This window comes from Lactuca sativa, chromosome 2 (genome assembly GCF_002870075.4).
Source record: "Lactuca sativa cultivar Salinas chromosome 2, Lsat_Salinas_v11, whole genome shotgun sequence".
Taxonomy (NCBI): domain Eukaryota; kingdom Viridiplantae; phylum Streptophyta; class Magnoliopsida; order Asterales; family Asteraceae; genus Lactuca; species Lactuca sativa.
Genome location: NC_056624.2, coordinates 209,817,035 through 209,889,123, shown reverse-complemented (window position 1 = coordinate 209,889,123; position 72,089 = coordinate 209,817,035). Strand labels below are relative to the sequence as shown.

The 72,089-nt window shown below is 35.5% G+C and overlaps 3 protein-coding genes across 43 annotated transcripts; all 3 read left to right on the top strand.

Annotated features, from left to right (window-relative positions):
- Positions 1-323: 323 nt before the first annotated feature.
- On the top strand, positions 324-1,133 carry LOC111906242 (uncharacterized). The gene has a single exon (XM_023901965.3). It carries the CDS (start codon positions 507-509, stop codon positions 828-830), a length of 324 nt encoding a protein of 107 aa, XP_023757733.1. The 5' UTR covers positions 324-506; the 3' UTR covers positions 831-1,133.
- A 33,682-nt stretch (positions 1,134-34,815) lies between these two features.
- On the top strand, positions 34,816-41,859 carry LOC111906243 (G-type lectin S-receptor-like serine/threonine-protein kinase At4g27290). Of its 27 annotated transcripts, none has more exons than XM_042899506.2 (16): positions 34,816-36,199; positions 36,339-36,461; positions 36,549-36,673; positions 36,764-36,974; positions 37,079-37,316; positions 37,406-37,556; positions 37,647-38,588; positions 38,881-38,937; positions 39,031-39,169; positions 39,266-39,334; positions 39,849-39,924; positions 40,092-40,252; positions 40,369-40,479; positions 40,562-40,797; positions 40,881-41,058; positions 41,156-41,859. In XM_042899506.2, exons 1-7 carry the CDS (start codon positions 34,837-34,839, stop codon positions 37,953-37,955), a joined length of 2,520 nt encoding a protein of 839 aa, XP_042755440.1. In that variant the 5' UTR covers positions 34,816-34,836; the 3' UTR covers positions 37,956-38,588; positions 38,881-38,937; positions 39,031-39,169; positions 39,266-39,334; positions 39,849-39,924; positions 40,092-40,252; positions 40,369-40,479; positions 40,562-40,797; positions 40,881-41,058; positions 41,156-41,859. The 27 variants fall into 27 exon arrangements, with proteins under 27 accessions (XP_042755440.1, XP_042755438.1, XP_042755434.1 ...); XM_042899504.2 differs by having other exon boundaries at positions 38,881-38,946; XM_042899500.2 differs by having other exon boundaries at positions 38,881-38,959.
- Positions 41,860-47,503: 5,644 nt separating this feature from the next.
- Positions 47,504-55,015, top strand: LOC111906246 (G-type lectin S-receptor-like serine/threonine-protein kinase At4g27290). 15 transcript variants are annotated; one of them, XM_042899518.2, is made up of 16 exons: positions 47,504-48,863; positions 49,075-49,194; positions 49,304-49,428; positions 49,523-49,733; positions 49,831-50,068; positions 50,157-50,307; positions 50,383-52,082; positions 52,180-52,299; positions 52,504-52,540; positions 52,650-52,746; positions 52,914-52,961; positions 53,062-53,177; positions 53,372-53,410; positions 53,848-53,895; positions 54,001-54,129; positions 54,771-55,015. In XM_042899518.2, the coding sequence occupies exons 1-7, from the start codon at positions 47,552-47,554 to the stop codon at positions 50,689-50,691; spliced, it is 2,466 nt and encodes an 821-aa protein (XP_042755452.1). In that variant the 5' UTR covers positions 47,504-47,551; the 3' UTR covers positions 50,692-52,082; positions 52,180-52,299; positions 52,504-52,540; positions 52,650-52,746; positions 52,914-52,961; positions 53,062-53,177; positions 53,372-53,410; positions 53,848-53,895; positions 54,001-54,129; positions 54,771-55,015. The 15 variants fall into 15 exon arrangements, with proteins under 15 accessions (XP_042755452.1, XP_042755456.1, XP_042755454.1 ...); XM_042899522.2 differs by having other exon boundaries at positions 52,504-52,588; positions 52,695-52,746; XM_042899520.2 differs by having other exon boundaries at positions 52,180-52,400.
- The last annotated feature ends 17,074 nt before the right edge of the window (positions 55,016-72,089 follow it).

Here is a 72,089-nt window from a genome sequence, read left to right as displayed (position 1 = left end):
CGAATATTAGGTTTGGTGTGAATTGATTTCCTTTAATCATACATCAATAGTTTCTCTTCCCAATTTGAACAGAAGATCCTGTAACTTTACTTTCCAATTGATCCACTGTAATTGCTCACTGTAGCCCTAGTCATTTAAAAATCTTCGGTGCGTTTAAAAAAAAATCAAATTTGTCTAGTTGCTGGGTCCGTCCTGGGTGCTTATGACAGCAGTATGACGTCATCTAAATTCGTAGGATCGTCGTCACTTGCTGTTCATGGAGACCAGAAAAGCGGAAAGTCTATTTATTTAGAATATTTTAAGGTCCACACCAAAGCCTTTTATAACAAAGATAGTTGTTAGACATAGAGATGTGTGATTTGTATGTGTGAGAGTCGTAATTGCAAAGAAACTATGGGGATCGGAGAATATATAAACCAATAATACACCCATGTGATATGTGTGAGGAGCTCGTTTATATTAAGAGGGAGGTTTTGGTGAGAATATAATAGAATTATTGTTAGGGCATGGAGAGAGATCAGAAGAAGCGGAGCAGGGCGGTGGATGGCGGTAGCGGAGGAGGTGGACATCGGAAGAAAGAAAAGGAAGCCAAGGGGAAGATTGTAGAGATCGATTCGGTGGTGGTGCCTCCTCCGACGGAAGATGAGGTGGATGAATTTTTTGCTATTCTGCGACGGATGCGAGAGGCGGTGAAGTACTTCGAGAAAGGTAACGGTGGGAATAAATTATCGGATCCATCACGAGAACCTGATGATGGTTTAGCTTCTGTGAACAAAGGAACCAACGTGGCACTCTTGGATCTGAATACTGTTCCTGACGAGAGAGAATAGCATCTTCTACGGTGGCGCGTGGGGTTTGTCTTTGTTAACTGCGCTCGTGGCGCGTCTTAGTTTAAGCCTTGCTGCCTGGCATCGTTGGCTATCTTGCGCTCATGTAACTCACCTGGTCGGGTCATCCGGCTGGGTTTTGACCCAGAATGTTAAAAAATATGAAATATTTTGTTTTCTTTGTTAATTTTTCTACACATGGCTGATGTATGTGTAATTTGATTAAAAAAAAGGTACCCATCAACGGGCCCGGAAGGTAAATTATTTTGCTTTGGAAGATGATAATTGAACGATGATTATAGCTGAGTCTTTATGTATGTATTTTTATATTTTAAATGGTAGAACGAGAAAGCAAGGAAAAGATGATCGAAAATAAGGAAACAGATCGCATATTGCTTTATGGCGAACAAGATATCTTTTAATGGTTGAAAATAATGAATGATTACGATTTTTAATTATTGTACTTGATTTTGTTTTTTAAAAAATATAATTTTACAATTAAAATAAAAATATCTTACTTTTAGCGGAACTTAAACATTCTTCAAAGCTGTGTTAATTATTTTCATAAATTTACAACTAATAATTAACAATTTCTTTACCTTCTAATTACATTTAATCGATCGTTCAACTTTTTGTTTAGGTTCTCGATATAATATTGGGGTAGATTTCAACTACTAAACTGATATTAAATTATACATAGTCTATTGAGACATTCAAAACTACATAGTTTGTTGTTCATTCAGGTCTATTTGTATTTAGGGAATAGGACTAATTAATGTAATTAATTTTTCAATTTGTTAATGTGTAGGTAATTATTATTTTTTTGTACACAAACATTTTGGAACTGTTAACATATGACCATTACGACCTGCTGTAGCATGTTATATCCGGCTATAGTAGGTCATAATGGTTACATGTGAACACTTTCAACAAGTTCGTTACCTAGATGTGTACAAAAAAAAATAGCCCCTCCTATTTTGGTCCCTAATCGAATGGTCCCTGTGGTTTGGGGGAATTTGTACTTTTGGTCCCTAACTTATTTTTTTTAATTCGGATGGTCCCTACTATTTATTTTTGTTGCGTTTGGTCTCTGTCTTACCTAAAAAGACTATTGTGCCCTTATAAATTTAATTTTTTTTAATTAATTTTCTTATTTATGTATTTTTTATATGCTTAAAAAACTAATAGACCCCACATATCTGTTTCTCCTCACCATCCCATCTTTCATCATCATCAACTTTTATTTGTTTTCCATCTTTAATGACATCGACGTCTTCACCATTTATTCTTTTTCGGTCCTTCAACTCCAACGAACTAACACCACAACCCACTAAAGTGAAAAGACAGTGTGTTATGGTGTTTGTTCGCCAAAGTTGAAGGACCAAAAAAAAGAATGGTGAAGACTTCCATATCACTAAAGATGGAAATAAAAAAGAAGTTGCAGATGCTGAGATATGGGATGGTGACCGGTGCGACCAAGATTAAATTTCTCAAATGTGGTTTCAGGTTTACGGTGAGGAGATACAGATATGTGGGGCCTATTAATTTTTTAAACATATAAAAACAAATACATAAATAAGAAAATTAACTAAAAAAATAAATTAATAAGGCCACAATAATCTTTTTAGGTAAGACAAAGACTAAGCGCGTAACAAAAATAAACAATAGGGACCATCCAAGTTAAAAAAATAAGTTAGGGACCAAACACACAAATTCTCCCAAACCATAGGGACCATTCGTGTAATTTACTCTTACTTTTGGTTTTGTTCATATTTGGGTAACTATTTTTTTGTACATATCTAGGTAACGAACTTGTTGAAAGTGTTCACATATAACCATTATGACATGCTGTAGTTGGATGTAACCTGCTACAGCAGGTCATAATGGTCATATGTGAACAGTTTCAAAAAGTTTGTTACTTAAATGTGTATAAAAAAATATAGTTACCTATATGTGAACAACCCGAAAAGTTAATTACCTTCATAAGTCATATTCCCTTATATTTATCTATGGCATTGCCTTTATTATCCCATCTTATACGACAAGTCTAAAATGCATTTTAATAGTGTATTAGAACACATAATAAAAAATTACCCACCTATAGAATACAATTAATAGTGTAATGAGAACACATAATAAAAAAATACTCACCTATATAATACAATTAATAGTGTAATGAAAACACATAATAAAAAATGTTATCTATATATTACAATTAAAATAAAAATAACTTAAAATATTGACAAAATTGCAAAAATAATTCATATGGTTTTCAAAATTATATTATTTTGGTCGAAAAATAGTTTGAATATGTATTGCTAGTCCAATTTTAGACACTTTTTGTGATTTTGGTCCCCACGTTTGTATTTTATTGTTGATTCGGTCCACATCCAACCTACAAGGATTATTTTGCCCTTTAAATCTTATTTTTGTTTTTATTTTATTTTATTTTAGTGTTTTATCTCTATTTAAAAAAAAATAAAAAAGAAATCAAGTGCCACTATACTCTATGTACCACATTCTGGTTCCTTTATCTTTTCTCTACCACATTCTAGTTCCTTTATCTTTTATCAATTTCAAAAGAGAACACAAACCTTTTCCATGTTTCTTTCTCATTTGATCTTCAAACTAGATTTCAGTTTTTCTATCGACATTGATTAGGTTTTTACGTTCTGGGTTCTTCGATTGCACGGTGTGTGTGTGTGTGTTTATCATTGACAAGGCTATGTATATTAGCAATGAGTTCCATCAAACATTAATTGGGATTAAACTTTAAAATCAAACAATGGCTTTCACATGAAACGAAAGTGACCATAATGTTTTCGACATATGTGAAAATCAATTTCAAATGTGTCCTAACCAGATGCACAATTACTTGTTGAATTCTTGTAGAGAGATGGAAACTAAACTTCAATCTTTCTTTGGTGATTTTGATTTTGGAAGATGATTCAGGGGCTCTGAACTAGACTTTGATCAATTTTAGGAAAATTGATTATAAGACCATTGAGGTGGATCTGAAGCCATTTGATATTGGTCATTCGATCTAAACTATTTGCTTCAATCAATCACATGTGGTCTTAAATGACGGTCGAGTCCGATGGATGAGACGAACCCCCCTATGGAGGAAGAGAAGAATGATCAGATGCATGCCCTAATGTTCAAAAACGAGTTTAGACGAACTTGGAAGGAGCTTTGATGGTGGATGATGTTGGTAATGGCTTTAAGGAAGGGGATTTTAGAAAAGTAGGAGAGAGAGTGGGTAAGATTTTTGTTATTACCTCCTTGGAAGGAGCTCCGATAATGGATGATGTTGAGGAAGATAAGGTTGATGAGAGGGATCTTCCTGTGGAGGAAGAGAAGCATGATCAAACGTAAGCCCTAATTTTCAAAAACGAGTTCAGGCGGACTTGGAAGGAGCTCTGATGACGGATCCCCCTGTGGCTTTAAGGACAGGTGATTTTGGAGAAGAGAGAGAGAGAGAGAGAGAGAGAGAGAGAGAGAGAGAGAAGAAAGAAAGAGAGAAAGAAAGAGAAAGAGAAAGAGAAAAGGGGTAAGATTGATGTTACGCCTCCTTGGAAGGAGCTCCGATGGTGGATGATGTTGGATTAGGTGTCTAAGTCCATAACTATAATTGGTATGTAATTGACCCGATAGTAGCATGGTCCTTTTGGGTTGCCTTCACCATAGCAACTTGACTGGATGAATAATGGAGAAAGAGGTTAATTGTGATTTATTAATATATTATAAGAATAATATATCAATTGAGAAATCATATTATTTAATTAGTATTGATCAGAAATTAATTTGGAATTAATTTGGTGATCAAAAGAGACTGATTAAATTGCGGGGACTGATATTGTAATTATAAGATAATTGAAAAGTACGGCTTGTGGATCCCTAAGGAAGTGATGGACAAATTCTATGAGGAAGTCCACATTGATTTCGTCTATTAGGGGCTTCTGGAAGGATCTATTGGATTGCTTAATCCCTAAGCAGAGAATTAGGGTTTCAGTCAAATACCGAATTGCTCAACTATATAAGGAACCCCTAGGACTCCCAAAATCGACCACTGGCTTTCCAAGAGAATACCCTAGTCAATTTTAGGTGCCTCCAACCTCTCTCATATTCTTCCAACTTTCTAATTAGTGTTTGTGATCCATTTGAGGTGCAACATTTGAGGCACTAAGCTCTTGAAGGTCGAGATTTATAAGCTACAAGTAAAAGGTATTCTTTGAACTTTGTTTTGTGTTACTAATTCCGAAAATTGTATGCTAGTTAGGGTTCATGCTTTGGATAACTTGATTTGCATGTATAACTTGAGAAAAACATAGATCCGAAGCATTAGGGTTGCATGTACACCATAGGAATGTTGTAGTGCTCAAAACTCATCATTGGTATCAGAGCTTTGGCTGTTTTTCTATTGTATTTGATGCCATGTTTGATTAGTCAAAGCTGAAAGAAATCGATTTGAGGCACTCCCCTCTGTGTTGGGCTGAAGTTGGTGACACACAATTAGCTAAAAGGCAAGTCCCTGACAGCACTCTCACCGGTCCGGAAATCATTCGAGAGATGACAGAAAAGATAGTACAAATTTGCGAGCGATTGAAAGCCTCGCGAGACCGACAGAAAAGCTACGCTGACAAGAGACGGAAACCTTTGGAATTTCATGTTGGTGACCTTGTTCTATTGAAGGTCTCACTCTGGAAGGGCTTGATACGCTTCGGAAAGCATGGTAAGCTAAATCCAAGGTACATTGGGCCTTTTGAGATTCTCGCTAGAATCGGCCCAGTACCTTACAACTTCGTCTACCTCAAGAACTCAGAAAAGTAAACCCTACCTTCCATGTATCGAACCTAAAGAAGTGTCTGTCCGATTAGACACTTGTTATACCTATCGACGAGATCGAACTAAACGAGAACTTTCACTTCATGGAAGAGCCCGTAGAAGTTATGGATAGGGAAGTCAAGCAAACGAAACATAGCCGTATTCCTATAGTGAAGGTTCGCTGGAATGCAAAGTGGGGACCTGAATTCACTTGCGAGTGAGAGGATCAAATGAATCTTAAGTATCCTCATATTTTCCCTTAGTCTATGTGTATTTCATAAGTCTTAATTTCGGGACGAAATTCCCTTTAACAGGGGGATGATGTGACAACCTGAAATTTCCTATCTTGAAAACTCAATCAAATCAATCAAACGTCAGGCTTGTTTATGTTACCTTTTACTGTGTTTAGGGTTTTTCTATGAGTTTCTAATCCTTGTACACTAAATGTTTGGGTGTTATGAAGTAATAGCTTGAGATCAGTGGACTGCACCCGAGCCAGGAACCCCCTTCAAGAGTGTTCACGGCCGCAAACAAGGTTCACGGCCGTGAACCCATCCTTGGCCGTGAACTCCATTCTATATATAAGGGTTTGGCTCATTTTCTCATCACTTCTTCATCTTCCAGCCATGAACATCAAGTTTCTCTCAACGATCATCAACCAAAAGCTCTCCTTTCTCTTCTAAAATCGTAAGTAACTCCTCCCTTCCTTGTTGTTTATGAGAAGTTCCTTGCCTTCCATCTTGATTCATCATCTTTTCATCAAAGATCTTCAAGAAGTTCTGGTCGTGAACCCTTCATAGGGTCATGAACCTTCATCAGGGCCATGAACCCTTCAAGTTTGGGCCGTGAACACTCAAGTGTTCAAGGGCCGTGATCAACTCAAGGACCGTGAACCCTTCACTCTTTGCCGTGATCATCTTTCAGCCTCCCATTTTCGCTTCTAACACTTCATTGTAAATGTTCCCTACTTCCTAAGGTTGTTTCCTTTACACATTAGTTGTTATAAACACTAAGTGTATGCCTATATATGTTAATATATGCTAATTAGGATCCATTTGTGCTTGGGACTTCACTAGTAGAAGCAAACATCCTATACCGACCTTTCATTTGAGTCACTCACTGCAAGTGAGTTCATACCCCTACAATTACACTTTTAAATGCTTTTAAATTATTTTAGGGGGGAGAATACAAGTAGAACACAATACAATTGTGTTAACCATTTACATGTGAAAACAACAAACAAGAGGATTTCTTATACTCAAAAACTTGTTAAAACTCTTTTAAACTATTTTAAACTTCTTTTATATCAAATTATATTCATCTATCTATTTACATATAAGTATGCTTTAATCGACTTAGGACTATTGCTAGATACCTTGACTCCTGTTCCTTCTTTGGTTGTGGGCTTAGGGTAGGATCACTAGTCTGATTGTCGGCTAAATCATAGTTATACTTATTAAATACATATATAAATATTAAAACCATTTTTAAGGAACATACTTAACTTAGTTGCTTACGGTGAGTAATTGAGTCTTTTCTACAAATCAGTAACAATTCAAACAAACATACTAGTAAACTATAATAGGTATAGTTTAGAGGATCACTACTTACTATTTCTAGAACAGTGAAACATACATGAGTCAGTTCATACATACTATTGTTATACATTACATATCTACTATAACAAGAACTAAAAGGAACATACATACTATAAAAAGAACAAGATAACTAAAATGTGAGATACTACTTCATGGCAGAGCAATATTCTTGCTATGTCACGTTTTATGACCAGAGTCTCCTGGAGGGATGTAACGACCAAAAAATTTCAACCAAATTTAAAACATTTTCTTTCATTCAAAAACCATTAAGTTCATACATTTCGTTTTCAAAACAGTTTAAACATCAGAGCATCCCCAGAACCATATCACATAAATCATAAAACATGAGGAGCGGTACGATCACGCCTTTGCCTTGCCATGATCTCCTGAAGTACCTGAAACATAACACTACAACTATAAGCCCAAAAGCTTAGTGAGTTACCCCCAAAATACCAACCACACATAACATACTCATATCATATCACAAAAGAACAACCGTTTACATCGGGTTTGTTGTGTGACTGCTCCGCCCGCACCGAGCCTTTAGTCCACCTGGTCCACCCTCCGAGTCTAGCCATGTACATCGAGTCTATAGTGTGATTGGTCCGCCCGCACTGGGCCTTCAATACACCTGGTCCACTCTCTGAGTCTACAGTATGACTGGTCCGCCCGCACCGGGCCTTCAGTCGGCCTGGTCCATTCTCCGAGCCTCGGCACGTCTGGTCCGCCCTCTTGGGGCCTTCAGCCTATCCGGACCGCTGGTTGGGCCTTCGGAACATCCGGTCCGCCTTGGGTGTGTTGGTCTACAGCACTAAGCAGGACCCGCCTCAACCCAACCCCCATCAAACAACCATGAGCACATAAAACAATCAATCACAAAACAAATTTCTAACCAGACAAGCAATATAACAAATCACATAGCATATCAACATCCTAACCAGGATTCCGACCTAACCGGTCACTAGCATAACATTACCCTATATCCCGGGTATCGACCTTAATCAGGTCACTAACATAACACCATCCTAAATACCAGGATGTAGATCTAGCAAAACAATAACATAACCAACAATACCCGAATTTCCATCCGATAAAGGGCTGGACTTGGTGTCGTAGACCCTGTCAATATAGTGAGGATAACTCACCTTGCAACTGCCGAAATCCTACAAATCTCCGACCGCTGACTCACCGGGACTCCCAACTATCACATAATAATCACTAAGTTAGAGTCCAATCATGACTTTCTAGACCAAGGGCCCACAACACTCATTAAGTCCATCATCCTCTTATTAGACCAACTCTCAAAATCAAATCCTCATGCAAAGCCCAATATTGGCCCAATTTACTAAATTGGGCCCACCTAACCAAATGGGCCTAGATCCAAGGTCCATAATAATTATTGAGTCCAAAATACTCCATCCATAATGTTCAGCCACGACCCAAGCCCCACTAGCCCACTAACAGCCTAATCACATAAGGCCCAAAATTAAAAACCCAACAGAGGGCGTATGTTGGGCGTACCCCGTCTCAGGTTGACTGGAAAACGGGATGTTGACCCTGTACGCTGGGCGTACAGCTTCCTACACGGGGCGTACGCGATTTCGACAAAAATCCTCATAAGTGCTTAATGGCTTAAGCTCTTAAGCCCAAACCTCAGATCCATCGACCAAATATGCCTAGGACTCATAAAGTCTCGAACTTTATCACTTTGGACGACCAGAAAGTTATTAATCCAAGGTCTTAATCCATTAAGACCTTTCTACTACTTGCATGGGACCTCATAAGCCATTGGGACCTCATTTTTATCACTCAACACCCCATCAAGAGTCTAAAAGGACAGATCATTATGCCCAAAACACAACATACATCATCTTGGGACTTTTGGGACAAGAAATGGTTCCAAAATGCTAGAATGTCTAGATCTATGATATACAAGCATAAAGTTCCAAGCTTTTTACCTTCTGGAGCTTCAAAGACACAAACCAACTTCAGATCTACAAGCCAATCTTCTTCTCCAACTTCTTGGTGCAATGCCTTCACTTCCAAGAGCTCAAAATACCCACCGACTCACACTCTCACACAAGATCTAGGGTTTGGGACGTTTCTGAAGGATGGAGGCTGAGAGTGATGATAGAAAAAGAACCTTAAGGATGCTTATATAGCTCTCAAATCGGGACATTAGGGTTTTCATCTTTTACGAGTACGCCCAGCGTACACAAGATTACGCCCAGCGTACTAGGGCGCGCCCTGGTACGCCCATGGTACCCTTATGTACGCACGGCGTACTCCTCCTGGTCACAATTTTACAAATTAGCCCTTAGGCTCTTCAAGACTTTACCTCATCCATTCCCATGGACAACAAATGACAAACTTGGGATGTTATAGAAACCTTCTCGAATGAAACCCATTGCCCACAAAAGACTAAAACACCCTTACTCTTGATCTCGGAAATTCATAAATAAGTACTTTTAGAACAGGGCGTTACAAGGGAGAGCGTGAGTTTGTGTATAGATCTATACGGGATTGACCATCCTACACCTTGCTGCTAGCTACTGTGGGACCTGCAGGTCTACATGTGACAAATGTCATACCATTTTACACATCTTCGTGTTTTATACTAGTCAATCAAGCATGCTTATAACCTAATCACATTTCTACCTTAAATAACAATTTGGTTTTAAGGTAGTTAGTGCTTCAATAGTTATTTTATACAACACTACTGTACATCTTCATTTCCATTACATTCATACAGTGAAATTCTAACAATGAGAAATGCAAACTATTTTCTAGTAAAGATAGTCATAAACTTGGAAAAACATACCTTTTCAAGAGAGAAAAAACATACAAAACAGTCGGGTCTTGGTAGAAGACTACTTGTCATTTTAGTAGAAAATATAGGATTTTCTAGGAAGTATACAAACATTTACATCAAAAAACTTACAAACATTTTCATAAAACAGATGCAAACTTTTGACACTAAAATATTTATGAACCATAAAACAGATGCAAACTTTTGACACTAAAATACTTATGAACTCACCAGCTTAAATGTTGATATACTCTTTCAAAATAACTTGTATCCTCAGGTCACCAGTAGACAGGTACATATGCACAAGTTTTGAGAAGACGGAGCAGGATCAAGACTCGTCTTTCATTTTGATATATATATTTTTGGTGTCTTACAAATATACACAGAACACACATGTATAAACTATATTATTAATGCAATGGATGTTGTTGCTTGTTTTACTATTGTGCATTGTTATGATACTGTACATGACGCCCTCCACCCCTGAATGTTTCCACCGTTCTGGTTTGGGGTGTGACAGTAAAGAACATTCTTAAGTATATACGAAGTACGAAGGAATGGGTCCTTGTACTTGGTGGAAGTAAAGACTTGAGAGTGACAGTGTATAGTGATGCTAGTTTTCAGACCGACAGAGATAACTTCCGCTCTCAGTTGGGCTGGGTATTTACCCTGAATGGAGGAGCAGTGACGTGGAAAAGTTCTAAGAAGGAGACCGTAGTTGATTCAACGTGCGAATAAGAGTACATAGCAACGAGCAAAACATTGAAGGATGCGATATGGTTGAAGAACTTAATCAGAGACCTTGGAGTTGTACTAGCCATAAAGGAGCCTATGGATATTTTTTGCGATAACGAAGAAGCGGTTTCCTTGACCAAGGAATCGAGGGATCATGGGAGATCCAGGCCATCGACAGAAAATACCACTTCATCAGACATTGGGTAGAAGAGGGACTTCTCGTAATGAAGAAGGCATCGTCAGAAGAAAATCCTGCGGATCCCCTCAAAAAGGGTCTAAGTAGGATCAAGCACGTTCAACATGCGAGGAGCATTGGTATGCAAGACTATATTAGTTTTAGTGATTACGTAGTTATTTAGAAACTTGTAATAGATAAAATGTAATTGACATTTGATGATTGAATAAAGGAGTTTTATTTATGAGTAAAGTTACTATCTTGTGTCAATTGTTTACTATTGTTTCACTTTTGCATGTTTTGACTTCCAGAATAATAGGATTATTCGAATCATCCATAATCGATCATACTTTGGAAGTAGGATATGAGGTTAGACTGTCATGAATTGGTTTGTAAATTGTCTAAGCGTTTAGACATAGAAAAAGTATGTTGCAACGTTCATGAGTGCTCTTGAAATAAGATTTGAGTATTGGATTAAACTCACGCTCATATGAATCACTTCATGGAGTTTATCACGAGTGATTGTGAGACGATAATATTGTATAGTCTTTAAACCAAGATATATGAAATGTTGTTTACAAGTTGGTTGTGCATTGATAGTGCGTAAACACATCAGTAACTTGATGTTATAAAACGTATTGTTGTATGATTTAATACGTAAATAGCACAAGCATATAAGCCAAAGTTTATCTGTTCATTTTATCCTAAGAGGATTAAAAGCGATATCTTGGGCCCCTCGATGATTTTGTGTTGACTTATGTGTCAGACCCAGTCAGGACTAAATTGATGTGTTCAATTAAGTTTTATGTCAAACAAATCAGAAATCGGGAAACAAACTGCTGGACAATGAGTATGACTTTATTCCATGTCTTTGTCCACACGATATCTTGAGAACGGAGAATTACATGATCCGTTATTTAAAGGACGCGTTATTAACCAGGTCAGAGTTTGACAACGGCTTTTGAGAGCTACGATTGCTAATCAAATTTTGGAGTCATATTTGCATTTATAGTTATTAGATTTATCCAAGTGGGAGACTGTTGGATTAGGTGTCTAAGTCGATAACTATAATTGATATGTACTTGACCCGATAGTAACATGGTCCTTTTGGGTTGCCGTCACCATAGCAACTTGATTGGATGAATAATAGAGAAAGAGGTTAATTGTGATTTATTAATATATTATAAGAATAGTATATTAATTGAGAAATCATATTCTTTAATTAGTATTGATCAGAAATTAATTTGGAATTAATTTGGTGACCAAAAGAGACTGATTAAATTGCGGGGATTGATATTGTAATTATAAGATAATTACAAAGTTGGGCTTGTGGATCCCTAAGGAAGGGATGGACGAATTCTATGAGGAAGTCCACATAGATTTCGTCCATGAGGGGCTTCTGGAAGGATCTATTGGATTGCTTAAGCCCAAAGCAGAGAATTAGGTTTTTAGTCAAATACCTAATTGCTCAGCTATATAAGGAACCCCTAGGACTCCCAAAATCGGCCACTGGCTTTCCAAGAGAATACCCTAGCCGATTTTAGGAGCCTCCAACCTCTCTCATATTCTTCCAACTTGCTAATTGGTGTTTGTGATCAATTTGAGGTGTAACATTTGAGGCACTAAGCTCTTGAAGGTCAAGATCTACAAGCTACAAGCAAAAGGTATTCTTCTAACTTTGTTTTGTGTTACCAATTCCGAAAATTGTATGCTAGTTAGGGTTCATGCTTTGGATAACTTGATTTGCATGTATAACTTGAGAAAAACATAGATCCGAAGCATCAGGGTTGAATGTACACCATAGGAATGTTGTAGTGCTCAAAATCCATCAGATGAGACATACCCCCCTATGGAGGAAGAGAAGCATGATCAGACGCAAGCCTTAATTTCAAAAGCGATATCAGACGGACTTGGAAGGAGCTCTGATGGTGTATGTTAGATGCATTTTATGTACCTATTTTGCACCTTTACTCCACACCATTGCATTGCATTTAGGCTTGACTCCATGCATTTTACATGTTTCTCGAGATATTCGATGATATTATTTCACTCACACACTTTTGTGATATTTCAGGGACTCTTGGAGGTGGAATCTCATTTAGAGAGGTGATTAGAAGATGTGGACAAGATTCATGACTTTTGGAGCATTGAGGAGGAAGATATGGAAGATTTGAGGATTGCATCCACCCACGGACTTCCACGGCCGTGTAAATTATAGCCATGAGTTTACACTGGTCGTGTAACCAAGCACATTTCAGCAACGCACTTTGAAGGCCCAACCAATTTGAGCAGTATACTTATTGCATTTACATGGGTCTTGTAAACGTGGACGTGGGTTTAAAGGCAGTTTCTCATCTTTCCTAAAAGGAGGCTACCGATTTCATTTTTTGGTTTGTCGATTTTGGGAGCATTTTGGGCGATTTTATGGAAACTTTTGGAGTTGATTAACACTTGGAAACATTTGATTATATTTTGTAAGCACTTTAATTTCATTTTCTAGATTTGTGATCATGTTCTAGTCATGTGTGGCTAGAACCCTAGTTTCTCTAACTTTATGTTTTGACTATTTGGTTGTGATTTCAATCATATGACTTGATGTTTGCTTTCAATTTCTATCTAGTGAATTTGATGTTGTTTCAATCGAATGTTTGATTCTAAATTTATTTCTTATTATCCATTTAAATTTGAGTTAGGTCATTAAAGTTATCTAATTGAAAAATCTGTAATTGTTTTGTGAATTAGATTAAGTAACAAGCACTAAACAAATTTTCATTGAACGAGTTTAGTGTAAATCTTATTCACACACTCTTATGCCCCTGGGCCTGTGAGAGGTATTGGGTGTTGTTGGGAACATTCACATCAAACTTAATGCAACATTTCAATCTAATACTAAGAGCTTATTTAGGTTAGGTTAGTGAGGTTAGGGTTAATCAAACAAAACTTTTAAGTTTTCGTTTGCACCATGTAACTAATAGCTAATAATGCAATTGGTAATGCACAATGTATAAGTATGTGAATGCATAAAGTACAACTTTAATTCCCAAACTTTGTATAATTTGTCACTTACAATCCCTTTATTTTGTAAAATAATATTTTTAATCCCTTTACTTTGTAAAATATCACTTTCACCCCCTCCACCTTCAACTTTGTAAAATGTAAACTCTTAATGCATAATGTAATGCGTAAAGTGCAACTTTAATCCATCAACTTGTTATAATCTATCTCTTTTAACCTCTCTATTTCGTAAAATGATATTCCTCATCCCTATACTTTTTAAAATATCATTTTCACCCTCTTCATTTTTAACTTTGTAAGATGTCACTTTTACCCCTTCTGTTTTTAGACTTCCGCGCTTATAGTTTTACTCCTTTACTTTGAAAAGTGATTTTTCCACCCCTATTTTTTTTAAATGTTACTTTGAACCCAGAAGTTTGTACTTTGTAAAATTTCACTATTTTAATCAATTTTCACTCTAAATACTTAACAAAAACACGTAAAAACTAGTGGTAAAACACATGCTTATTTACTAGTTTCTATTAAAAACCCATATTTTTCATTGTATTACCAAATCGAGTTAGCACCACAATTAAAAGGAAAAAAAAATTCCATTTCAATAATAGCTATAATGTTGTCATAAAGTGGATCTATGTCAACTAAAGAAGAAAACAAAAGGACAACACTAAAGTTATAGTTATGATGACGCTTTATCACAATTTTCTACTTTGGTATTCATTTTTGCTATGACATTTAAGGTTACCTTTATGAACTTTCCATCTACGAGAAGATATTGTTGAATTCAGAATATATTCATTTGTATCTACATCATTCATTGAATGAATTTTTTTAGCATATAACACTATATTTTGACATTTTGACAGCGTAGATACTCGTTATTCGAAAAGCATCAAATTTTATGAAACCATTCTTTTATACTATAATTTTTTTATCATAACTTTATTCTCCAATATAGTCACACTTCATCATTGTTTAAATTCCAAATTAGGTTATACATTAATCAAAATTCTCGATAATCAATTCTTGATCAAGTCATACAATATCAATAAGATCACTTGAGATTCCCATAAAAAATCCCACCAATAATCAAATATTCATAATTTTTGATCGAGTTCGCCACTTGTAGCCCGATAAGGCTTTATAACACAGCCTAGGTAAGATGCAAGGAGAAAGAGGTTGAAAAAAAAAATTGAGTTACTAGGTGATGCGATGCAAGAAGGAGAAAAAGGTTGAAAAAAAGAAATTCCAGTTACCAGGTGATGCGCTGAGAAGAATCATATATGTAGGAATGAAAAATCTGAGGCAAACCAGTTGTTGATGATTATTGGTGGCAGATGCAAGTGGTGACGGTGAACTCTTTTCTTCGTTTTGAGTCAGTGTTTGGAGGGTGCCTGATTTTTAGTGTTTCTCTGGTTGATTCGTCGAAGAAGGTAAAACCGAGAAAGGAAGTATGATTTGGGGAGTGTGCTTGCATGTTTTCATATTCATGGATGAAGGATTTAATATGGGTTCCCCCTAACTGATATTGTGATGATTGGTGGCGGTATGAAATTAGGTTTGCTATAAAAAGGCTCGATGATAAGAAGGGTAACTATAATCTACCATAAATATAGGGATATAGTTAATATAATAATTAGTTTGATTAACTAAAATTACTATAATACACATATGAACTCATTGATCCATAATGAGTTATACATTTACATAATAGTTGTTAATTACAAATGATACATATATGAATGTTGTTAATTACAAATGATACATATATGAATTGATTGGTCTATAATGAATTATACATTTACACAATAGTTGTTAATTATATAAAATACACATAAATTGATTGGTCCATAATGAGTTGGTCCATAAAATTACTAAAATTGCTATAATACACGTGTAAATTGATTGGTCCATAATGAGTTATAAATTCACACAATAGTTGTTAATTACAAATGAGCATATCTCTCTCTCTCTCTCTCTCTCTCTCTCGGAACGTGTTTGATACAAAGCTATTGAGATTGTTTAAGAGCTTCTAGTGTTTGACAAAACACTATGTTTTAAACAAAAATTTTCGTTTGATACAACAAGCTTTTAGTATTTAGTTTAAACAAAACGCTCAAAATCTGAAAACTATCTCACAGTGTTTACCAAAACGCTTTAAGTTTGGTGACTTCTTTTAAAATATAGAAAAGAGACAAATTTTGCTAATCATCATTTTCTAACAAGAATTAAGAAAAAACACTTATTCTTTTGTAGGTTTTATTTCCGAAACTGTCTAATGGACTGATAAAATTCTAAATGATTTGAGGAAATTCTAAATGGGCCGACACAATGGTCCCCGTATTTAAGGAGAATTTTTATTTCTCATTTTTCATCCAACGTTTTTCGCAATATATACTAAAAAATGCTATGATGAATACGCATGAAGACAACAATAATAAAGGAATATGATAAGTTTTTGATTTTGTTAAGTTTATGTTCTAATCTTCATTTTTTTTAGTTTGTGGCATCTCCACTTGCAAAAATGGGATTTTTGGATGATATGGTTTAAGGTAGATGTTACCTACTAAAATCCTATTTTATTTTTATAGATGACACCTGTAAAAATCTTATTTTTGCAAATCACAACTTGTATCTTTGTAGGTGACAGCAGCATAAATACCAAATACATCTGCAATTATTTTTTTTATTATTTTTTTTTTGCAGATAAATTTTAGTAATTTTGCAAATGATCCCTCCGAAAATACCATATCAATCATTAACAATGAAAAATGTTTTTTCACAGCTGGATCGGATATTTTCACAGGCGCAACATGCAAAAATCCCCAAAAATCCATTTTTTTCATAGGTGGATAACATTCTAGCTACTTAAACCTTTTTTGGTTAATGTAACATGTGAGCATAGATTTTAGTGGCCATATTAGTGTTAAAGCAAAGTAAAGCCCCGTTTGATAGTTATTAACTGAGAAAGTGCTGACTGGGAAAGGTATGTTTGGATAAGAAATCCTGACTGAGTAAGAAACTTTGTTGTTTGATTGTACATCTAACTGAATGTGTTTACTGATGAAAAATAACAATTTTACCCTTCTGCTCTATACATTGTTTTTCAGCCATTCAAACAATTCATTCATTGACTAGATTCACATTCATTAATCAATTTAAGCAAGTGATGGATGAAATTGAAGAATCACGAACATGGGAAACGTGAATAGATGAAATCAGGTGCTCCACATTTGAATACAAGGTCAAAAGTCAAAACTAAACTTTTTATGGTAGGAGCATGCATTTTATAAAGAAGGTATGAAGATGAGGAAAAACTAACAATCTGCAATAAGAAATTACAATTAACATGAAAGTTTTTTCATCACATTAAACAATAAAAATGCCAAAACATTATATAGTGTATGTGCTGTTTAAGTGAGGAAATAAGTAGTACATACAGTTGTGCATGTAGCCTTATCATAAAATTTTTGAAGAGTCCAATGACATATGAATGTAGACCTGCCTGCCACCAGATGCATAAATTAACAATTGTTGTTAAATCTAATTTCATAATATGATTTCATAATCAATTTCGTAACTTATTTATGAAGGGTCCAGTTAGTGGTTTGGACTAGGCATTATATTGTAATAGTTCTTTTGGGTATGTAATTGATTTTAATAGGGTATTTGTGAGTTTACGGCTGTAAGCCTGTTTACGGCGTAAACCCAGTATCCGGCCCAATCCACTATATATAGGGGTTTTGTAGGTCTTTTATGGTTGTTGATGCCATAGAGTTCTTGGTTGCCATACACAAGTTGTGCCAGACGTTTTTCATTAATAGAAGCATGTGCAAGCTTGTTCTGATTTCTTTTTCTACTTTATTCTTATTGTTTTGCTTGTTTGATCACTGGTAAGATCCGTTTCGGGACCTTACAATTGGTATCAGAGCAAAACCAGTGTCAAAGAAGCTTAAAATCGAGTTTTTGGCCATTTTCCTCATTGTTTGCGACTGGAGTTGGTGTTTGTTGCGAAGGGAAATTAAGTTTAATCCAAAAATAGTGATTTCTTGAAGTTCTGAAAGTTTACTACCTAGAGTTTACGGCCGCAAGCTCAAGAAATTTCTTAGGCCGTAAACTTCGTTCTTAGACCGTGAATCAAGCATCTTCATAAACCGTATACAGGAACCGCAAACTCTTCACGATCGTAAACATCGACCGTAAACAGAGTTTACGGCCGTAAAGACATCTTAGACTGTAAACAGAGTTTACGGCCGTAAAGACTTCTTTGACCGTGAACACTTGTTTTGACCAGAAACTAAATTTAAAAAAAATAATTTAATTTTTATTTAAATCAATATTCAATGGATTCTCAAAATCAAACACATCATGAGCTGGACTCTGTTATGGGCACAACTACTCGCATTCCAAGACTCTTGTCTGCAGATGGCTTTCCCGAGTGGAAATACCGAATTGAGAAGTACATTAAAATGAAGAACTTCAAAATTTAGAGAAGTATCATCAAGAATCCCGTCAGAATAACCACAACTGTTGTAGGGCAAGTAGTTGATAAAGTGGTTGAGAATTACACTGATGAATATTTTGAGAAGGTTGAGGAGCAAGAACGGGCTTTGGCCACTCTGACCATGGCTCTGTCTTCGGATATAGCTCAAGGTTTTAGGGAGTATACTTCAGCAAAGGCTTTGTGGGAAGCCCTAGTTGAGATATATGAAGGGAATGAAGATATGAATGAGAGTCGCCAGGACATGCTGCGCCAAAGGTTCAATATGTTCAATTACATTCTTGGTGAGACCCTAGAGGCACAACTTCAACGATTCACAACTCTCACCACTGAGATGAACATATATGGAATCTTCTTGACAAAGTATGAAATAAACAAGAAGCTACTAAATACCCTTCCAAAGTCATGGGACATGAATGTAGCCGTTATCAAGAAGACCAAAGACCTAAATCGTCTTACTATTGCTGAAATGATGGCAATCATCAAGGCGTGTGATATTGATGATAAACAGCGGGAGATAAACCATGTGAACTCGTACTCTGCTGCAAATCTTGGAATTTCATCTAACAATGCTCTTTCATCTCTCACTTTTCCCTCTACAGGTCAACCTTATGCCGTTCAGAAAGTTCAGAATCAATCCTTTTCCACTTCATCAGCTACTTCACTTCCTGCTGCATCATCCATGCCTCTGCCTCAAAACCAATCATTTGCTGCCTTTCAAGTTGCTTCTTCTTCTTCTTCTAATGGGGCTTCCTCCTTATGTGCTAAGGAGTGTGATGAGAATCTTGCTCTTGCCACATGACTTGTTAACTGCTATAATGCTTTCGTAGCTGGAGATCTTCCACCACAATTGTCGTTTGCTGATCTGGATAAGATTCATCCAGAAGACGTGGAAGAAATGGATATAACATGGCAAATTGCCATGGTAGTTTTCAGGGCAAAGCAGATTGCTAAGAAGACCGGGAAGAACAACTGGGGTATGAGTGCCGATAAGAAGGTAGGGTTACGTTGTTTCAATTGTCACGAGCTAGGTCATTTTGCTCGTGATTGCCTGATGCCAGATCGAAGATTGAACAATGACAAGACAATTGTGGCCATGGGAAACAATCGGGGAGGTGCTCAGGTCAATAGCGAGAAGGCTATGGTCGCTCAGTCGTTTTACTGGGAGGACCAGATGCAGGCCTTGAATATTTCAAAATCTGAAAATGCTCACCTAGCCCAAGTTAAGGATGAAGCTTCTGTGGAGAGTGTTGCTGCTGAAGAAAAGATGATGGAGCTTCAGTTTGCGTTTATGGTATCTTCTACTTCTGAACCAAAGAAAAGTGAGGTAAGTTTTCCTTCATGCTCTCAAGCTTGTATTGATTATGTTAAAATTCTTCATGAAGAAATAGAAACATTACGTAGAGAAGTAGAGGCTCTTAGATATGAGGGCTATCAACTTAGAAAAGGACAAAAACCCCTTAAGGCCCAGTTAGAAACTAAAATAAAGGACTTTAGAAGACTTCAGGAAGACTACAATAATAAATGTGAAAATTATGACTACATAAAGAGACATAACGTTGAATTAGTTACTGAACTTGACACATTAAAGAGCAAATTTGAGACTGCTGATTTTGATTTTAGAAAATTTGATGTGTCAAGTGAAGTAGTTGCCAACATGATAGACCACTCCATGCAATTTAAACATAATCAGTCAAAGGGTCTAGGGTATGACAAAGTGCCTCCTCCTTTCAACCATTCATATCAGTTTCAACCGTTGTCCAAGGAGGAGATTGCCACTGAACCATTCATGGTTTATGGCAAGCCGTCTGGTTTTGTTTCGGGAGGATTTATTAATGTTGAAAGTACTAACATTTCTACTTCTCCTACAGATCAATCCTTAAATCAGTCAAATCACGAAGTTGAAGGATCTGTTTCTGAAAATAAAACTGAGTCTAAACCTGAAGTTTTAGTTTTAAATAAAGACTTTAATTTTTCTGATGTTGCAAGTGCCAATGTTTTTTGTGATTTTTTTGCACCTTCTGATACTGATTTGAATGTTTTTAAAGTGTTTGATGATGTGGTTGACAATTCTAATGTTTATGATGATACTAATGAAAAACCACCAGTTTCACAAGTTTCTCCATCTGATACACCCTCACTTATCTCACAACCTAATTCTTGTTTATGTTCATGTGAGAAAAGCAAGGGTGTTGGTATGGAAAACAAATTTGAAAAGAGCAGTACAGGCTTTAACAATAACAAACAGATTTGTTTCAATTGTGGTATTGGTGGTCATATAGCTAGGAATTGTCCTAATAGAATGTTTGTGCATTATATGTCACCAAGAGGAGATAATGAATTTAGAGGAAGGTGTTTAACTAGAAAATCCTCTAAAACTCGTTCTCGGAATGATGATTGGAAGGATGATCGTAGTAGAAAACGGGGAGTTTTTAAAATTAATTAGAAGGTTTTTCATAACAAAGTCCCGAACAGTTTGCCAAAACCAAACATGGCTCAACCAAGATTGGTTTCGACTAGGAGCAGCTCTGGGTCTTCAACCAATTCTAGTAGAAAACCCAGAAGCTCAAGGCAAACCAATAAAAATCATGTTTCAAAACCATCGGTGACTATTAGAAAACCTAATTATCAAGGATTACCCAAAATAAGTTCCAATCCATCATCTGTATCCTCTGAAAAAATTAGTAAATAATGATAAATTTGAAAAGGCAACGGGTCAACCCAGGAAAGTGATGACCTGGGTTCCCAAATCTAAATGAACCCGCTCGTTTTGCAGGGACAATTACGGGGGAATGTCGTCAGACCTTGGTTCGTCGACAGTGGCTGCTCCCGACATATGACAAGAGATATCTCCCAACTGAACAATATTCAATCTTTTAATGGGGGTTATATTTCTTTTGCGGGTGGAGAAGGCGGCAAGATCACTCAGAGAGGAATTGTTACAAATGGAGTGTTAAGTTTCGAGAATGTAAACTTTGCTCCCGAATTAAAGCATAGTTTGTTGAGTGTGTCTCAGATATGCGACAAAGGCTATTCTACACATTTCACTGACAAGGAATGTATGATTCTCAAGCAAGACTTTGTTATCCCAGAAGAGTGGATTATTGTCAAATCTAAAAGGGATGGGAATGCTTACATTATTGATATGAATAGCAATCTCCCAGAACAAGTGGCGTGCCTCTTTTCAAAGATCTCAGAACAAAATGCAATGTTGTGGCACCGAAGACTCGGTCATGCTAACGCCAAAAACCTAAATCGTCTTGCAAAGAATGAGATGGTTCATGGTCTAACGGTCAGAGATTTCATAACATTTGAAAAGTGTGTGTCATGTGCCCAGGGTAAACATCACAGAAAACCACACTTGCTAAAACAGGTTAACTCAATCAGTCAGGTACTTCAATTATTACATATGGACTTGTTCGACCCAGTTAACGTCTTAAGCATCAACATAAGTTCATACTATCTGGTTGTGATTGATGATTTCTCTTGTTTTACGTGGGTTTTCTTCTTATCCAACAAAGCGGGGGTTGCTGAACTGATAAAGAAGTTCATAGTGTTGATTGAGAATCAAACCAATAATCGGGTGAAGGCGCTTTGTGCTGACAATGGAACAGAGTTCAAGAATTCTATTCTTGATCATTTTTGTGCAGAAAAGGGGATTATGCGTCAATACAGCTCTGCTCACACACCTCAACAAAATGGTGTTGCTGAAAGGAGAAACAGAACATTAAAAGACGCTACAAGGACGATGTTGTGTGATTTAAAGCTGCCTGTTTTCTTTTGGGCTGAGGCGATCAACACTGCGTGCTACGTTCATAACCATGTGCTGATCAACAAAGCTCAGATGAAGACACCGTACGAGATTCTATATGGTCACAAGCCTTCAGTCAGTTACTTCTGCGTATTTGGCTACCCTTGCACCCTTCTTCACCTGGAATCCAACCCAAAGTTTAACGCAAAAGCCGATGATTGTTATTTTGAAGGGTATGCTGCTCGCACCACATATAGGGTCTACAAGAAGAAGACAAAACGGATCGTGGAGTCCTATGATGTGTGTGGAGTCCTATAATGTGTGCTGGTTGGAGGAGAATGAAACGGATGCTCGGGTGGGTACGGATTGGTTATTTGATTACACATCACTTTTCAAATCTATCAATGTGTCTTTAGATAGCTCATCTGGGTCTTTCTCTGGTTCGAAGAATGTTTCTGAAGACGAAGACAAAGAAGTTGTCTACAGACCTCCAACGGCATTCCCTTCACCATCTGAGGGGGAGTCCTTTGTTTCGCCTGAGGGGGAGTTTTCTGTATCATATGATAGTCCAAAATCTCCAGTTCAGAATGATACTCCTGATGCTGAGGCTACACCACTCACTCCTGTTGAAAGAGAGTTCATGTCTAGAGATGCTTCCGCTGTCACTTCAACTTTTATGGAACTACTCTTTCCTGAAAACATTTCTAATGAGTTTGTAGCAGAATCTTCTGGTGTGGAACAATCAGCAAATGAAGGAGGTGTCAATATTCACAATCTTCCCATCTCACTTAATGATATCAGCCAGGAGATACCCTAAAGAATTCAACATGATCATCCGATCGAGAATATCATTGGCCAGCTGGGCGATGGCGTTAAAACTAGAAGTCAAAGTGGAGATGTAAATACATGTCTTTACTCTTGCTTTATCTCTCAAATAGAGCCCAAGAATATTGAAATGGCTCTGAATGAGCCCAGCTGGGTAGATGCTATGCGTGAAGAATTGAATCAGTTTGAAAAACTCGGGGTTTGGAAATTGGTTGAGTTACCAAAGGGCAAAAAGTCTCTTGATACACGCTAGGTCTATAGAAACAAGCAGGATGATTCAGGGGTTATAGTGCGAAATAAAGCTAGATTGGTGGTTTGCGGGTTTCGACAAGTCGAGGGTCTTGATTATACTGAGGTTTATGCTCCGGTGGCTCGCTTGGAGGCTATTCGTATCTTCCTTGCATATGCTTCTTATATGAAATTCACGGTGTACCAAATGGATGTCAAGACTGCTTTTTTTGTATGGAAAGGTGAAGGAAGAGATCTATGTTGATCAACTCCCTGGGTTTGTTAACTCGAAGTTTCCTAATCATGTCTACAAATTAGACAAGGCGTTGTATGGATTACACCAAGCTCCTCAAGCGTGGTATGCGACTCTAACAAAGCACTTGGTCGAGCATGGATACTCTCATGGCCCTATCGATCAAACTTTTTTTATCAAGCATATTGGTAATGATCAGATTCTAGTTCAAATCTATGTTGACGACATTATCGTCGGGTTTACCAGTCCGCAGCTATGCAAGGAGTTTGAAGGTGTTATGAAAAAACGGTTCGAGATGAGTTCGTTGGGAGAAATGACCATGTTTCTGGGGCTTCAGGTAAAACAAAATTCAACCGGAATCCTGCTACATCAAGCCAAGTATGTGGAGGATATTCTTGAGAAGTTTGGGTTTTAAGACGCTAAGCCTGCATCGACGCCGATGGCTGAAAGACCTCTTCTAACTCCAGATACTGATGGCAAATCTGTAGATCATACACACTACAGATCGATGATCGGATCGTTGATGTATCTTACTGCAAGTCGACCTGACATAATGTTCTGAGTTTGTCAATGCGCACATTATTAGGCTAATCCTAAACTTTCACATCTTATTGCTGTCAAAAGAATTTTTCGGTATATTAAAGGCAACCCAAAATTGGGTCTTTGGTATCCGAAAAATTCTGAATTTGATTTATATGCTTTTGCTGACAGTAATTATGGAGGCTGTGAGCTTGACAGTAAATCTACTTCAGGAGGGTGTCAATATCTTGGAGATCGGCAGGTGTCATGGCAGTGCAAGAAGTAACACACTGTCTCAACTTCAACAGCTGAAGCGGAATATGTTGCTGCATCTACCTGTTGCTCTCAAGTCATATGGATCCAACATCAATTGTTGGATTACGGTTTGAATTATCTAGAAATCCCAATTTACTGTGACAATGAGGCCGCGATTCAAATTTCTAAAAATCATGTCCAACATTCCAAAACCAAGAACATTGACATCAAAATTCATTTTATCAGAGACTGTTATGGACGTTCACTCATCCGGCTGGAACAGGTTCCCACTGCTAATAATGTGGCGGAGCTGTTCACCAAGCCTTTTAACAAAAATCTATATGCGATGTGCTTGTGGGATTTTTTAAAATGTTTCGTTTTGAGGATTAACTTTATTTTTATTTTTTTACTTATTTTAAGTTTTTAATTTTTTTTATTTTCTTAATTCTTATTTTCTAGCTTATTTTTGGTTAGGTTAGTTTAAATTTTCGCATTTTAGTCATTTCATTCTCACCCATGCACAAATTTAGGGGGAGAAATAAACAAAAACCAAACAAAATATGAAAATTTTCAAAAATCCAAAAACATTAAAAAAAAAACAGAAAACAAAAAAATCTGTTGCTAACAGTTTTGTTTGTAGGTGATGTATTGGGAAGTGATAACAGGAAATCTGAATATGTGTAACGTACCAAAGCTGAAGTGTCTATGCTTTGGGTTTGATGCACCGATAGGCACGAAAGATTTTAAATGGACCTGACTAGGCATATTTGAACTTAAGGAATTCAAAGACTTGACAAATCTTGACCTAGTTAGATCCGTTTAGCCTGACAATACGACGCTCGAATAGGTTGAGCCGAGAGATATGCATAGGAATCTACTGGTCACATTAAAAGAACCCGTATCTAGAACTGTGGATTAACTCTTCCTCGATGTGCGGATTCTGTCCTTAATTCCGATATTGATGGGGTGACTGGGGAATTCCGATAAATTAGGTCTGTAGAAAATTATTTTCTTGCTTTCTATCTATTAGTCATATGTTGCCTCCTCTGCGCGATCGAAAGATCTGACCTGGACTATAACATATGCAATTCTATCTCTATGCATCTTCTATCTATGCAATTCTTTCTATCTGTTAGCCATATACTGTCTCCTTTACGTGACTTACAATCCGACCTGGTACACAGTATATGCACCAATCTTCTTCTTAATCCATCTAAAACTTCAGTTAGTCATATGTTTCACCCTCTCCGTGATTGGAAGAGATCCGACCTGGGTGTTTAGCATATGCATTCTAAAATCTATCTTATTTTTTAATAATTGTCTGCTCACACGGTGTAAGGAGTACTTTGGAAGTCCTTGATTATTGGGGCATATCAGGAAGCGGGAAACACGTTCTAGTACACCTAAAAACTGAACGCTTACAAGTTGTCTGCAGATCTCGCTGCTCAATTTAGGTGGACAACAATATCCCTGGTCGTCGTCAGATAATTGGTCCCAAGGAAATTTATTTAAGAATATAGGAAATTAGGATCAAAATGTCTTGTCATTTTTAGTCTATCCAAATTCGTCACAGATTTTTCGTGTTTAAGTGGACCACAATACCGACGATCGATCAGACATGGACATGAAGGTAGAGGTACTGACAAGTGGATTAAGGCTGTCTAACAACTTTGATCCCAAAGTCATAAAATTAATATTCAGTGTTTGTGAAGATAAAGTTTAGTCTATTTTGTCTTAAATCTATTTCTGTTTTTAATTTTTTATTGTCAAAATTTAAAATTCCAAGTTTTGGAAATTGTTTTGTTTAATTTTTTTTGTGTGTGTCAAAATTTTTGAAATATTTTAATTTTAAATTGCTATTTTATTTTTAATTTCATTTTGATTTTGATTTTGATTTTTAATTTAATTTTATTTTTAGTCTTATTTTATTTTAAATCCTCAAAAATTTCATTTTTGAAAATTACTTGGGAATTGGAGTATGCCTTATACTGTATGGAAGCCAGGTAAAAGTTTATGGGGGTATAAAATGCAAGTTTATAGCCGGAAACTCATTTTCCTTTTACTTTTCTGATTCCAGCCGCAAACACCCTTCATTCTCTCTCTAGCTCGGAAATTTTTTGTCTGATTTTGTGAAATTGCTCCGTTCATCTCGTAGGTAATCAAATTCCGACCAAGGATATGCATCTGTTTCATGAAATCGATGAGTTTTGAGGCTAAAATCGATGAAAAACCATTTGTCGGAGTTTATAGCCCGAGCTTACGGCCCAAGCTTACGGTCAGTAGTTTATGGCCGTAAACTCTGTTTACTTCCGTTAACTTACGGCCATGGGTTTACGGCCGCAAACTCAAGTTTGACCGTAAACCCTATGTTGACTATAAAAAATTGATTTTAATCAACATAATTTATTATTGTGGGCTAATTTGAAATTGATTTAATAAATGTAGATTAAAAAAATTTCATTGCTCAAGCATTTTTCATCCCTTATTTGGCATGTTTTTCTGCAGATCAAATGGTAGCTCTAAAGTTCGCAGATATGCACAATCTGGCAATAGTACTGGCAGATCCTCCAGTGGCACATGGAGAATTTAAGTCGATGATTCATGGACTAAGGGAATGCTGTCTGGCCTCTGCTATCACTATGAACACTGTAGTTTATCAGAACATAATAAGGGAATTTTGGCAAACTGCTAAGCTGACAACATATGATGATGGAGCAGTGACAGTACATGCAGTCGTGAAAGGATGCAAAATTGTGATCGATGAGCCGTTTGTGAGAGAGACATTGCTGATAAACGTGATGGGTTTTGAGCATTCTAACACTTTCTAAGTGTACATGCAACCCTAATAACCTTGAATCTATGTTTTCTCTATATACATGTAAATTTCTTTTTCAAGGTTATGTCCTAACTAGCATGGCATGGGGATTACATAAAACATAAAAACTAGAAGAAATACATACCTTGTTGTTGCTTGGATTCCTTCAAGACTTTGTAAGCCTAGCACCCCAAATGTTGTGCCTCAAATGCTTCACACAACACCACAAAACTTGGAATAACTTGAGAGAATACTTCTTACACTTGAAAATCGGTTATGCCCTCTCTAGAACCACTCTAGTTCTGATTTTGCTAGCCAAAGGGCTCCTTTTATAGTGTTGTCACAATTAGGGTTTTCACATGAATACTCTTAATTGTCATGACTCTTCATTTCTCATGACCCATGGGTTTGTAACTCCCATGGACTATCCATTGAGCTCCATATGGTTATAACCAAACCCATAAACCATGGATCATTAATCCACCATAAAAGAATTGATGATTGTCATAATCAACCCTATATATTTAATTAGTCTCACTTTGATCACCAAATTAATACTAGATTAATACTTGATCAATACTAATTAAATAATACCATTATTAATATATTAGAACTTATAATATATTAATAATCATAAGTGCCTTATTCTCTCATCTTGTCTATCCAAGTATTGCAATGCCATGCAACCCAAATTGACCATGTCGGGTCAGGTCAAGTACATACCAAATAAAGTTATGGACTTAGACACTATATCCAACAAAACGACCTACCGAGCTTTCCCACTGAAATTGGTATTGCAGATGCTTAGAAGATCTTAAAGAAGATGGGGTATGAAGGTGATTCTCATCCTACATTGAAGAAGCTTTTGCCGCCCTATTGGAGATTCCTAGCCCACGTGTTCGTGAGTTGTATCTCCGGCAGAAGGTCTGGTGCGGATGAAATGTCCCTGAGAAACACTGGAGCTATTGTTTCTCTAGCTGCGGGGATTGGCTTCAACTTTTCTAGGTTTATCCTGGACGAGTTTGTGGTCAACATCAATGCCACTCGGGATACCTTTCTAATGTACCCTCGATTCGTTCAGATCTTCATCAATAAACAATTTCCTGACATGGTAAAGGAGGGAGAAATGCTTGACATGAAGTCCTTGGGCCCTCACACTATTGGGTTCATTAAACAAAATCGAAAACGGAAGGTTATTTTTCAAGGACTGTATCCATTGGTTAAATTTGGACGATTTGTTGAGCTAAATGAGACGTCAGAGTCCCATGGATCCTCTGACAAAATATCTTCTGAGCCCACTTCATCAGAAAGGGTGATCTCGGAAGGCGATGTAATCACCGTGTCATAATAGGAAGGAGATGAAACTGTTGTTCCCAATGTTATTATAGTAGAGGAGCATAACCTGCAATTTGTCCAAGTTGAAGGTGACTACAATGAAGGGCTTTCCAAGAATGCTACTGAATCTAATCAGTATAAAGACCTTGATCTTATAGATTTTGATAAAGATGAGATTCCAACCAACTTTGGAACAAACGATGATTTTTTGTCTAATGTCAATCTCAACAATACTTGATGATATCAATGATGTTGCTCGCTTAACAACTGAGATAAGGGATTCTGATGACGTTCTCGAGTCAACACATGTTACTGCAGATCAAGTGGTTGATACAACAACTCCAATGGTGATAGTATCTGGGATTCCTCCCTTTGATGCTGTTTCACCTACTACCGAATCACTTCAGAGTGATAATGCAACAATCCATACCTCACAACCTCTGACAAAGAGAAGAAGACGTGATCCCAGACCTGGGCTTCTGGATTCTGACCTGTCTCAAGGCCTACCAATTACTCCAACAAATACCCCTACTATCGTCTCAACAAAACCTTTACGTGAAGGCCCCGACACCACCTTTGAGGTTGGTGGTTCTTCTGCTCCCATAGGGTTTTCTCCTCCCAGGCCTGATCATGATGCAACATAGGTAAGGCTAGCCATGCATCTGGCAGAAGAACAATTTTCAACGCCTCATTCCCGTGGTAAAGGCATATCTATCGGAGAAGGTAATTCTGGAAAAGAGAATCCTACTATTATTGGACTACAGAAGGAGATCTCAGTGATGAATCAGAAGAATATAGAGCTTGATATTCTGGTTATAGATCTTCAAACGCAAAACACCAAGCTCAACAGTCAAGTTGCTGATCTTCTTGAAGATAATGCTCTGAAGACAAAGCAGATTACAGATCTCCATACTCACTTTGGTTTATTGACTGCCAGTTACTATGATTTGAAGAAGAAGTTGGAAGAAGAATTTTGTGATAAGTTTAAGACATCTGTTGATGAGCCAAGGATCTATATTCCCAATCAAACGGCTCACATAGTTCCAACACCTGTGAGAAGAACCCGCGTTGTGGATCGTTTTGACAAAGAGCCGGCACAAGCTCCGAATGTTGTAGCCTTGAAACGCGCCAAATTGGCTAAATCTGCTGAAAGGGGACAACTATTGTTTAAGAAAAGCTCATATCAGAACACTCCCTAGGATCAACCCAAAATCACCGTCACAGATCTTGAAAAGAAAAGGTTCGGAACCGAATATGGTGATAGGCCAGGAATTGTCTCTTGGGGCTTTCATGATACATAAGATATGTGGTATGTGAGACATAAGAGTGGCAATATGGAGATATACAAAGATCACAATGATTTTAATTCCTGGACCAGGGTTGATCTCACAGAACTGTCAAATGCTCCTTTTACGAACGTATGTGGAAATCCCAAGGCTACACACTTCAAGATGTTTTTGGAAGACCAAGTGAAGAAGGGTTTTACTGTGATGAATACTGCAGAGTCAATTGTCTTAGAACACCCTGACATACTTGATCCGAAGACGAACCTTCCTATCCAGACAATGATGTGGCCACCAACCAATCAAGTGAAACATATTTCTGTGTTGAAGAGGCTGGTGATGAAGTTTTAGAGAATATGCATTATTGGGTATTTGATGATGCTACAGCTTCTGTTGTCATCAAACTCCCAAATGATTGCATTCGTTTATATCACAAGTATGATCTTCTACGGTTTGGAAAATGGGATATTCATCAGCTTTCTCATCATCAGATTAAGGTCACCGAAGACATTTTTCAGACTGCTGCTAAGGAGTACACATCCATGGTCGCGGAAATTATCAGGAAAAAGATGTGGTATGGAGCTATGGGGAAGTCGGACGTACTGGTAGTTGATAAAGATTGAGTCCATGCTAGCACTAAACCAAGGGGGAGATTGAAGGGTCCAGTTAGTGGTTTGGGCTAGGCATTACATTGTAATAGTTCTTTTGGGTCTGTAATTGATTTTGGTAGGGTATTTCAGTTAGTGGTTTGGGCTAGGCATTACATTGTAATAGTTCTTTTGGGTTTGTAATTGATTTTGGTAGGGTATTTGTGAGTTTACGGCCGTAAACCCAGTATCCGGCCCAGTCCACTATATATAGGGGTTTTGTAGGTCTTTTATGGTTGTTGATGCCATAGAGTTCTCGGCTGCCATATACAAGTTGTACCAGACGTTTTTCATTAATAGAAGCGTGTGCAAGCTTGTTCTGATTTATGTTTCTACTCTATTCTTATTGTTTTGCTTGTTTGATCACCGGTAAGATCCGTTTCAGGACCTTACAATTTCCATTGTATTAACATACATAAATTGGTTTCAAGATCAAATCCCAACAGATTGAACAAATGCCTTGAAACGTAGTATCCATTTTTTTGCAATCAATTAATGAAAACCATGGCTGAAGATCATTCAATAATAATTGGTGGATAAGTAAGCAAATAAAAACCTTAACAATTAAAGTACCATAAAATCAGAATACACATACATAAATGTAGCAATTCCTCGATAATCAGAATACATAGAAGAAAGGCGATTATACACAATTTTTTTTGATTTCATAATGCATTACACACATTTGATAATCTGATTTGCTAATCTAATTTGATAATCTGATTTCATAATGATTTCATAACTGATTTCAATTGTATTAACATACCCCATTAAAAGAAGAAGGGATTTACCTGAAAATTTTATGTGCGATCGATTGGAGAGATGGGGTGGGGTGAGATGGTGGCGACCGGCGACGATGTGCCTCTGGCGAGATATGGCAGCGACCGGGCTATTGATGAGAAAATGTGCGGCTGCGTTTTTTTGGTATGCGCTCTTTGTGTTTTTAGGTCACGATGGAACGGGAAGAAAGTAGAATGAAGAGGGGGGGGGGGGGGGGGGTAGAAGTGTCATATTTCCCAGTCAGCTATGTGTATTATGCTTACCCGGTAAGCAATTTAAGATAACTATCTTACTGAGAAAGCCACAAATCAAACAAACAATGTCTGACCGAGTCAGCCCAATTTGCTGACTCGACCCAGTCAGACGGGTTTCAAACACACCATAAGATAAAAGTCTAGCATTGTAGAACGTCCATAAGGTGGACGACGAACACTATTTAAAACCATAACTTCCAATAATGTACCATCTGGGGACCATTACTTATTCATTGGTTGATGCTTTATGGGGTACTCCCTGATGAACAATTAAAAACATTACAACGTTTACCATTTTCTATTTTGGTGTTTGAATTGTTGTTTGGTCGACTCATATATTAGGATTTCGATTTTCCATTATCCAGACCTAAAAGGGACATTGAACTTGCTAAACTCAACGTTATGAGAACATGGGTTCCCTAACATGTCTGACTCCTCGTTGATACTAAATTATGTAAATTGTCTAATATGTAACAAGGGTTTTAATCACATTTCGAAATTAGAGTTTGTTTGTTATTTCTTTACTGATTAATTAATTCTATTAAATGTTTAATGATATTCAGTTTATGACATATAAACAAGGTTCTAAAAAACTCTTCATGGCTCTGTCATAGTGCGTCATGGCTCCGAGGCTTGTATATGTTACCAAACTTTACTAAAACACTGCCTTAACTCATATATGTATATAAAAATGAATAATAATTGAACATATATATAAAAATATTAATAATATACAAAATTACCATCTTATGTCATGCCTTACAAATGACGTGGCTCGCCAAGGCTTAGAAAAGTTTGAGGCTTGACATTATCGTCAAATCACGCCTTACGTTATTTAAAACCTTGCATATAAACCATATAACCGTTATATAACTTGTGTTCAAAATATTGTATATATAAATACGATGTATGTTTAAAAATGATTAATTAAATAATGGGATTTTATAAAATATTTTAAATTGATGATGATAGATTACTTAAATGTATATAGAAAAAATGGGAGATATCCAGAAAAGTCTCAATATTTTGGGAAATTTTTTAGTAAAGTCCTAAATTTTATTTTATGAATAGAAAAGTCCCGACTTTATTTTTTATATTTTTGAATAGAAAAGTCTAAGAAACCAACTAATTAATTCACTTTAACATTTTTTGATACATTTAGCAGGTCAGCAGACCATAGAACCAAATCGTTAATTTCTCCAAAATAATAAGATATTTTTTTGTAGATTTCGTCAAAACTTGTATATAATATATAAACATATTATTTACGTATTTATATCTATTTTCATGTATTTTTGAATTTTTTTTAAAAGTTTTTTATATGTATATGTTTACGTATTTTTATATATTTTAAATGTATAAACGTATTTTTTATGTATGTATATGTATTTTAAAGCATTTTATGTATTATGTATTTTTTATCTACTTTTACATATCTATGTATTTTTTTTAAAAGTTTTATATGTATATGTTTGCATTTTTGTTACAAATTTTAATTTTATAAAAGTATTTTTTTAACATATTTATATGTATTTTTAAGTATTTTACGTATTGTTATTTATTTATTTTTATGTGTTATTTTTTTATGTATTATTTATTTATATATTTTTTAAGTTATATATATATATATATATATATATATATATATATATATATATATATATATATATATATATATATATGCTTATGTGTTTTTATGTATTTTAAATGTATAAACAATGAAGCCATTGTTGGTTCTTCTATTCTTCCCAAAAGAATCGTAGATTCGTATTTCGAATAATTCAAGGTAAGAGAAATGTGTTTGGGAGCATAATCATGGGGAATCGCTAATTTCGCTACTCAATTTTGCCATTTATGCGTGTATTACATTCAAGAAAAAGCTTAATGTAGATGAGCAAACAATTGGTTGTTCAGTTGAGACCATAATCATGAAGTGTAATTTGCTTCTACTGTTCTTCTTGTTGTTCTTTTGAAGTACATTTTAACATCAACACCGGTCTATCCCATTTAAGAGAACCCTATTTTGGAGTTGAAACCCTAAATTTTCAGTTGATGCTCTTGCCAATTTCACCAAATTGATTTCGTTTAATGCCTCAGGATTCTCACTTCCAAGTTCAATACTAAATTGGTTAGGGCTTCATCTTCAAACCCTTAAGTTTCTTGATCTTAGTTCTTGTGAAATCTCTGGTGCTATTCCTTCCGGGCATGATGAGTGTTGCAATATCGAATGAACCACAACAATTGACCCTCTTAAATGATTGAAATCCAGAGTAATCGCAACATGGACCAGAGACAAATCGCATACATTCCTTGAACCTCTCTTTGGTTCACATCCAACGGCATTACGGAATGTAGAAGCTCTACGAAAGGAGGATACGTTGCCTGGATTATGACCATCGGGAAGACGAATGGGCCCATCAATGAGTATGAGAAAATCATATGGCTTCAGCAGGATGAAAAGATTGGAGAGAAGGAGCTAGAACAATCATGACCATTGTAGTAGATGCAAATCCAAGAAATCTGATTATCCATTGCATCTTATAATTGTTAACCACCCTTGTGCTTTTTAATCGCAAATCAACACGGTCTGGGTCTGTCGACAAATATGAAAGTGAAGGAAAAAGGAACGATATGGTTGTTCCGTCAGAATTGAAAGGTAAATGAATTGGGAATCAAGACTAATTTTTTATAAATCTGTACTTGAACTTTTACTATTAATCATATGAAGATGCTGCCATAGTAACGGATCCAAGTTCTTCTTTACATAGAAAAGGGCAATGGAAGAAAAAGGAGAATCCCCCCTTAGTCTCAGCCGGAGCAGCGAACCTGAGAGAGAGAGAGAGAGAGAGAGAGAGAGAGAGAGAGAGAGAGAGAGAGAGAGAGAGAGAGAGAGAGAGAGAGAGAGAGAGACCTTTTTCATATTATTTCATTCTTTTTCTTTTTTTTAATAAGTGAAAACATCATAAATGGTCCATGTGGTAGTGAAATGACGAAAATGCCCTTCAGTTAACGGACAAAATTTAACGGAGTTAACAATAAAAACCAAACATCAAAAGTCTTGAAAACACAGGGACCATCTATGAGGTTTTTAAACCACGGGGACGAAACTTTAGATTTTGGGTAACCACAGGGACCATTTATAATATTTTTTCTTTTATTAATTTGAGAACAAATTCACATAAATACTACAAACTCATTGATTTACTTTTTTTTTTTCAATTACTTTATAAAATGTTTAGTGTTTACATATTGATATTAAACTTTTTATTTTTAATAAACCCATCTAGTACACGGCCACACCTAATTTTTAATACAATAAGAAAAAAGAAAAGAAAAAACTCCGTTTGATAGAAAACTAAATAAACAGAGGAAAGACTTTTCTAAGTCCACAATGGCAACTAGAAAAACTCATGCACTCAAGTCTTCTAGAAAATATAAAACAGGCTTACAGAGTAAATGTTAATTGTAGAGTGAAGATCAGATTGGATTGTATGGATCGTCTTACCATGATTTGGTTCTACTTGTATGCTCTAGTCATCATCCTGAAAGCTAGTAGTGCAATAGACACCATGTTTCAAAATCAGAGCCTCAAAGATGGCGAGACCCTTGTTTCAGAAGCTGAAGTTTTTGAATTAGGGTTTTTCGGACTTGGGAATTCACGTTATCGGCACTTGGGGATATGGTATAAGCAAATATCAGAACTTACTATCGTATGGGTTGCTAATAGAGAGGTGCCATTTGTTGACCCCACGGGTGTGCTCAAAATCAGTGACAAGGGTACGCTAGAGCTTCTCAGTGTTAGCAATACCTCAGTTTGGTCATCCCAATCCTCCAAACCAGGGACAAATATGAATCCAGTGGCACAGCTTTTGGATTCTGGAAATTTTGTCATCAGAGATGATGTCAGTGGCGACATCATTTGGCAAAGCTTTGATCATCCTGGAGACACTTGGCTACCGGGAATGAAAATCGGTGTGGACCTTGTAACGGGCAGAAAAAGGAACTTGACATCATGGAAGAGTTCTGATGATCCTTCATCAGGTTCGTATACAGTTTGGATGGACATCAGTGGATATCCACAATTATATACTATGAAAGATGAATCAAGTTTCCAACAGAGGGTTGGATTTTGGAATGGACAAGGGTTTACTGGAATGCTGGGTGTAGGACCAAACAGCTTATATGCGTTTGACTTTGTTTTTACTCGCGAGGAGATTTACTCCAAATACACAGGATTTAACAGTTCAATTCTTACTAGGATGATACTCCATCAACAGGGCAGTTTCACGCAGTTGGTGTGGATGCCTAGAATGCAAGCATGGAATGTATATATGATTGTAGCTCGTGATATCTGTGACCGCTACGATTTATGTGGTCCTTATGGAAGCTGTAACATCAACCGTTCGCCAGCGTGTGCGTGTTTACAAGGATTTGAACCCAAGTTGCCAGAAGAATGGTCTGCTGCAAAATGGTCAAATGGGTGTAAGCATAACATCACTACTACCGATAAAAATGGGTTCATTAAGTTTACAAACCTGAAATTGCCCGACTCACGGGATTCATGGTTCAATAGCACCATGTCCCTTGAGGAATGTGGGATCCTTTGCAGTCGCAACGTCTCTTGTACAGCTTATGCAAATATTGATGTTAGAGAAGGCGGAAGTGGATGTTTACAGTGGTCAACTGAGCTGCTTGATATCAGAGAGGCTTCGGAAACAGATTCCTCAGGGCAAAACATCTACATAAAAAAGCCCACCACCAACAACTTAATTCGTAAGTGCATTTGTCATTCACTCATTACATTGCTTATGTTTCGCTTGGATGCTTGATTTTATTTCTAATCATGTTAATGTAAGCTCATTCCTGTTACTGACTACAACTACCACCACTAACGTTTTGAATGGGTAAAAAGCAGACAAGAAGAAGTCGAACACGAGTCTTAAAGTGGCCATGTCAATAGTACTCACAGTCGTTATGCTTGGCTTTGCACTGATACTATATGCTTGGAGAAGGAAGAAGAAATCACGTCGTAAAGGTGAGGGCATCTTACAAGTTCTGAGCTTTCACTTTGTATAGATTTAGGGAAGTTGAACCATTCATTCATGTTTCATATAATCTTTAGCAAACAAGAACAAGAAGCAAGATTCTGATCTGCCTTTGTTCAGCTTGAGTAAGATAATCAAGGCCACCAGTAACTTTTCAATCCTCAATAAGCTAGGACAAGGAGGTTTCGGTGCAGTTTACAAGGTAAAAACTCCAATATCAAAACAACAATCAGCAATGATATATGAACAGTAAGTAAGTGCATCTGACCTATGAATTAAAAATGATATTCAGGGTGTGCTTGATGAAGGAGGAGAAATAGCTGTGAAGCGGCTTTCAAAGACATCAAAGCAAGGACTTGATGAATTCCAGAACGAAGTTAAATGTATTGCTAAGCTTCAGCATAGGAATCTTGTGAAGCTTTTGGGATACTGCATTCAAGGAGAGGAAATGATGTTGATTTATGAATACATGCCCAACAAAAGCTTGGACTCTTTTTTATTTGGTAGGCCCTTCTCAAGATTATATAATAGCACACACTTGATTAAATCATTAAAATACGTAATACAAACTTAAAAAGAAATTCCTTTTTTTTTTTTTTTGTGGCAGATGAAAACAACTCCTTGTTACTCGACTGGCGTCAACGCTACCACATTATCAATGGGATTGCTCGAGGTCTTCTTTATCTCCATCAAGATTCCAGGCTTAGAATAATCCATAGAGATCTAAAAGCAAGCAACGTTTTGCTTGATTCCAACTTGAACCCAAAAATATCAGACTTTGGCTTGGCTAGAATGTTCAAAGAATATGAGACCGAAGCTAACACAAACAAAGTTGTTGGTACATTGTAAGAAGCCACTAATCATAATGCATGTGTTGTAGCTTAACATATCTTCTATATCTATCATTCTACACTTACATACAAATATTCTGCAGGGGTTACATCTCTCCAGAGTATGCAGTGAATGGGCTTTTCTCAGTGAAATCAGATGTATTTAGCTTTGGTGTTTTGGTGTTGGAGATTGTGAGTGGGAAGAAAAACAGAGGATTCTCTCATCAAGATCACCATGATAACCTTCTCGGGCATGTAAGTTTGGTGAAAATAATCTAATTCCCATAATCAACAAATAGATCTTATCAGTAATCTAATCTCTTATTGAGCTTCAAAATGGTTTAGGCATGGAGACTTTACAAGGAAGACAAACCTCTGGAGCTGGTTGACACAGCCTTAGGGGACTCGTGGGTTGTTTCTGAAGTATTGCAATCAATACATGTTGGTTTATCATGTGTGCAACAACATGCAGATGATAGGCCAATTATGTCTTCTGTGATTCATATGTTGAGTGGTGAGGGTGCATTATCTCCGCCACAACCACCTGGCTTTTTCACACAAGTGGCAAAGCCTGAAGATAAGTCTAACTTAATCATACCAGAAGTGTTGGTCTCAGTCAATGAAGTCACGATTACACAATTTGATGCTCGATAATTACATAAAGGTGTAGACCCATGACCAAGTACCTGATCCACATCCAGTGATTTGCACACAAAGTGCATTTCTATTTCGTTTCCTCTTGGTATTGTTATAAATTCAATGTGATTAAAGTATAGGGCGTATAGAAACCCAATCCTGATTTGGAACTTAATCTGATCTAGTAATGCAGTAAGCTACTTTACAAACTAAGATTCATTTCTGTAAGTCTCTACCCATGGAAATGATAGAAATGATCATCACTAGACCTATGCTACAAACCATGGAAATTCACATAAACCAACAGCGCTGTCACACCAGCTGTTGATAAAAGTTAACATCTTGATTAACCACAATTGAAAGGCGGAAAGAGGCTATAACAATAAAATATTCGAATTTATGGTCTTGCAAACTACATGTTTTCTTTAAGAATTTTCAACAAACACGTAATTGGCAATGTAGGTTACAGTCAGCAATCGGAATCTAATCAAGATTGGGAAAATTGCAGCACAGATAAAATGTGATGATTCAGAGATTACCTTATTATCTCAAGCAATTCCTTATTCATTCCATCTTACAGCTCCCTCACAGCTAACAATCAATATCAAGATCAGGTCAAGGAGAACGGGTACAGGATATAGGGTGGCAAACGTAAGTGTCATTGGTTGAAACAGGTTGAGTGCTTGAACCTGATATAGTGTGGTGTCGACTTGTTTTATTTTTGTGTTGCAACGAGTTTAGAGTTTAGAACTCGTAATTACGTAATGATGAAGAGTTGAAGTATTAAATAAATTGAAAGAGTAGGGAAAGAAAATCAATCAAAATAAGTTTAAAGGAATTAAATCATATTGAAAGAGAAATTAGCGATTAAGAAAAGTAAACAAGTGGCTAATTAGTGTTTTCTACATTGTAATTGAGAAATGGGTAGCCGTCAATTTTTCAGCCAAGTGTGATGCATGTTATCTTGCGCCGGAGCTCATAAATTGTGGAAGAAATAGAGGTGTCGTAGGTCAAAGTCAAAGGTTTACTTTTCTTTTCTTTCCTTTAACTTTGCATTTGAGTTGATTTTGATTTTTTTATTTTTGCTTCTCAGATTTTTGATCGCCCATCTTCACTAATGGAAGAAGACCCACATAATCCAAAATTTGGACCTGTAGTAAGTGCAAAAGTCCTTGGTGCCCCTCAATTTCTCCTTTGCATATTGCCAGAAAGAAAAAATTCTGGCTTATATGGTATAAAATATAAATTCTATTTTAGCAAATATAAAACAATTTTATGAGATGTGGGATTTTTAGCCCTAATTTTCACTCACTAAATTGTGCACGTAGCTCCTTCGGTTAAGCCAACATGCTTCTCTTCTCATCTTTGGCTATGTAGAAACCATCGACAAATTGTAGGTATGGGTTTGTCGATCATATTCCTCTTATTTTGCTTCTTTTATGCCCTTCGATTTATGAGTCCAGAGGCTATAATTTTTTATGTTCCACTTTTGATTGTTATTGATGTGTTTGGTTTTACTTTTCTATTTTACCAACATTACGAGATACTTATTTTGCAGTATCATATCGCCGACATTTGACCGTCATATTTTGATTTGAAAGGAATATTTAATGATCGTTTTTTAGCAACTTTCTTTGGTTTGAAGTTTTTTTCCCCATTTGGGATTAATTGTCGTTTCCAACTTCTCTAAAATTACACAGAAAGTTAATACATGGCTTGATTTTGAATGGTTTTGCCACTTTCGACCAGCTCAACATCCGTCCAATTAGCTTTCTTAGTCAACGCCGACCATTGAAGTGGAAAGTACCAACGAATTTGTTTAGCGTCTTGTAGATGAACTTACATCGGTTTCAATTGTTTGTTTTATTTTGTATTTGAAGAAGCTCACCTTTGAACTCCTAATTTGTACAGAGGAACAATGGTTTCAACCTGATTGTACTCTATAAGTATAGTTTTTTGGCGTTCGACAACTCGCTTGGACTTACAGGTTAGTCATCTCTTTGTGCAAGTTATTCTACCAGAGTAGTCAATTTGTAAAAATTGATGCAACACTAACGTCAATTGTGTTCCTAATTAGAAATAATCCAAAACAATTTCTTACCATACCTTTAATTCATAAATTGATCATTCTGTTATCTGATACTACTTGATCAGGCAACTCCAATATTCACATCCACATCAACAGAGAGCAGCTTCACATATATTTTAGTCAACTAGCCATCAAGTTCATCTGATTCAAGTATTGGTGTTACAATCGTTTATAAATCCAGTTAACAATGAACACCCTTACAGTTAACATCAAAAAACAATAAACTGTATTAATCTTCTTTCTTGTGCTTGAAATAGAATCAAAAACTTCCATTAATGGTGCTACATCCTGTAGCCTTGGCATAAATTTAGACAATGTGATAGTTATTGGTTATTTCTACAGGAAGAGATAGAAAACAAAATACAACTTGCAATGATTTGGCTATAAAAATTCTTCAAAGATATAATTACTCTATCTCAGTATTGAAAACAACATCAAATCACCTATCTGGAGGTATCCATTCTTTGCTACTTCACATTATTTGAAATTTGTTTTATAAAATCTAAGGGTAAAATAGGCATTTACCCTCTTTCAGACAGATTATCAACCTGGAAATGAAAGAAAAAAAATATGTATACAATATTTTCCACCTGGAAATGAAAGAAAAAAAATATGTATACAAAATTTATAGAGATCCAATTCGATAAGCAAGGAAGGATATTAGGGGCTGCAGTCAGAACTTATGTTCTAGAAAGATCACATGTTTTCCAAGTATCTGACCCCGAGAGAAACTATCATTCCTTTTACATGCTTTGTGCAGCACCCCCAGAGGTAACTTCAATTATTCTAGATTTTTCTATCTACCTTTTTTTTATATTTACAATGTATCTAAGAGTATCAATAAATGTTTCCAGGATGCAAAGAAATTTAAATTAGGATATCTGAGATTGTTTCATTCTTTGGATCCAACTATTTGCTATGAAGTAGCAAATATTCATGATGGAAGAGAAGAGTTGGAAACACGATTGTTGATTTTTGATTTGTACGTTTCAATGGGGATTCAATGTTGATTTTTCTGAAGCGGTTACTGAGGTAAGAGACGACATAGTAGCAGTGGTAGCCTCCTAATGTAAAGTATATTATTATTTTTTGCATTTTTCATTATGTGTTGACAATTTTTGTTTTGCAGAGAGTTCACCAACTACAAAGGGTAGGGGTCGTGATGTTCATATATCATCTAGAGAATAGAACCGTATAGCATTTCCAAGATAAATGGTCAACAAGAACAGAGCAGCAACCTTTAACAAAGTAGCAACCTTTCGGTCAACAAGAGGAATCATTAGATTTTGTGATTCGTGTCCCGTTGTAACGAAAAAGCTGAACGTCAAATACATGAAATGGAATCATCCATTGTTTACATTTATAGTGTCTGGTATGCTGGAATGGAATCATCCATTCCATCGGAATGACATGAAAAAATGTTTGTTTCTCTTAACAGAATGGAATAGGCTATTCATTATGGTGTCCATTCCATTCAATTCAACTAAACACATTTTTTAATCATGAAACAAGTGGAGGTTGATGATCTTCAAGAACTGATATTACCTCAAGAGCACAGAATACCAACAAATATTACATAGTATTTCCGATGAGATTCCTTCTGCCATCTTTTGTCTTTAACATATTTTACGACTTTTTGACATATTTCATTTTGTTGCTTTTACAGATTATGGATTATATCATCAGTATTCAAAAATTTTGTATTAGAGAGCATTCAACAAAAGTAGCATATCATGTACTCTGTAACAAAATTAGCGACCAACTGTATACTTATAAAACAACATAAGAGTTGTACAATTTTTTTTTTGAGGAACGTGATTCGTTTGCAATCAACCGATGGCTTCCAACCCCCGCAACGCGGGGAAGCTTCACTAGTTTCTATCAATATCTAATAACCTTAAGCTACAAGTCTTATCGTCTAATAATACTAGGTTATAACCCATGAAAACCACGGGTAAATTTTTTTTAAAACATTTATTTTATTAATAAGAGTTAAGTTTGTTTAAAACTTTTTGTATTGATTATTTAAAATTAATATATATATATATATATATATATATATATATATATATATATATATATATATATTGTAAATAATTTATAAAACATAATATAAATTCCAGTAGAGTTTAAAGAGATACACTATGAATAATATAAATGACATTGATATATAAAAGATAAAATATAACAAAAATGTAATAATAATAAATAAAAAAACACAATAGTTTGGCTGTAAAAACTACGAATTATTTATAAATTTTTAAAAAATTCCTTATATACAACATTGAAAATTTTATTTGTAAGTCTACCATCCTTATAAAAAATTAACAATTTCAATCATTCTCTACTTTGAACTCTAGATAAGACAACATACAACTGTCAATATAAAAAAACAGGATCTTTGAGATATAGACCAACCTTCGATAAGACAACATTCAAGTGCACACATAGAGTGATACATAATTAAAAGAAATTACATGCAATACAACTATCAATTAGAAAAAAAAGGTATGAATTTTCTGCCTTCCCGATTACAACTTAGCATTTTATATTACATACATTGGTATTTAGAATTAACACATATCGATTAATGATGATGCAGAGATAGAGTGATACATAATTATATAAAAAAATTATACGCAATACAGCTATCACTTAGAAAAAAAAAGGTATGAATTTTCTGCCTTTCCGATTACAGATTACAGGCTACAGATATAGAATTTTCTGCCTTTCCGATTATTTAGAATTAACACAGATCGATTAATGATGATGCGGAGAAAACATTACAGATTACAGATACATGGTATATTTCAAATTCAACATAGATTATATGAATGATATGGACATTTCCATTGTATAAGATGATGAATATAAAATACTAACCTGATATTCGACAGGAATTTACTTTGAAGCAAAGTAATATTGTTTCTTAGTGATGAAGAAGTCACCAAAGTTTTGAAAACCAGTTTTTTAGTTGAACCGGTATGGTGAGCGGTTCCCGGTTCGACCGCCGAGTCAACCGGTTTCTATATTTTTCATGTCTTTTCTTATTTTCCTACACATACATACATATATAATTCATAAATTTTATGTTTACAAGTTCAAACATTAAAAATACACATACAAAAAAGTTGTAGATGAATCCAAATACATTAAAATAGCACATAATCATAAGTTTTAGTATTTTATATCAATCCATATACGTCAAAAAGAAAATAAAATATAATACCAAAACAAGATATAGTTTTAAATGAATACAAACACATCAAAAAAACTTTATAACATTTACCATATATTTTTATTTATAGAAAACTAAATAGATTTGAAAAAAAATCACACAAAGTTTATTGTGTAAATGGTTCTTTTTCATGTGTTTTTTTTCGGTTTAACCGGTTCAACCGGTTTATTTTGACCGCTTCAACTGGATTTTCTAAAAACCGGCCGGTTCAATCCGGTTCAGAAATCGACATAAAATCGGTGATAGTTGAACCGCTCTCACCACCGGTTCCCGATCCAACCGGTTCGACCGGCGGTTCAAACCGGTTTTTAAAACATTGGAAGTCACCGGAATTATAGACTTGGTTTATATACACACGAAATTATGATATGTATTTTAGAAATGATTTAGGATGATATCAGTTTCCATAAATATGGAATGTTGAATTATTGAATATGAGGCTAATTTCAGATTTGAAAAAATAATCGGCAAAACTAATAAATCCTATAAACCAATTTTATTCACAATTAATTCCGAGTTAATTCCTTAAATCTTGGAGTTAGTTAGTTAATTTTGGATTGAAATAATGAATCCCAATAAAGAGGGATTCTTACCAATTCATACCAAATTTATGTATATCTAGTTTTGTATCATTTAAAAGGGCAGGAATTTAAAAGCGTGAGAAATTTTGTATTGCAAAGGAAGGACATCATGGTAAAATCACAATGACCGGATTCTGCAATAGGAGTGGCACGTGGATGAAGGTTTCTTTTATTAAGAAGGAAGATATAATGGAATCCCAACCCTAATAAAAGAAACCATTTTGTCTACGTGTCATCTTCTTAGTTCAAAAATTTACAAAGTAAACTTTCAATTTTGCCCTTTGCCTTTTAAATTCGTGTTTATAATCAATTTTTTTTTCTTTTTTTTTTCCTGAAATTCAAGAACAAATTTTCTGTCAATCCCTCCAAACTTCTTGCGTAAAACCCTACCGCCTCCCATCATCTCTAGAGCATTATCGCCACTAGAGCCATCCTCGCTATGGCCATCGTCGGCTTCCGTGATTCACCACCGCACTATCCTTAGTCACCACCATTGCACTCCTCCATTAAGAAACCCTAAATCTGATGTTATTCGTCACTCCACCTTTTGTTGAAGATTTGTCCGATACTGGAAAAATTGTTTTAATTACATCTTCCGCTGATTACACTCATTTAGAATAGGAATTTTTGCCAATTTCTTGCTTGAAATCGGTCTTCCGTTTCATCGACACTGCTATGATGTCATCTCTATTTCTCCGATGCCTCATCTAATTGACACTTTTCGTTCACTAATGTGTTGAAATGGTTACATGAACCCTAATAGGCTATGTGAATGGGGAGAACTTTTGAACCAGATTTTATCCAATGTGGGAATGTGGGATTGAAAAGGGTTTCCAGCTACCATATTCCCTGTTCCTACACCTAATACTCTCTCATCTCAGACAGCCACCGACTGTAACCACCTGTGGGCCTGTGTATCGCCTACAACTACCCCGTCTGTTCATCTTCATATTTCCATCCTTGCAATTGTCGCTGGACTTCTAGGACCATAAGAGGGGCATGGAGGATGGTGGTTGAAATGGATCTCCCAAGAGAACAAAGGTATTATTTTATTTCACTTTTCACATTTTTTTCATATAGTAGTGGGTAGATATTATAATCATCTTTCTTTAATTTCTTGGTTTGTTTTGCTAAATGCTTTATATACATATGCAAATAAATCTTCCACACTAGATCCTAAATATGAGGTGAACTTTTTTAGTGTTGATGAATGTTGAACTAATTCTCATGTACGTAGGCACATATAAATTCCATGATAGTTGCTCTTTCAAAACAATAAATTCCATTATAGTTGTGAAAAGTTAATTCTTTACATAAAATGTAAAAAAAAGTAAGACATGCGATCGATTATCTCGTCTTTATCCTTTTGCTTCAATCTATTTAACATGAAATTAGAGATTTAATATGTGTAAAAAATATGTGTACATTTTCACAAATATTGCTGTAAATATTTGTGGGTTCACTTATGTCGGTTACCAAGATCAAGAAATTGGAACAATCAATGACCAAAATAAAATTAAAATTACTCAGTCCTGTTTGTGTTTTTCTCCCTTTCAGATATTGATTTATGAAAATTTTAGCAAGTTATTATATTTCCCTCGGTTCCATTTTGTTAAGACTTTAGTGGTCCATGGATTTTGTGATTTACAATTGGATATTTTTCAGCAAACATAAGATACTTTAATGGTTCATGAATGGTTTGATTTTTGAAAAAAAAAAAGTTGTTCTTAGGCTCTGTCAACTTTATTGAGCTATAAGGCTGAAAATTTATATTGTTATGCATTAAACATAAAAAAATTGGTTTTTGATGTCAAACATGAAAGTACATAGCTGTTTTTGTAGTATAGTGTTTTATTACATTTCTTTCCATTATAGCAAGAAATAGTAATGTACATTTCTTTGGGCCTCACCTTTAAAGCTTGCAGCACTTAAGGTGTCTATTATTATTATTATTATTATTATTTTATTTTATTTTTTTGTTATAGATTAGTGCTTTGACACAGTTGAATGTCAATGAAAACTTATCATACATGTACCTCATAGATTAACACAGAGAATACGACTCGGTCAATTTTTTTTTTTGCTCTTATTTTAAGGTTTTATATCAAATATGGTCTCTTCAGACTTTATGATTAGTTCACTACTTTCTTTTGCATTATTATGTAAGTATTTAATACATCTTTATTTAAAACTAATGATGAGTTGATGGGATTTTGGTTAAGTTTATTACTTACTGTTATACCTTGAATCTCATGATAACCAAGTGTTTAAAAGAATTGACTTTATTGAGAAATTAATCGATAAAGTGCAACGGTATGCAAATAATGAGTTTGAATTAAATAACAAATGTTTTTTTTTGTTTGGTTAAATACAATAAATAATAGTGTACGTTTGTTGCTTTTGTTCTAAGGGCTGCTACTTTTATTTCATACAGTTTGACAGCTGGGTCATAGCAAATTAGGGCTATTGCAAAGAGGACTAACAACTTCAGTTATGCTATCTCATATACTTTTGGAAGCAAAAAACTTGAAGAGCACTTTGTTAATAGTTGATCATGCAATGTTTAAAGCTTGAAGTTGATTATGACATGCTCAACTGTAATTTAACATGTTTTATTATTTGGTGTTTATCGATTTTTACATTTTGCAGTTTTATATTTTCTAAATTTAATGTTTTTAATCAAGAAACCTTACATGCATTTGTTTGTAAAGTGGTATTATAAAAGAATATATTAAGATAAACTTATATAAACAAATTATGATTGGCTAAGAGCATGCTAAACATAAAAATAGAATGATCTCTTATGAATTAAAAGGAGTAAAAAATTCTACTATAAAAATATAATAGAATTTGTTGTGAAAATGTTTTGAAGTTAATGGAGAAATGTAATGTATTGTTTTTTTTTGATTTCTAAAATCTCTTTGTTACAACATTTTTTTAAAGTACAGTTGAAACAGGGAATATAAAAGTGGGATGTTATAATAAACAAATGAGTAAATTACACGAATGGTCCCTATGGTTTGGGATAATTTGCGCGTTTGGTCCCTAACTTGTTTTTTTAACTCGGAAGGTCCCTACTATTTGTTTTTGTTACACACTTAGTCCCTACTGTTTGTTTTTGTTACGCGTTTGGTCCCTGTCTTAACTAAAAACATTATTATTTAAATAGGGAAAAATTGTGGGTTATGTAAGGTAAGGTGGGAGGGTGAGGTTGAAGGTGTGTTTATTTAAATAAATTAAAAAATTAATGGCAAATAATGGCAGAAAATTATTTTTCATTACTTCCAACTCGAAAGCATATGTAATTAATTTTTCCCTCTTCCTTTTCTTTTCCTTTGCTTTCCTCAATTTAAAAACTTGAAACTTTTTCCATATCTAAAAGAACCGAAAATAATTGCATAGACGTCAATATGTCTGGGGTTCTCTAAAAAGAGCTATAATTGGTCTAAAACTAAACAAAGAAATTCAAATCTAAGTTATTTTGTATTTTGTGCAAAATTCTATAGACATAAGAGATGAGACAAATCAAGCAACCATAACCATTAAAAAAAAAGTCCACGATGGCAACTAGAAAAACTGACCAAGTCTTCTAGAACTAAATTTTATTGTGTGGTATTGCATGGGTTGGGAAATGCTATGCCCACATTGACTAAGTCTTTAATACATGAAAGGAGGAGATTAAAGAGCATAAGACTCATAAGATTAAATGTCAACTGTAGAGGTGAGATCAAATCGTATGGAGCTTCTTGCCATGATTTGGTTCTACTGCTGTGTTGTACTGAAAACTAGTAGTGCAACAGACACCATGTTTCCAAATCAGCCTCTCAAGGATGGTGACACCCTTGTTTCAGAAGCTGAAATATTTGAACTGGCATTCTTTGGCCTTGGGAATTCAACTTCTCGGTACCTAGGGATACGGTATAAGCATGTGCCAGACAGTACCATCGTATGGGTTGCTAATAGAGAGGTTCCACTTGCTGACCGCATTGGTGTACTCAAAATCAATGACCGAGGAACTTTACAGCTTCTCAATCTTAGAAATACCTCAATTTGGTCATCCAAATCCTCCAAACCAGGGACAAATATGAATCCTGTGGCACAGCTATTGGATTCTGGAAATCTAGTCATCAGAGATGATATCAGTGGTGACCTCATTTGGCAAAGCTTTGATCATCCTGGAGACACTTGGCTACCAGGAATGAAAATCGGTGTGGACCGTGTAATGGGCACAAAAAGGAGGCTGACATCATGGAAGACTTCTGATGACCCTTCATCAGGTTCTTATTCAGTTTGGATGGACAACATTGGATATCCGCAATTGTATACTGCTGAAGATGGATCAAACATGCAACCGCAGAGGGTTGGATATTGGAATGGGTTGGGGTTTACTGGGTTGCATGGTTTGGAACGCAACATCTTCTACGCGTTTGACTTTGTTTCAACTGATGAGGAGAATTACTACAACTTCACACTGTTAGACAGTTCATATCTTACAAGGGTAAGATTGGATCAACAAGGCAACGTTTTGCAGTTTGTTTGGGACAAGACAGATGAAAAATGGAGGGTATATATGGAGCTTTTCGTGGATGCTTGTGACAGGTACGCTGTATGTGGTTCTTATGGAAGCTGTAACATCAATAATGCGCCAGCATGTGCGTGTTTACAAGGATTTGAACCAAAGCTGCCAATGGAATGGTCCATAGCAGACTGGTCAAATGGGTGTAAGCATAAAATATCGGCGACTGATGAAAATGGGGAAAACTTCAGGAAATTTACAAACCTGAAATTGCCCGACTCAAGGTATTCATGGTTTGATACTACCATTTCCCTTGAGGAATGTGGGAAACTTTGTGCTCGCAATGGCTATTGTACAGCTTATGCAAACATTGATGTTAGAGGGAGCGGAAGTGGATGTTTACAGTGGTCAGGTGAGCTGTTTGACATCAGAGACGCTCCGGAAGGAGATGTTTCAGGGCAAGACATCTACATAAAAATGTCCAACACCAACAACTTAATTCGTAAGTGTCCTTCTCCTGCTTGCTTAAACCTCATGATGCTATCTAAACTTACATGAATAAACCTGGTACATTATACTTTTTCTAACAATACAACTAATTTACACAGCTGGAAATAGAAAAACGCTTGATTTTATTCCTAGTCATGTTTTTGTAAGCTCATTCCTGTTACTAACTACAACTACCACCACTAACATTTTGTGTGGGCAAAAAGCAGACAAGAAGAAGAAATCGAACACGAATCTTAAAGTGACCATGTCAATAGTATTTGCAGTGGCCCTACTTGGCTTTGCACTGATACTATATGCATGGAGAAAGTTGAAGAAATCACATGGTAGGGGTGGGGGCAACTTACAAAACTACTTGATTATCCTTGCAATTTCACTTTGTATAGATTTAGGGAAGTTGAACCATTCATTGATGTTTCATATAATCTTTTTTAGCAAACAAGAACAAGAAGCAAGATTCTGATCTACCTTTGTTCAGCTTGAGTAAGATAATCAAGGCCACCAGTAATTTTTCAATCCACAATAAACTAGGACAAGGAGGTTTCGGTGCAGTTTACAAGGTAAAAACTCCAATATCAAAACAACAATCAGCAATGATGAGCAGTAAGTAAGTGCATCTAACTAACCAACCTATGAATTAAAAACAATCACCAGGGTGTGCTTGATGAAGGAGGAGAAATAGCTGTGAAGCGGCTGTCAAAGACATCAAAGCAAGGCCTTGTTGAGTTCCAGAACGAAGTTAAATGCATTGCCAAGCTTCAGCATAGGAATCTTGTGAAGCTTTTGGGATACTGCATACAAGGAGAGGAAATGATGTTGATTTATGAATACATGTCCAACAAAAGCTTGGACTCTTTTTTATTTGGTAGGTCCTTCTCAAGATTATATAATAGCACACACTTGATTAAATCATTAAAATACATAATACAAACTTAAAAAGAAATTCCTTTTTTTTGTGGCAGATGAAAACAACTCCTTGTTACTCAACTGGCGTCAACGCTACCACATTATCAATGGGATTGCTCGAGGTCTTCTTTATCTCCATCAAGATTCCAGGCTTAGAATAATCCATAGAGATCTAAAAGCAAGCAACATTTTGCTTGATTCCAACATGAACCCAAAAATATCAGACTTTGGCTTGGCTAGAATGTTCAAAGAATATGAGACCGAAGCTAACACAAACAAAGTTGTTGGTACATTGTAAGAAGCCACTAATCATAATGCATGTGTAGTAGCTTAACATATCCTCTATAATATCATTCTACACTAAGATACAAATATTCTGCAGGGGTTACATCTCTCCAGAGTATGCAGCGAATGGGCTTTTCTCAGTGAAATCAGATGTATTTAGCTTTGGTGTTTTGGTGTTGGAGATTGTGAGTGGGAAGAAAAACAGAGGATTCTCTCATCAAGATCACCATGATAACCTTCTCGGGCATGTAAGTTTGGTGAAAATAATCTAATTCCCATAATCAGAAATTAATCTAATCTTATTGAGCTTCAAAATGGTTTAGGCATGGAGACTTTACAAGGAAGACAAACCTCTGGAGCTGGTTGACACAGCCTTAGGGGACTCATGGGTTGTTTCAGAAGTATTGCAATCAATACATGTTGGTTTATCATGTGTGCAACAACATGCAGATGATAGACCAATTATGTCCTCTGTGATTCATATGCTGAGTGGTGAGGGTGCACTACCTCCACCACAACCACCTGGCTTTTTCACACAAGTGCCTAACCCTGAAGTTAAGTCTAACTTAATCATGCCAGAAGTTTTGGTTTCAGTCAATGAAGTCACAATTACACAATTTGATGCTCGATAATTACATAAAGGTGTAGACCCATGAGCCATGACCAATTACCTAATCTGTATTCAGTGGTTTGCACACAAACCGCCTTTCTGTTTCCTTTTCTCTTGGTGAATCGAGTATGAAACATCAAGATTTCTCTTCACGTCCCTCCCATGATCTTATTATATATTCAATGTGATTAAGTACAGAGCTTATAGAAAACCCAGTCCTGATTTGGAACTTAAATGACTTCATTCTAACCCATCAGAGTTGTAAGCAACAGCGATATCACATACCATCTGTATATAAAAGCTAACATCTTGGTTAGCCACAATTGAAATGTGGAAATAGGCTATAACAATAACATATTCAAATTTATGGTCTTGCAAACGACATTTTTTCTTTGAGAACTTTCAACAAACACGTAATGGGCAATGTAGGTTACAATCAACAATCGGAATCTAATCAAGATTGGGAAAGTTGCAGCAGATTTAATGTGATGATTCAGATATTACCTTATTATCTCAAGCAATTCCTACCATTTTACAGCCCCATTACGATTCACGGCTAACGATCAATATCAAGACCGGGTCATGGAGGACGGATACATGAATTTTGTTTGAATTGCCAGCTGGGCTTTTTCCCCAACCCAAACAAGAATGAAATATGATGGGGCCAAAATGAACAGCAAACAGAATAATACAATATGAGAAAAGGAAAAAATGGCTATTTTTTAAGCTTTAAATAGCAAACCAAATATTATATGAATCGTTGTGTCCTTGCCGTGCCTTCGAAAATTGTTGTTTTAGCTTGTTACCAATTATATATGTATATTAAAATTCTTGTGCCTTAGCTATTACCTACAGTTAAGTTGCAAAGGTTTTGGCAGTTTTGGTCCTTTGTCTTTGGACCTGTTTACAATTGTTCTTAGTTTTTATAGGGGACATCTTTTGCCAATATGTGTATTCTTTTGTGGATACGTGACATAAAACTCGGTGTGACATACATACGTGTATTCCATTTATAATCCACCGCTTCTCATATCCAATACCATATCGACAAGTTTTTTTATCACCGCCTCTATTTCTTTGGTATACCAATAGTATCCTATTTTCCTTCTCCTGTTTCTCATTCGTTCCAGAAACCTCTTATACATTGCTTCTCACAAACAAACTTCCTCCCTCACCGGTGGCTTTCGACGACACCGATGCCTCCAACACCCACTGGTATCGTTTTCCCACGCCTCATTCTCCACACTTCCACTTCCCTTTGTATCGTCCTGATGAAAACCATCTGAGCAACCGTCAACCTCACCTCCGTTACTCACCGTTACATACCTTCTTCTTTTGAGAATCGTTCGCTTCAACTTCTACAGTATCAGCAACCTCTTCTTCGTCTGCTCATCGGCTAACATATTTGTTCGGGTTCCCTATCTTCCCTTATCTATTCCAACTGCTTCCTACCGTCTGTACATTGATTTCAGCCTTCGGTTTGACAACTTTGTTTTCGCTTTCATTTTAGGAATGTTTTCAGGGTTTTGAAATCCCCAACGTTGGTGGGTAAAGCACAGAACACCGCCTCCCTTCTTCCAAGCTGCTCGCTTTGATTTCTTCCGCCTCCGGTGTTTTCATCTCGAATCAGGTAACTAATAATGTCTAACTCTTTGTCTTCTACTCTACCACGCCTCCTCCACTCAGATGTCTTGTAATTGTTCTTTCATGCCGATTATGGTTTCTTCAAAGGTTGTTCTCCATTCCACCCTTTAATATTTATGACGTATAGTATATACGAGCTATTAATTTATCTGTCGTAGACAATATCTTTTAACCCTAGATGTTGTGACAGGATACATACACCAATCATCTCTTCGTCTATTTCAAAAGTAGGGCTTTTCGCCTGATTTCCTTTCTTCTTCTGGTTCAAGCCTAAGGTCTGTTCAAAACATGCTCTGATTTGTTATTCATTTTTTGTTATTTTTTTGTCCTATCAAGAGCTCGATTCTGACTGCTATTCACACGGGATCTACAACAATGGAGTTCCTGCTTACAACCCTGAATTTCATTGTTATGTACACCGGATATGGGCCAGGTAAAATACCCTAAAAGGCTAAAACCCAAATCAAAAATTTGGATACTCACATAATATCGATCTGAATTCATTCCACTATGTCTGTGTTTTGTGTGTGTTCTTTTTGTCGGTTCCTCCTGCTTCGCTGCCGTTTCTTAATTTTATTAATTTTGGTTACATAATTGCAGAACAATATTGAAGGACTGATATCGACTATGGAATTCAATCAATGACAGGTTGGTTCTCTCTAACTATTCCTTTTACAATTTGACTTTTTTTTTCTTTTATATACATAAAGGGATTTGTTTGTAATATCACAAGTTTCTTTTTGTAAAGTTTATGTTGAAGGGTGTTGAAACAAAAAGAGTAGATGCTCTTGGATGTTATTTGTTGGCAGAATATCCACCAGAAGTGAGCCATAAATAGATTCAGATGACGGTTGCAAATTTAAGGTTTGATAAAACAGCCATGAAAATACATCTTTCATGCTTTCATCATTTTAACTACTGATTAGCTTCTTTAATTGATTTTGTTTTAAAGCTTTTAGAGTTCAATAGTCAAATTGTGAAGATGATATATCATGATCCATTCATACAAACTTTGACTTGGGTTGTCACTAATTTGCTTTAATTTTGACTTTCTATAGGTTGTCTGTGAGTTTGATTGGGAGCTGGATGAATTTGAGGTGAGCTATAGTTTTTTTTTTTCTAATTTTTTACTTGCTTTCTTAGCTTTTTCATATATGTTTCTAAAGAGTCTAAACCAGATAGAAATATGTATGGTTTTTGACGATTGTTTCTGGGGTTTTTTTTTTTTTTTTTTTTTTTTGGTAAAACAATGTTGTTTTGTAGAATCATGTGAATGCTAACTGTAAATAATGAAAGTTGGTTTTAACGACTTCAAAGTATACAAAAATGATTTTATATGTTAAAAATGTTTATTTTTTACACTATAAGGCCATTCTTTCTGCATTAAGTCAAAAAAAGAAACATGTATGCATTTCTCATCGATCTCCAACTTTTTACAAATTTGTCCTCATTTATTATTTCCCCTCTATTTCCCTTAGCATGCCATGATTTGCTCAAGTATTATTTAACAAAATAATATTTCTTTTTTATATAGGAATTTGTGAAGGAAAAGGTTCGAGAAAGAAAGAGAGCTAATCGTGAGGTAACTTTGTGAAAGTAATTGTTTATTAGTATTATTAGTATATGCTAAATACTTGAGCTTTGTTTTATGTTTTAATTTTAATTTCATAATTTTGACATCTATTAGGCAAGGGAAAAGAGGAAGAATGCTCGAGAGTCATTGAGTAAAGAGAAAGTTGAGGCATATGAGAAGATGAAATTTTACAAATTTTATCCTGTAGCCACACCTGATACCCCTGATGTCTCACAAGTCAAGGTTTGTTACTTTTTTTTTTTTTGAAAAAAGATGCATTTTTTACATTCTGTCAAAGATTCTTTCTTAAAAATGCGACCTTTGTGGAAATCCAATTGAAAATGACTCATTTGCCCTTTTCTATGGTCATTGAATATAATGTGAATTAGTATTTAAGGGTAATAGTAGACATTTAGGTCATATGTTGCAGTTCTGAATGTAAAATACCATGTGGTTAAATCACGTTTAGTAAGTTTAGTCTTTTAGATAAAATGTTGTTCGGATAGGTATTGTTAAAAAAGTAATTGAGAAAATGGAAGGAAAAAATAAATGAGGGTAAGTTTGTAAAAAAGTTAAGACTTGATAAGTGAAAAATAAACACCTGTATATTTTCCTTGGTTTTGAACCTCAATGCAAAAAGACCAATTTAGCCTTGATTTAGGTCATCAAGTTATGCCCCATTAAATTGGATCTGAAATGCAAAAATGATATGTTTGCCCTTTAGGTCATCAAATGGTGTTTATCAAGTTCTGTTCCATTAAGTCGAAAAGAAACAATATGTTGTTGATATTGACCTGAAATGCAAAATGTCCTATTTGCCACTGTAATGCTTATGTTTGTAATGATTGAATGACATTTGGTAACCATGTGTGTTTTTCTTGCAGTCTCCATTCATAAATAGGTATTATGGAAAGGCACATCAAGTAATTTGACCAGAATACCCTTGTGGCCTTAATACAAGAAACATAAATGTAGTTTAGTTGATTTTGATTTTGTTATTGATAGTTTGATATAGCTTGAAATTTTGGTTGCACAAAACCTGATACACATTCATCCCCATCTAATCCCACCAAAAAATAACCAAATCCAGATATGATTACTAATTATAATGTTCGATGTGATTTACTTCTTTCCCGCAATGTCCAAAAAGGATAAAGTGGTGCAACTTTTAAAAAGATAAAGATGTGCAACTTCTTTTCTCTTTTGTTGTATCTGATTAAATTTATTTGTAAATTTATTAATTTAACAATCGAAACTATATAATTATATTTTAATTGAACGCCTTCTACCCCACGCAACGCGTGGGATACCCTTCTAGTTAGATTTAATGTAATTGCTTGAACAAATAAAAAGACTTGTTATTAGTGTAAAATAATAAGAATGTTTAGAAAAAAAAATCCTTTTGGACTCATTAACAATTAAAGAATGATTTTCATGTTTTTGAATAACAAATGAAAAAAAAAACTTGTGATTGTTTATATATTTGAGATTTTAGATGGTGACAAATCATTAAAACCAAAATATGATGAATTTTTTTAAAAAAAAATTATGATTAAAATATAAATTTTTTTCTAAAAGTAAGTATTTTATAATGTAATTTTGATGTCTTACTATAATGTTAAGATATTTTTTTATTTGATAAAGAGATTTTTTTATTATAACTTTATCATATAATATTTTATTTAACACAGATGATATTATATTATTATAATTTTATTATATCAATTAGACAAAATTGCAAAAATAGTCCCTGTGGTATGTATTTTTTTGGGGTTTTAGTCCAAACTACAATTTTTTTGGATTGGTGGTCTTTTTGAGCTAGTTTTGTTGTGTTTTTGGTCCTTCAAAAAACTAAGAATACTAAAATGCCCTTCTGATATATTTTTTTTATGGTTTTTACTATTTAATTTAAAGTTTTATTAATAAAAATTATGGGGCCCACCCCTCTCTCTCTCTCTCTCTCTCTCTCTATTACAAATCATTTGCAGGACCTATCTTCATCTTCTTCACACTTCTTTATCCAAAAAATATTCTTGTCAAAAATGGAATCGGAATACCTACAACTCGAAATCCAGATGAAGAAAAAATCCACAAACAATTTTCGGGTTTTCTTTGTCTATTTACAATACACCTCAAGACCAAACAATTTGGGTTCATTCTTTGATCTATGCATTTAGCCTCCCTCTCTCGAAGACTGTAACCCATATGATTAAGACAGAAAGAAGAACTGTTGCTGGGAATTCAAGCTTAAAACTTCTAAAATCGCAAATCTTACATAGAGCTTGCAAAATCATTGAAGGAAGTGACTGTTTCACATTTGAGTTCATCTTTCAGGTCTCCTTCGCAAATCTTACATAGAATCTGCAAAAAGAACAAACAACGATCGACTATCAACCTCTCTCTCTTTCTCTCTCTCTCTCTCTCTCTCTCTCTCTCTCTCTTTCTCTCCAACCATAGATTTCTTCACAATGGGTCTTAAGAACAAACGCAAGTGCATTTGGATTTTTGGTTCATCTTCTCTCTAACCACACACACATACACACAAGCACCACCGCCACCTTCACCACCATCACTGGAAACTCACAACTCCCTCCATAGATCATTCATGGTTTTTTTTGGTTCTCTAATGATCATATGAACAATATGGTAACAGAAATTGACTTGCTTTCGAGCCCTAGATCTTACAGGATATTCTCAATTTCTTATCATTCTCCTCCACAATGAAGTCCAACACAACTTTCATCGAGAAAAGAGGCTGAGACGGTGAGGCTATAATTTTTAATTTGGATTTGGTTGCAGGTTGCAATACACTTTACTCTTTGTATCCTCTTTCATCGTTCTCGTTTGCACATCTTTCACCATCATTCTAGAAACACCAGATTCTCATCTTATCCTTCTAAATTGATGTTTGATCTTCAAGGGAGATGGATTTGGTGAAAAATAAGTTTACTTGATTGTAAATTATGGTTAACAATTGAATCGATTTTGAAGTTTCGGGTTTTTCTTTTGAAGGAAAAGGATGTTGATGGTGGAGAGAGAGAGAGAGAGAGAGAGAGAGAGAGAGAGAGAGATGGGCCCGATTTTATATTTAATAATAATAATAATTTTAAAAAGTGAAAGAAAAATGAAAAATAAATTCATTAAGGGTATAATGGTCTTTGTAGTTTGGACAGAGACCAAAACTGCATGTAAACTAGCTTAAAAGGACCATCAATCCAAAAAATCGTGGTTTGGACTAAAACCCCAAAAAAATGCATACAACAGGTACCATTTTTGCAATTTTGCAATTTTGTCTATCAATTATATCTGAAATATAATACTAGTTTATCTTAATAATATTTTATTCTCAATGTTTGATAATGGATCGTAACATTCCGATTGAGGTTTTCATGTGAATAATTGTTTTCTTCACTTTATGACACAGAATATAATTTGTCTAACAAAGTTCTTTCTTAAATAACTAAAATTGTAACTTTTATATTTTTGTAAATATATCTTTAGTTTAATTTTACAATAAGATAATATATTTTTTTCAAATAAATAGAACACATTAAAATTAAGAGATAATACTTTTTGTCATGCTTAAAGTTAAATAAGATTAAAATAGAATAATATTTTCTATCAGACATAAAAAAAAAAATACAAGAAGATTAAAATAAAATAATATAATAGTAAAATAAAATTAAAAAACAAGTCTTATTTTCTAAAACCCTAAGCTTTTGATGATATTTATAAAGTAAACATTTTGTTCTATTTAAAAAAAGTTATAATTCGTTGATGATTTGTTTTCTGTTAAAATATCAATATAAATAATTATAATATTTTATTGTTATTTTTGTTTAACTAATAAAACCAAAACTAAACAGTTAATAAACTATAGAGTTTTGTTGTAGATTTCTTAAATTCCAGTAGATGAAAACCAACAAAGACAATGAGAATTTGAACAATCAAATTGGTTGAATGGTTTTAAAAGAAGACAAATGATTTGACACAAAGAGAACTACTTTTCTATTCAACTCAGTTACCTTTATTATAATATTATGTTTTCCAATAATATATATATATATATATATATATATATATATATATATATATATATATATATATATATATATATATATATATATATATATATATATATATATATATATATATATATATAAAAGTTATATTCCCTCCGTCTCAAAATTATGGTTTATAGACAAAAAAAAAACACACACACAGATTAAGGAAACATTAACTTCATAGTAAGTTAACTAATAATGATGAGTATTTTGGTATAATGGATATTTATTTTTAGAAGTAGACTATTATTTTGGGACAAACCAAAAAAAAATATGGACTATTAATATGAGACGGAGGGAGTAATATTCTGTTTAGCCAAGTATTTGGGTAGTGTAACCACTAGGTACAAAGTTATCCAAAGGGTGGGTATAGGTTGGCTAGCGTAACATCAAAGTAAATCGTTTCTCTAAGTGTTTATCAATATAACGACTAGGTATGCATAATTTTGAGAGTTTGAGTTAGCGTAACATCTAGGCATAATATTATCTATAATAGTTGGGCAGGGTATCTACCAGACATAATGTTAACATTAGTTACATACTAATGCTATACCAATTAGTAATAATTGAAATGTAACATGTATCCCCCCCTCCGGTAAAAGATTTGAAAATTGTAAAGTAGGGCTGTAAACTCACCCTTGATGTGTAAAACCACTGATGTAGGGTAGAATTCGGGGGTCTGGAACTCGATAGGCGCTCGGGAATCAGTGGCACAAAAATAGAGAGAGAGAGAGAGAGAGTGTGTGTGTGTGTGTGTGTGAGGTGTGTTTTGATGTGTGAGGAATTGAACCGTCACAACATGCTATTTATAGTAGATTTTGGATTGCACGCCACACATTGTGCGCCTTGCAATTGCGTGTGAGCCAGAAGGAGCTTCCACATGTCCTCATCTCCTCGTGCCACGTCATCCGTATCCTGAAGAATGCCATCGTCAAATGCCTGTCGCACGTAGGTGCGCGTGAGGGTGAAAATCAAACTTCAAAATTTATATCTCTCGCATACGAGTTCTGTTTTCAACGACTCTTATATACATGTAGGTCTCGACGTACACTACAACTTTCCTTTTCGTTGTTTTGGCTAATTCTATATTTTGTTTTTAGCCTATATTTTATAACCGTTATGATTTTATAAAAATCGTAACTATCTTATACGAGTTTTGTTTTAGGCGTTATTTGTCTCAAATTTCTTACTTTGAGTAGTACTACATTTCTCTTTTTGGCGACTTTTGTCAAAAGTCAACTGTTCTCCTCGTAGTTTTTAATGTTATAACTTTTAGTATGCGGTAGATTTTTATTTACCCTAAAAGTCATATCTCTACCATACCAAGTCGGATTTTTAAAAAGTTTAAATATTTGGAATCGCTGCAATGTGTACATTCTAAATAAGTTAACCAACTCTTAAGGTGACACTATTTTTCGTGCACTTAATTTTGAGCCTGTTTGCTGACATAATTAAGGACAAAAATCGAATATATATATATATATATATATATATATATATATATATATATATATATATATATATATATATATATATATATATATATATATATCGAATGATCATATGGTTGTCCTATTACATGATGTTGACATTGTTAGATCCTAATGACAGTTGGTGATGTATTTTCCGGGTTGTAACACTTAGACCTATTCATAAATATTTATAAACATCAAAAAACCATTTTTAGCCTATTATGAGCTTAAGGACTCTTTAGATCAAAATAACCACTTAATGGGTTATACTCTATCTTTTCATTCTCTATCTTAAAAACTAATTAATGATACCTAATTCATTATAATCTAACTCTAAAGCATTAATTACTCAAAATCATTAGTTAGGGTTTCATACCTTAACTCTTAATGGGTTGATTTCACCATGGAAATAAGTTCCCAAAGCTTGATTAAAGCTTCTAAACACTCTCAATAACATTTAAGAAAAATAATAGGTTGAGCAATTCAACCACTCGTACCTAACTAACAATTTCATAAGTGGAGAAATCTTTACCTTAATGGAGAGAGGATGAAAATCCTTGCAATCCACCATCTCTAGCATATATTGGCAACATTTGGCATCAAAATCACCCTATTGCGGCTCCCAATGGACCTCCCATGAAGAATGATCGAAATGAGCTCTTTAAACATATTATAATCTCTTTTCTATGCATAACCATGTCATAGTAGCTCGCCACCACGTCGTGGTGGTTGCACATCAACAAAGTGCATTGTTGATTCCATTTCAGTTCGGGACAGTTTTTCTTCCAATTTCAAACACACATAACTTCTTCATTTCTAACCTGTTCTCTATAATCTTTATATCCACGCAAAGGTGGGGACATACTCTACAATTCTATATAATTACTTTTGATTTAATTCATACAGAACTTAATCGATTAAGCCATGCAAATAGCCTAAAATACCAATGTTGTCCCATTTTCTACTGCATCTTCAAAGATGAATATCTTCGTCATCTCATCTTCGTTTTCCACAAATCTTATATCCACACAAAGGTGAGGACAAGTTCTACAACTCCATTAAGTCATTTGTACCTATTTTATTACAGGTTTTAATCTATTAAGTCACAAAGTTGGCCTAAAAAACATACAATTTTCCATTTTACCCTTTTGGCCATAATGTATATTCTCATGCATTTCTTTTCTTAAACTCACTTATCTAATCTCATCTAAGTGACTTAAACTTGTCTTGACCATTTTCATGCAGTTACAACTTTATATTTTCATCTTTTTTTATAATAAATGACCAAAATTTTCTTTTGATATTTGACTAAAAGTCAAATATTTCTAAATTTTGGTTTGTTACACTTAGCCTCTATATTCTAAATATTTCGCACTCATTTCATTATCATTCTCACAAAGTACCTCCCTAATAATCACGATTTTAAGATTTCACTGATCTTTGAGTAATTATGTGAAATCACATATTTCGTATTGTAGTGCATAGATGATAGAGAAAGTTTGTTTGTATCCTAGTAAATTCATGACTGTCTAATTTAATATTAAGTATAATTCATCTTACCATTATACTATGGTTGCATATATAAAACTTTATATTAAAAAAATTATCATCATGTCACTATTAATTACATAACTTTTTATTTTTCTAAATCTAACAAACCAAAATTGATCATAAATACACATAATATTAGAAATTCATTTTTAATCATAACGATATATATAGTAACGATACATTTGATCTTACTAATGTGGATTTATTGAAAATGAAATTAGTTTATTTTAATAGGATACGAAACTTATAAAAAATAACCTTTTATGTAAATAAAATAATTTAGCCATTTTTATAAACGAAATGACATATAAAGAATTTATGTGACGATACAATGCCGCATTGAAATTTGTTTCCTGAACGAATGAATGTTTTATTTCATTCTTTCGAAAAAGTTCTTTTTCCAAATTTAAAAGTAAATTTATAGAAATACTGTATTCTTCAACTATTTTTTTTATTAATATTAAAATTAGAAAATGTGAATGCAATGATTCATTGGTACCACAAAGTGTGGTCTATTATCAATTTGTCGGTCTCTTGATACTATTTTTGTACATATTGTCTTCCGATTTAGGAACACGTTAAACCCACGAAATACTTGCTTTAAAAATCCAAAATTTGCTTTACGATTTCAATGTTCTAAACTTATATGAATAATAAAATAACAATAATAATAAGTAATGCATTCATGATTCTTTACAAGTATTTAGTGAACATGCGATAATTAAGTGTCTAGATGGTATATATAGTTTATGATTTAAAATCGATGTTAGTGTATGGAGGTGCCCCTGTTTGGATTTTACACGTTTCACCTTTGTAGTGATCAATCGTTCTAAAAAATAGAAAATTTCAACTAGATATAAATTATTTAATATGATAATTATTGAGTTTGTGCACAACCAGAGGGGCAGTGACGTATTCGTCTTTTCGGCTGACATAATTTAGATCATGGGTAGAGTTCGGTTTGTGGGCACCCTTTTTTCGTCTTGGCTTTGATGTGTATTTTATATCCTTGGTCGCACACCTTGATTTATGTTTGATTTTTACGACTGGAGTTTAATAGTTAGGCTTTAAATTTTATAAAAGAAATTCAAGGTTCAAACATTGATATGTCTTAGCTATTGTTAGTGCTTCATGATTTATTCCCCAACATGATAGACCTTGATATAATGTTCTACATATGTGATGATACTACAGTTTACCATTTTTTAGAATCATTTGTGTCACATAGAGTATAATATCCTAGCAAGTTATTTGTTGTGTGATTTAAATTATTTTTGCTAAAATAGTTGGCCCACTCTTTCACCACGAATAAAAGTCTTAATCAAGTTAAAAGTTTTCACTTTTGTTAACTATCTGGTATTTTATGTCAAAGATAGTTTTCTTGGACCCTTTATCTACCATGCGAAACAAATTGAAATCATCTAACGGGACTACTATATTGTATTATCACAATGTCCATATTTAATGAAAATTATACTAGTTTTTACTATGAAATATTGCATAAATTAATGTGTTCCTTCTAAACTCACTAGGATAGCTACTTAATAACCATCATTGCTAATACTAGATTTATGTATTAAGTTAATTTTACAGGATTATTTATGTATTAATATAAACAAATTGATAGAAAGTAGGATGTTGTAAATTTATAATTGTCGAGCGATGCTATCAACATTTTACTAAAAAGTTAAAGATATTTACTATAACAAATGAAGATCAATTTTGAAACATGTCAATTTCTTATAAATTTTGACACTTGTCATTTTGTTATATCTTTTAAATAAATAATATCTACATATCAATTTATGGGTTTTTACAATTTTTAAAATTAAAAAGACACATAATACTTTTACTTATATATATAAAATATTAAATGTAATAAATATGATAGTAAATTGCAATTAATATGTTTGTTCATTCTTTATTTCAAAATTTTGTTTTAAAAATTACATATTATTTAAATTTTAATATTTCATTTTTGTATCAACCTGTATAATATTCGGGTCTTCCACCTAGTATGGAATATACTATACTTTACTAGGTGTTTTATCATCTATATAAAAGTAAATTACAAAATTAATGAAACTCTTCAAATTGTTTTAAAGTTAGGTCAACATGCTTTAATTTAAATTTAGATGTTCACATGGCACCTTTTAGATTATTTTATTAGAACTAATAAACATTGTATTGTCATATATTTGGATAATCATCATACATAATGCATTAACTATTAATAAAAATCAAAAGAAAAGAAAAGAAAAAGTGTGAGTGGGGTGGGGGAGAAGAAAACAATGATGGCTCAAGCCAATTCAATCCAATTAGTTCTTATTAATTCTAATTTTTCTCATCTGAACTCGTTGGTCAACCTTCTCGATTCATAATCATAATGTAAGAAATATATAAATATACAATTGACTAAATTACAAGAATGGTCCATGTTTAAATACAAAAAGTGAAAGTAACCAACTTAGTCCATTTTTTTTGCCTTGTTAGTTTTTATTGTTGAGACCACTATAAAATGTCTATTTTGAACCTCTTAGTATTGTTTTTATTGTTGTTGTTGTTAAGACAATAAAACCTAAAATGTTCTTCTTAGCCAAATATATACACGCTGACAGAAAGTATAAAGACAATTAATATTGATGGATGAAGTGGATACAAGGGTCAATGGGGGTAGTCACACATGACGGGGAGGCGGAGAGGCGACAACAAGATATTGCTATATGTTAGAGCAATCAAAGGTTTGTTCTTGATGTCAACTAGACCTGACAATTTCAGACACGAAGACACGAATCTATGAGAGATACGACACGACACGAATACATCTTATAAATTGAGATAAAGTTTATTTCTCATCGTGTAATCGTATCGGGTCAAATTCATGGCTGACACGTTTTCATGACACGAATACACGAATTGCAGGTCTAATGTCAACACATACATGAGATCACCATCATGTTTTCTATTGACGGATTTTCTTTCGGTGACAACCCTTATTGACAAGTTTGTCCCTTTAGTTTTTGATGTTGTAACACCAAAACCACATACTTAATAGGGCGTTGTTTGTTATTTTGAAGCAAAAATCCCAAAGTGTTTTGATTATCTCCTTATGTTAATGTAGAAATAAGGCTCAAAACAATTTTATTTGATAGAAGATAATGTTTAATTGTATATCTAAAGTTTATCTTTGTAACATCCTATTTCAATATATCTCTTATTTAAAATAATTAGACTGTAATTTGATCATGTAAAGGTCTAAGGTCTCAAACGATTAAGTTTGATCCTTAAAGGAATAAGGTTCTTGGGCTATGAGTTAAGATTTTGGGCTAAATGTGAAGTTGAGCTGTAACATATGGATATTAAGGTATTTACACTTTTAAACATTGGTTTGAGAAATGTGTGCAAAAATGGTGACATAGCACTTTAATGAGAAAACGTGGGCTGCTTGCGTACGCTGGGCGTAAGGGTGAGCAAAAACGAACCGATAAAATAAAAACCGCAATAAACCGCAACCGAGAAACCGAAACTGACGCAAAAACCGAGGTGCATATTTTATTTTTTTGAAAACCGAATTTATTGATGCAGTGCGGTTTTTATCTAGAAACCGGACCACCAAAACCGAACCACACTGCAAGCTTATTAACAATAAAATAAATCACTGTTTTATATTGTACAGTTATACATATTATTTAAAAATACTAATAAATTCTAATTTATACATATATTATATATTGAACTTGACGGTAATTACTAATTATGTATTAGGTTTATATGTGAGTTTGTCACTTTGTGTTTGTGACTTAACGATTATGTGTAAAGTATAAACATTATGTGGGCTACAACTTGCAAACTTGTAACTTCTAAGTGCAAATCGAATAAAAAAAATAAGTTTGGGAATATGGGTTGCAAATGAAGTGATCAAGTAAACAACATAAAAAACTCAAAATTACAGCTTATAAATGTAAGGAAACGAAATGACACCATGTCATACAATCATAAATCTTCACATGAACATCACGGTAAAAAAAATCATACCGGTTAACATAAAATACCGCACCATATGTTTGACTCGGTTTAAACCCGACACCGAACCGGTACAAACCGAAACCGCACACAAAAACCGCAAAACCGAACCATTGAAAAACCACACCCAATAGTTTCTAGAATTCAAAAATTACATCTTGCGGTTTGCGGTTCGGTTTGGCACTAAAACCGCACCAAACTGCACCATGCTCACCCCTAGCTGGGCGTACCCAAGCATACGCAAGGCATACGTGGCGTGGACCAAAACCATAGTATTTAAGGTTTGTGTACTATTTATACATCCTTAACTCTCAAGGCTCCCATCATTCATCAGCTTCCAGCCTCATATTCGACCCTTGCGAACCCTAATCCATTTTGAGAGCATCTTTGAGCCATTAGTGTGTGTTTTGGTGTTCTTAGAGGAAGGATAAGGAAATGAAAGCATCTTGGAAGCTTGGAGGAGTTTGGATCCAGAAACACATCATAATTTTGCACCACTTTGAGGTAAAAAGCTCTGACCATGATGAAGTTTTCCTTAAGATCTTGTTAGCCACATATTTGTGTTCATTTTGGTCCCATAAGCTTGGTAATATGAGTATTTAGAATGTTTAGAATCATATGAGTTGTCCTTTCATACATTTTAGAGTGTTTAGAATCATAAAAATGTAATCTTGGACCATAGTTTCATTCCATGCATGGACTATGATATCTTAACGAGTGAAGAAGTTAGGGTTTTTGGTATTGAGCACTTAATAACCATGCAAGATCATAAAGTTGGAAACTTTATGATTAAGGACATCATTCGAGGACTAGATCTGGATTTTGGACGAAAAGGATTAAGGGATTAAGCCCTTAATAGAAGAAAAGGTGGTAGGTGCGTAAGCCGGGCGTACCAGGTGAACAACCTATTTTTGGTCAATGCTCTAGTATATTGCACGTATGAGCTGAGTGTAACGTACCGGTGATAAGGTACTTCAAATTTCAACCCTTTAATTCATTTATAGTGCATTTGGTCCCAAAGTTCAAGAAATGTATGCAAAAAGGGCCTTAATGACATTTTGGTAAATTAAGGCTTCGGAGTATGCCATGCATATGTGGTGTACGTTGAGCGTACTAGGGCGCTTCCTAGTACGTTGGGCATACATAATTGTATGATGGACGTACTTGCTAAATGAGGAAACCCTCATTTTTTGGGTTTGGTTGGTATTTAAGCATCCTATGGCCTCATTTCCCTTCACCTTATCAGCCTCCACCCTCTCATTCGTGTTTGAAGCCCTAGTTCTCCTTGAGAAGCCATTTCTAGCCTAAAAGTGTGTGTTTGTGTGTTTAAAAGAAGGAAGGAAGCCAAGATCATCTAGGATTTACTCTTTATTTGCAACCCTACAAAGGTATAAAGCTTGCAACTTGATCTTTCAATCATGTAGATCTAGAAATGGGTGTTTTAGTGTTACTTTTTGGTCCCAAACGTCTTATCTTGAGCATGGCATGTTCTTGACGATTTGAGTTGTCCTTTCAGACCCAAGGAGGGGTCCTAAGTGTAACATCCATCAAATTCGAGCCAATTTAAAACTTTTTAAATCATTTAAAACTGTTCATTTATTACAATTTGTTTTCAAAATAGTTTAAACATCAGAGTTCCCAGAAATCATAATCTTCAATCGAGGAAGTGTACGGTCACGCCTTCGCCTTCCCACGACCATCCGTTGAACCTGAAACAATAAACTAAAATTGTAACCTCGAAAGCTTAGTGAGTTAACCCCAAAATACCAACGCCATACAGATAACCATATCATATAACATATATGTAACAGAACAACCATGCATCGCAAGTCTACAGTGTGACTGGTCCGCCTGCACCGAGCCTTCAGTCTATCTGGCCCACTCTCCGAGCCTCGGCACGTCTGGACTTCCCTTTCAAGGCCTTCAGCCTATCCAGACCGCTCGTTGGGCCTTTGGCCTGACTATGTGCCCTCCCGGGTCTACAGTCTATCTGGTCCGCCCTGGGTATGGTGGCCTACAACAAAAAGCAAGATCCGCCTCAACCCAAACCCCAATCAAACAACCATGTGCGTATATAGTAGATAATCACATAATAGTCCATAGACAAACAAACCGATCTAGCAGATCATATAGCATAGCAACACCCTAACCAGGATACCGACCTAACCGATCACTAACATAGCATCATCGTATATACCAGGATACCGACCTAAACCAGGTCACTAACATAATAACATTCTAACTACCAGGATGCAGATATAGCAGATCAATAAAAATATCAAACAAAACCAGCATGCAATCCGAGAAAGGGCCAGCCTTGGTGCCTTAGACCCTACTGATATAGTGAGGATAACTCACATCGCAAGTAGCTCGGAATGTAGTGTCAAACTCTTCCAGATGTAGCTCCAACTCCAATACCTATATTTACTAATGCCCTTTGTTATCAAAATCTAATTTACCAAAATACCCTCAGAAGTATAATAGTCAACCCTTGGTCAAAGTCAAAGTCAACTGCCAAAGTCAACAGTCCATGTTGAGCTCAACTTGTCGAGTACAACCAACCACTCGCCAAGTTCCTTGCATAACTTGCATACTCGCCGAGTCACTTGAGTGACTCGTCGAGCTCCTAGTGTCAGTGGCCGTAAAACCCTTGGCCAACTCATCGAGTTTCCCCTTTTACAACTTGTCGGGTTCATACATGTCCAAAGGTTGGGAAAACCTTAGCCGACTTGCCGAGTCATTTGACTGACTCGCCGAGTCCAAGGTAATCTTCATCAGACTCGCTGAGTCGTTCATCCGACTCGTCGAGCCAACGACTATCTTCATCGGATTCACTGAGTTGGCCTGACACTTGCCGAGTCCATTCAGTCCTTCATCCATATAGAGGCTTTTCAAGCCGTGCCAAGGCTCCATATTGTAGATTTAGTCCCCCAAGGCATGTTTATCACATAAAGTTGCAAACTTTACATGCATGCAAGGTGTTAATGACCTAAGTCAAGCTAAAGAAGAGGTTCTAGGAAAAAGAGCTTCACTAACATGCTAAAGACTAAGACTTTATGATGATAAGAGCCAAGATGAGCCTAGATCTGAAGTTGCAATGTTAGATCTTGGTTCATCACTCGAAATGCAACACCAAATGCCCAAGATGGCCCCAAAACTCAAGTATAAAAGGGATCTAGCTAGAAGAAGCTTAAGGTGGTGACTTGATACCTCCAAATGATGATAAAATGAGGTTGACTTTAGATCCCCAACTGTTCCTTGCTCAAAGCATCTTGATCTTCAAGCCTTTCCTCACCAAGATCCACTTTTCAAGCTTAAACACACAAGTATGGATAGAAAAGATTTAGGGTTTCTGCACTCCTAAAGGCCGCAAAGGAAGGCTAAGGGGGAAAGGATCCTTTAAATAGGGTGCAAAACCCCAAAATTTAGGGTTTCATCTTCCAGCTCCTACTCGTCGAGTCCCTTCTTTGACTCGGTGAGTAGGTCGCTAAAACACGCAGACCAACCCGTTGCTACTCGACGAGTCAGACAACCAACTAGTCGAGTAGACCTTGAAATCATGAGAAATTAAAACCACAAATTGATACTTAAGAATCGGGGCATTACACTAAGTCATAAAAATGAATTCCTAATGGTTAGTTTTGCTCGATGCATCTTGTAGAAGGTATTAATGGATTAAGATATTGAGTTGAGCACTTAATGGGCATGTAGATTCATAAATTGGAAACTTTTTGACTCTAGAGTGTATTTGAGCCTTGGATCTGAAATATGGACATAAGTGCTTAAGCCATTAAGCATTTATTTAGTTTTAAAATATGCGAGAGTACTCCCTGCATACTCGGTGTACACCCTGCGTATGAGGTTAACCACCCCGATGGTGGTCAACTGTGAGGCTTTAGAGTACGCTTAGTTTACCTCTGGAGTAAGCCGCACGTACTCGTACTGGGTCATCCCGAATGAGTTAACTTGGTTAGGTTGACTCGGATGGGTTGACTCAGTTGACTTAGTGGGTTTGACCAGTTGACTTTGACTTTGACCAAGTTTGACCTTGAGGGTATTTTGGTTCTTTTGGGATTTTGATGTAATTGGTCATTGGTGGGATTAGGTACCGATTAGTGAGATGAGATTCGGAGTAGGGACCTCATCAGCTTCTGTCCAGTTTGTGAGGTGAGATTTCCCTCACTGTACTTTTGGGTCGAAGGCACCAAGGCCGAACCATTGGATTGTTTTCCTAGTTTATAGCATGTTGGTATGTTGTAGTGATCTGTTAGATCTGTATCCTGGTAGATAGGATGATGTTATGCTTAATGATCTGTAAGATCTATCTAATTATTTGTTGAATGTTTATATGTATGCTTATCTGTTATGTATATGTCAACATGGTTTATGTGTTGTTGGTTTGAGGCGTACCAATGTAGACCGAGGGCCAAGAGACCTAAGGCGTCCCGAATAGACTATAGGCTTGAGGGACGTACCAGTCAGGCCGAAGGCCCGAAGAATGTTCCAGATAGGCTGATGGCTCGATGAGGCGTACCAGTCATGTTGAATGTGCTGTGAGCATACCAGATAGACTATAGGCCAATGGGGTGTTCCAGTCAGGCTGAAGGCTCTGTATGCATCCTTCCTGTTTTATGCTTATGTTATATGTTGGTACTTTGGGAGATCTCACTAAGCATTCGCTTACATTTTTGGGTTATGTTTCAGGTACTTCGGATGATCACAAGAAGGCGAAGGTGTGACCATACACATCCTCATGTTTTGACTTATGATTTTTGGAGATTATGATGTTGAACATGTATTGAAAACTATGTTTGTAAACAATTTTTGAAATTGGTTGGTTTTAAAAAGTTGTAAATTTATCATGATTTTTATGAGTGTTACAAGTTGGTATTAGAGCCTTGGTTTGAGTGAATTGGAGGAACACTCATGTGAATCCAGTCTCAAACTAAGGAAAAGATTTTTAAAAATGATTTTCAAATTGTTTTCACAATAATCAAAGAGGATGCAATGTGTACGATCAGCCGGAGCCAGTAAGTAGACCTCAAATGACCATAATGTTATTGATTTTGTGATATATTAGAGCAAATTGCTAGTGATAGGCCAGGGATCTTTAGGAATTGCATGATAGAATTGCATGATTATATGATGCCTCATAGCCTGGGGTTCTTCCTTATATGAAATTGACATCATTACTATAGTTTCTTAGTGTATGAATCGTGGTTATACATAACTAAGATTCTATAGCTTGAGAATGTTTGGTTTGGCCTTATTTCATGTTCTTGTTTGATGAAGGGCTTAGGGTAGGATAAGATACTTGACTGTCTATAAGGTCCAGTGCTATGTATGATTAGCATAACGAGTGCTGCAGGGTTGGTGGCAGTTTCATGGATAAGTTATGTGGGGTTAGCCGACCAGTCTCGTTATGTTTAGCCTTCCTCTAGGGAGTGAGGATTGAGCGTATGCATCTTCTAGTGTGTATTGTTAGGGTTGTTGTTATGATCCTTGAGACAAATACATGTAGACGTGGAAGGTAGTATGGGCCCGTACTACTAAAAACACGTTACCCATACATGTAACAGGGAAGTCACAACCCCTAAGGATTAGTTGGGAGTTGGTTCCCTTGATATGATATGCCTGTTATCTGATATCTCCCTAGTTTATTTTTAGAATGGTGATGACACGACATTTCGAGGCATTATTCAAATCAGGATCAGGGACACGTGGCCAGGGTGGGCCAGCTGTGTCCGAGGACAAGATTAGGGAGATCCTTCAGGAGGAGGTTGTAGCTAACTTTCGAGAACATTTTCCAGAGATGTTTTGGTTTATTAACACCGCCATGGTGGAGTATTTTGATGAGCTTTATGTTGCTACTACAGGCACCGCAACCATTGCCACCGGGAGGATTTTTCTAGTATCGGGACTTCAACAATACGAAGCCCCCAACATTTGATGGAGTTTAGGACTAGATCATAGGCATGAGGTGGCTGTTTGACATTGAGGGGTGTTTATTCACTTGCTCTTGCCCAGCTGATCAGAAGGTCCAGTGCGATCTAAACCTTCTGAGGTCCGAAGTGAAGGATTGGTGGAGACTTGTTACTAGCTCGTATTCTTTTGAGTAGAGAGGTATTGTGTGTTGGGAGTAGTTCCTGAAGATTTTCCGTTCTAGATATGTGTCGCTGGTGGAGTGTGAGAGGTTGGCCCAGGAGTATTTGGATCTGAGGCAGGGGACCGAGTCAGTGACGGAGATCACCAAGATGTTCATAGAGAGGTCTATGTTTTATCCTAAGTTTGCTGCTTCTGAGCAGGCTCATATGACCCATTAATTGAACATGCTCAATACGGATATCAGGCAGTTTGTATCCATTCAGCGATATGGTTCTTTGTTGGAGTTGCAAGAGGCCGCCTGGGCGGTGTGAGATTGGGATGGAGCTCCAGACAAGGGAGCAAAGACCGGCCATGGCACAGTTGTTGGTTGTGCCGAAACAATTTGGGGCTACTGATACTAGATTTGTAGCGCAGAGGGGCCGCACTTGTGGAAAGTGCAACAAGGTTCATGAGGGGCCTGTCGATCAGGAGGTGTGTGCCACAAATATGGCAAGGAGGGGCACTATGTGAGGGATTGCAGCCAGCCGACCCCATTGTGATTAGGTTGGCCATGTGAAGGTCAATTGTCCATTGTTGGCCGTCAAGTCAGCATAGGCCCCGGTTCCACCTACTTTGAGGATCACCTATGGGTGCCAGGGGAGGGCGGAGCCCCCGAGGGTTCAGGGTTGTGCTTTCCATCTCACTGTCGAGGAGGCTAGATCAACTCCAGATGTTTTAAAGGGTATGTTTCTATTTATTATTCTTTTGATTATGTTTTATGTTATGCTTATATGTTTGCCCCTGATAGGTATGTTCAGTGAACTCTTTGCCTGATGTTGTGTTGTTTGACTTGGGTGCGAGTCGGTTCTTTTTATATTGATCTTTCAATAGAGAGTTTGATATGCCTATAGGGGAGTTAGAGTATCTATTGCGGGTTTCTATCGCCAACGAACATGGAGTTTCTGCATCTGCGGTATATCAGGTTTGTGTGCTAGAGATCTTCGGGGTG

Coding starts and splice junctions, on each gene's coding strand:
- LOC111906243 (XM_042899492.2), top strand. CDS start 34,837: ATGCACTCAAGTCTTCTAGAAAATATAAAACAGGCTTACAGAGTAAAT. Junction 36,674..36,763: donor GTTTCGGTGCAGTTTACAAG/GTAAAAACTCCA, acceptor AATGATATTCAG/GGTGTGCTTGATGAAGGAGG. Junction 37,557..37,646: donor ATGATAACCTTCTCGGGCAT/GTAAGTTTGGTG, acceptor AAAATGGTTTAG/GCATGGAGACTTTACAAGGA.
- LOC111906242 (XM_023901965.3), top strand. CDS start 507: ATGGAGAGAGATCAGAAGAAGCGGAGCAGGGCGGTGGATGGCGGTAGC.
- LOC111906246 (XM_042899525.2), top strand. CDS start 47,552: ATGTCAACTGTAGAGGTGAGATCAAATCGTATGGAGCTTCTTGCCATG. Junction 49,429..49,522: donor GTTTCGGTGCAGTTTACAAG/GTAAAAACTCCA, acceptor AACAATCACCAG/GGTGTGCTTGATGAAGGAGG. Junction 50,069..50,156: donor AACAAAGTTGTTGGTACATT/GTAAGAAGCCAC, acceptor AATATTCTGCAG/GGGTTACATCTCTCCAGAGT.